This window comes from Coturnix japonica, chromosome 6, assembly GCF_054131305.1.
Source record: "Coturnix japonica strain WE chromosome 6, WE-NBRP24, whole genome shotgun sequence".
NCBI classification, from domain to species: domain Eukaryota; kingdom Metazoa; phylum Chordata; class Aves; order Galliformes; family Phasianidae; genus Coturnix; species Coturnix japonica.
Window position 1 is genome coordinate 18,330,482 of NC_140668.1, and position 71,134 is coordinate 18,401,615.

The following is a 71,134-nucleotide window of genomic DNA, read 5'->3' on the forward strand; positions in this document are numbered from 1 at the left end:
AAGGGACAGGATACTTGGGGAGATTACAAGGAATTTGCTAAGGTATGCAGGGAGGAAGTTAGGAAGGTACCTCACTTCCCTATCCTTTAATCCATGCCCAGAGCTTCTCAGCCATGTCACTGCCAACTGTAAGCTCCATGCAGCGTTCAAGTGGGACACAGAGGGCACAGCCTTCTGCTGGGTGGATACAAGTGTTGGTTGAACATGATGGGACAAAAACCTCCCTCCATGCCCTCCTGGGAAAATGGCCACCCCAAGAATGGCAGTCTGCCTCCTCCATGACCCCATCTGAAATGCTCCTGCACTGATTGATTAAAGGGCTTTAAACCAGGTCCAAAGGGCGAAGGGAGGGGAACTGGATGTGACAGAGAAGGGCTGAGGGATGTTGTTGCTGTTGGAGACTGCAGGGAAAGCCTCTGAGTTGTTCCATAGGACTGTGTGAGGATTCCTCAGAGAAAGTCTTGTTGCAAATACCCCATCCTAAATCTTATTGTGAACCCTCTGGGGGTAACCCCAACCTGCTGCTGCCCATAAGTGCCTGCAGACCAGTGCAGGTAGCATGAGAAATAAATGGGACAACTCAAGAGAAAACCACAGAGCATTTCCTTTTGTGCAGGGAAATGGCTGCTTTCTTCTGAGCAAGGCCCTGAACACCAGAACCATGGTGTAGATGCAAGGCCCAGCCAGGCTAAATCAAAACATGCTTCTGGAAGGGGATGCTTTATGAAGAGTCTTTACGCTAATGAGACAACCACAAACATTCACTCAGCAAACTCCAAATCTCTGTGCCTTTGCAGGCCTTGGGTCTTGTTTGTCTCACAGAGACATGGTGGGATGGTTTCCACCTCTGAACTGTAGCAAAGGAGGTACTGACTCTTCATTATGATTAGGCAATGAAGATGAAGAAAGGCTGCTGCCATCTGTGAGAGTGTACTGAGCTCTGCCTGGGGATGGCAGAGGAGCCAGCTGAGAACTGATGGAAAAGGCACAAAGAGGAGAGCGGCAGACTCTGTTCCTTGCTTCCTGATCAGGAAGAACAAGAGAAGGGGGACAGGCAGGTGCTTGAGTTACAGCTGAGATGGAATTGTTTTCTTCAGACTGTCTGCTCTGGTGCAGTGTTTTGGTTCTATGAGAAAAACCATTGATAACACTTCGATGTTTACAGCTGCTGCTAAGCAGTATTGTACAGAGCCAAGGCCATGGTCAGTGGAGAGCACATGGAGCTGGGAGGGAACAGAGTGAGGACAGCTGACTGATAGTGGCCAAAGGGACATTTTGTGCCACTTGACAGCAAGCAGAAATTGTATTGAAAGGGGTGGGAGTCCATCTCAGTCTCTTCACTGCCCAGGGCCCAGCTGAGCATCAGTCTGGTGGTGCTGAGCAAGTGCCTGTGCATCAGTTATTACGTATTATTCCATATCAACGGATATATAGTGATAACTATTACTCCTCTCCTTTTGTCTCTCTTAGTAAATTGCTTTGTTACAACCCACAAGTTGTACTTTTTTTCCCAATTCTCTTCCCCATCCCACTGGGAATGGGGCAGTGCACAAAGCACTGTGTGCTGCTGAGCCACATGTTGGGTTCAACAACCACCATCATTTTGGTGCCCGATATGAGGCTCAAAGGGTTGAGATAACAGCACGGATATCCAGAGCGGACAGGGTTTGTGGGAGTTGGAGAACTGCTGGCCATGATGCTGATAGTTTCCCCATGTGTGGAGCTTACTGAGTCTTCTCATGAAGCTGCGTTGTACAGCTCCTTGCTTGCTGCTTGTTTTCCCTGCTGCATTATTTGTCAACTCTGGATTCTGGATTAGGGTATTTATTTTGCTATGCTGTTTGACCTCGTTTTGTATCATGATAAAATTGGCAGCTGACAAAGTGAAGTTTTGTGCACATTCAGCTCTGTGGTCATCTTTGGGTTTTGGAAGTAATATTGTTGGTATGATTAGAAATTATACATTTTACATTGTCTTCTCTGGGAGCCCAGGGGTGTTCAAGAAGTGACTGGATGTTGTGTTGAGGGATGAGGTTTAGTGGGAGCTACTGGTAATAGTTGAACGGTTGGACTGGATGATCTTTTAGGCCTTTTCCAACATTGGTGATTCTATGAATCTATGATTGAGGTTAAACAATTATTCAGGAATATCAGTGAGAGATCTGTTTCAAGGTGAGAAGGCTCTGCATGGCAGAGGGTGTGGGACGGTCTGGGCAGCTGTCTGGAGCGGTGGGCACCCCCAGGGCTTTGGAACTTCATCTCCGAGAAACTGCAGGATCCTGAGAAACTGGTAGAATATTGCGGGCAGGTCTGCTGTGGCACTGGTAACCCCCAAGGAACACAAATGACTGCAGTGTGCCAGATCTAGAGAGCTGGATCTGCTGACAGTGCTGCAGCCTCTGCAACTCCTGGCACAGACCCTGCAGCAGCTCCAAGGTTTTGCTACACATCCTGCAGTTGCTCCATGCACTGGGACAGATCCCCCTGTCACTCCACCCCTCATATGAGCTCAGCAGTCACTCCTGCTACGGGTCCTGTAGCTGTTCCAAGTATTGCTATAAGAAAATGACACAAATTCCCCCCAAGGGAGGAAATACAGCCCTGTGGTGGCTCCAACCCCTCCAATGAGCCCAGTGGCAGCTCCAACTTAGTCACAGTTCCTGTGGTGATTCCAGCTCTGGCAATGAACTCTGAGGTCACTTCAACTCCTGCAACGGCCCGACAGCCACTTCAGCTCCTACAGTGAACCCTGTGGCTGTTAAAAACCCTGCAACTAGTCCTGGACTTGCAAACAGATATGCATATGTATTAGTATCTGTGCATATATGATTGCAACTGCATATGTTGTATATGTGTATATACACTAAATATATTATATATGTATAAATACATTTGTCATAATTATTATCCTTTTCTTTTTCTCCTTGTCTCAACCCATAAAATTTAAACCACAGCACTGTCCCGAGACGCTTAAGGATTTCCTTGGGACTATTCAATCTGATCTGGTCACACACTGAAGAGCATCAGAAGATCTCAAGGTCTTCTCAGGGAGCAGCTCCTGAGGTATATTCCTTACACCAGCTTTGGAAGAGGCCTCCCTCCAGTTCTCTGGTCCTGCTCTAAAGGGGCCCTCTTGTTATGGCAGTGCCAGCAAGGAGACCAGCTCTGACAGACCTGTTCATATTGCCGGCTACTGACTGCAGCCCTGGAGTGCTGCTGTAGAGACAACAGGACTGTCATGAGACACACAAGACCTTCAGGACTGCACAAATGAGAGGACTTGAGAGCACTGTGGTGGTGTAAAGAGATCAGAAATGAAAAGAGCACGTTGAGCTGCTGTCTGTGGCTGTACCTCCCCAAATCCAGACAAAATAGGAAAAAAGAAAAGCTAAGTAAAAGTCTATTTTGAAACATTTTTAGGTATATTTTAACGTATTCGGGGAATCTGGATACATGTTTACATGAGCTCCTAAAGTGACAAAATGGAAATTAGGTAGGAAATAAGTGTAATACATTTTTATTTATAAGTCCAATAACAGATTTTTTGCACGTTGCGATATCTCACATAATCAAACAATCAAAGATGCATAAAACATGAAGAACCATCACTGGGAATCCTATGAGGAAGTTGTGCATTTTATGGAAGCTGGAATAGTGCGTATTGCAACATCTTCCTGAGAGCGTGCTTGATCTCCCTGTTCCTCATGCTGTAGATAATAGGGTTCAGTGTTGGAGGAACCACTGCGTACAGAAGTGCCACTGTCAGATCCAGGAGTGGGGAGGAAATGGATTGAGGCTTCAGGTGGGCAAAAAAGCCAGTGCTGAGAAAGAGGGAGACCACGGCCAGGTGAGGGAGGCACGTGGAGAAGGCTTTGTGCCGTCCCTGCTCAGAGGGCATCCTCAGCACAGCAAGGAAGATCTGCACATAGGACACAACTATGAAAACAAAGCAGCCAAAGGCTAAGCTGGAACCAAAAATGAGAATCACAGTTTCCCTGAGATTTGATTCTGAGCAGGAGAGCTTGAGGATCTGTGGGATTTCACAGAAAAACTGGTTGACAACATTGCCTTGGCAGAGAGGCAGTGAAAACGTACTGGCAGTGTGCAGCAGGGAATAGAGAACCCCAGCGCCCCAGGCAGCTGCTGCCATGGTGGCACAAGCTCTGCTGTCCATCAAGGTCCCGTAGTGCAGGGGCTTGCAGATGGCAACGTAGCGGTCATAGGACATGATGGTGAGAAGGGAATACTCTGCTGACATGAAGAAGAGAAAGAAAAAGAGCTGTGCAGCACATCCTGTGTAGGAGATGGCCCTGGTGTCCCAGAGGGCGTTGGCCATGGCTTTGGGGAGAGTGGTGGAGATGCAGCCCAGGTCGAGGAGGGCCAGGTTGAGGAGGAAGAAGTACATGGGGGTGTGCAGGCGGCGGTCGCAGGCTACGGCTGTGCTGATGAGGCCGTTGCCCAGGAGGGCAGCCAGGTAGATGCCCAGGAAGAGCCAGAAGTGCAGGAGCTGCAGCTGCCGCGTGTCTGCCAACGGCAGCAGGAGGAACTCGCTGATGGAGCTGCTGTTGGGCATCTGCTGTTGTTCCTGGGCTTGAAGTCCTGCTCAGAGTGCAGAAGGTAATGACAAGCCCAGACCATTCTCAGAGACAGTCCTCCTGCTATACTATGAAATGTTTTTATTCTCTTACAACAGTGTACATTTAGCACCATTACTTGCATTTAATTTCATGTATTTCAACATTCCTTAAGCAGAAGCAGCATATGGGGCTCTAACCTTCTTCTTATTTTCTTATCCCTTCTCCCTGTATATTTTCATCTGTTTCGTGTCTCATATCTTTACCCCAAGTGCCCCCCTTAGTGCCCCCTACCCCAGCATCTGTGACTTTCAGTTTCAGTTAGAAAATGCTGCCTGTTTGTAGGATAAGTGAATAATTCATGCCTACAGAAAATGATGTTAATTACAACTGGTTCCATCTTCTGAGAAAGGGGGGACTGAATGCACATCACGTCTGTCTGTTCAGGCCACAAGCAATTTATTGAAGAAAAATTCTCAGATCTCTGATAGCTCCTTTTAGATTTCTGTTTCCAATCCTCTTTTCCTCAGAACAGGAAATGGAAACCTCCTGCCGTGGCACTCCTCTTGCAAAGTACCTTAAAAACCAATCCGTTGTGCAGTGGAGTTGTGATCCCCTGCCCCAGGCAGCAGCTGTGGCAGCACAAGCCCTGCCGGGGGCTCCTTCCCCCCACTCGTCTCCCCGCAGCGCCCTGGGCAGCTCCCCGGGCAGGCTGAGTGCTGAGCCTGGCAGGCGGCAGAGTCCCATACCCGGCACACAGCCCCTGGGGCACAGCAGGGACCCTGCTCTGCAGGACAGCCCTGGGCACCCGCCTGCAGCCCCGGCTGCACAGCCTGCAGCCGTGCTGGGACACGCAGCCCTCATGGCTGTGCTCTGGTGCTGCAGCACGGTAGCCCTCAGCTGGAGCAGAAGGCTTTTAACACAGTAAAGGAACATGCGGTGCCTACATCCAGATCTGCTATGGGATATCCCAAATTAAGTTGACCCTCTATGAAAAGCATCTGCATGGTCTGTAGTGAGACTTACCGTGTCATGGTCTGTGAGCAATGCTCCTGCAGAGAGCTCACAGCCCGCTCACACCACACACATCCTGCAAGCTCTCTCCAGTTTCTCTCCTCTCCTTCTGTCACCTGCAGGCTGTGCTGTGCACGAGATCTGCTCCTGGGCACAGCTGTCTCACTGCAGCTCTGCCCACTTTTATGAGCTCCCTGTGTCCCAGGAGCCTGGAAAAGCAAGCAGCAGATGATGTCATTTTTATCCTTCCCAGTCGTCTCCCCTGACATGTCCCTGGGTCCTCATGGCCAACAGCTCCTGAAAGAAAACAGCATCATGACTGTGCTTTGAAATCCGCTCAATTAACCACCACATGTCCAGTGGTCAGTGACTGATTGGAGACATATGGGGAGTGCTCCCAGAGATCGTTTGATGAAACAATAAGGGCACCCAGACAAGGACAGGAGGTTTGGACTTTCCCTGTGCAGGACAGTGATCCAGCTGAGGCAGTGCAGGAGTCTCATCCCTTGACAGAAATCCTGGAGCTGAAATGGGATTCAGCTCCCTACACACCCACAGGAGCTGGGATTCCTCTGGTTCAGTTCAGAAGTGCACAAGGAGTTGCCTGCATGTGAGCTCCTGCTCTGAGTCCTTGGTTCTTCAGCAGGGAGGCAGCTGCTCACACACAGACACTGGGTGATGCCCAAGGTGCCTGGGCTGCTCCTGATGTGTGCCAGTGCTTGTAAACCGTGTGGGAAATCCCTGAGATAGACACCTCCTTCCTGGGCATCAGCTGAGGGCCAGAGAGGGGATAGCACCGGCTGTCTGGTGAATTCACATGCAGCTGCAAGTGCAGCACAGGGCCTTCAGCAAAGCCATGCCCATGGTGTGTCCGTGCTGCTATGTCACCTCCAAGACCCACAATTGCTCTAATGCCTGTGTGCCACCTTCTGCACACTGATACCATAGATGAGCTATCCAGTCCAGCTATGTCCAGTGATGCTTTTCAATTAGGATGTTTACTTCTGTGCTTTTGCACTAATGCAAACACCAACAAACAGTAAGCTAGAAATCTTGATAGAGCTGCTGGCCTGAGCTCCTGTTTGGACCATGGGGACACAGTTTAATGGCTTCCACAACTGCACTGTAGCACAAGGGGGATACAGAGTCTTTAGGATGGATGGGTGAGGAGACAAGGAAGAGCGACTGCCCTCTGTGAGAGTGCACTGAGCTCTGCCTGGGGATGGCAGAGCAGACAGGTCAGAGCTAATGGAAATGGCAAACAGAGGAGACCAACAGTGTCTGTACCTGTCTTCCTGATCAGGGAGAGCAAGTGGAAGGTGCCCTCTGCAGACAGATGGGAATCTGATGTTGTCTGTCCCTTGTCCCCTTTGGGAGCCTTTTTCACTCCAGTATGTGCTGCAGGGACAGCACAGCAGGGCATGTGCCATCCAGCAGATCCCTGGAGAGCACAGATGGCAGCTTCTTGACCAAGCCATGGAGGAACCAAAGAGGAGAGGTGCTCTACTGGATCTCATACTCTCCAGCATGGAAGGTCTGGTGGGAATTGTGAAGGTGAAAGGGGCATCAGGCCATGTGCAAAAGACAAAAGGATCTAATTTTATTTATGTATTTATTTATTTATTTTGAGGCTGTAAGCTTAAAAGATGAACATATATGTCAATAAAACTGAAACAAAGAATTGAAGACAAAGATAGAAATCAGTGAAAATGTGTTAACCCTTTTTAACATGAGAAATTCTCATGAGTCTTGTTCCATTTTTAGTTGTAAATATGGTTCTTTGTAGGGATTTTGTGTCTTTTTTTTTTTTTTTTTTTCCTTTAATTCAGATGCTTTCAGGTACAGAGACACAGACAGCGATGCCAGTGCCATCATTGCCCTGTGACTAAATCCCGGCGCCCACCGCTGCTCTTCCCTGCTGCCTATTTGATCCCTCATCCTCCAGGTGTCTCCAGCTCTCCTAAATAAATGGTCGTGGTTAAAGGCATGTTTTCAGCAGGCCATTTAGACACATGCTCCTGCCACAGCCTGCCAGATTTCCCCATCCCTTTCTTATTGTTCAGTCAGATACCTCCCAATTATCTGTCTGATTTGTGACTTTTAGGGGGATGACTAAAATTTGCTCCATCTCACCAAAGACTGATGGACTGTGTTGTCAACTCCTTCACTGTGATTCTATCTATCCCTTCCTATCTTTTCTTTTTCTCTTACTTTTTCTTTTTCTCTTACTTTTTCTTTTTCTATGTCGTTTTCTTCTCCTTTTCCTTTTCCTTTTCCTTTTCCTTTCCCTGTTCCTTTTCCTTTTCCTTTTCATTTTCCTTTTCCTTTTCCTTTTCCTTTTCTTTTTCCTTTTCCCTTTCCATATCCTTTTTTTTTCATTTTTTTATTTCTATTTCTTTTTTTTTCTCTTTCTCTCTTTCATTTTTTCATGCTTCAAAGAAAGCATGAATTCTGAAAGATGTTCATTAATGTCAGTAGAAGTGAAAAAAAGAGTTGAAGACAAAGATAGAAATCAAGAAGAAAGTGTTAACCCGTCTCAGTGTGTGAAATACTCACGAGTCCTGTTCAATTCTAAGTTGATACCTCCCAACTCCCTGGCTGATCTATCCAAGGGAGATTACTGAAATTTGCTCCATTCGTCAAAAGTCTGTTGTCAAATCCTTCACCGTGATTCTATCTATCCCATCCTATCTGTTTCTAACTCATTTCTTGTGCAAATATTCCCTATGAAAAATAAACCTCAATAGAAGCTGCTTGGACATGGCATGCAGTTGATCACTGTGTTTTACTGTTCATTCAATTGCATCACCTTTCCTTCTGTTTGTTGGCCGTAAATAAAGAGAATTCTTTCTTTTTCTGTGTGCAGCTGGTTCTCTGTGGAAAGCCAGTGGGAGTTGGTACAAAGGAGGTTTAACACTGAGCGGGTGACGGTAGAGGAGAAGAGTGATGTGAGGAAAAGTGATGCAAGTCCCATGGGGCCAGTGTGAGTAGGAGTGGGATGGGGAGGTTGAGGAGGAACTTTGTCAACACAGTAACAGTACAGAACTCATTGGGACATCCTGGATTGACATCAGTTGCAAAGTGCTTCTTTAACTTCTTGTATAAAACAAACTATAAATAAATAGACAATAAATGCATTTTGGATTCTTGCTCTTTAAGCTCTCTCCATTTTGCTGGACACATTCTGAAAACCTGAAGAAGAGAACAGGAAGGTACAAGGCACAAGAGGCTCTTTAGGTTATAATGGGCCCCAGTGAGCATTTGGTGCTGAGTCCATCAACCTCCAGTGCAGAGAGAAGTTTGCACAGAGTGCTCAACAAGACAAAGTCAGAAGTAACAGTGAAGTTTCTTGGAATATTAATGGTCCCACTGAGGGCCATTACCAAGTAAGCTTCCCAACAGACTAGTTAGAGAAGATAACTGGAAGCCATGACTACAGGCAGGCAAAGGCACTGGCATGCTAAGAAACCTCTCATTTGCCTTATGAAGCAGACAGGTCAAGCCCTGATTGCAAGACCAGAAATAGGGAGATCCTGTCTCTCATGTTGGCTCAGGGCACTTCCTGTGGCAGTGAGTTGGAAGTCTATATGATGTTAAGTGAAAGACATAGGAACGGAAGATCCCAGGCTCTGCATGTGGTGCAAGGATGCTGTTAAGTTCCTATCCCACATGTGCCCTGTGTCTCATTGCAGGATGTGGGATGTGAGAAGGGCTCAGTCTGAACAAGCAGTCAATCACAGTGAAACTCTGAACTTCAGATCTCTCAGTTCCAATGCCCTCCAGTGCACACTCTCCCATAGTTTTATGTCCTTTATGTTATGCGGTGCCCAGAAGTGCTTGCAGCGCTCCAGGTGAGGCTGTAGCAATGCAGAGCAAAGAGGGACAACCCTTTCTCTCACCCAGCTGGCAATAAATTGCTTTATGCGCTCCAGGGTACCGTTGGCCTTCCTGGCTGCCTGGGCACACTGCTGAATCACTTCCAATTTTATGTTGAGAAGGACCCCCAATGCTTTTCTGTCAGACCTCTCTCATGTGTCCCATATCCAGTCAGTGTGTATGTCCAGGGTTGCCCATACCCAGGTGCACAATCAGGCACTTGTTATGCTTTATGCACTTGGTGCTTAGTACCAACTGGTACCCACTTCTCTGACTTGTCCACATCTCTCTGCAAGTCCTCTCCACCCTCAGTGGAGGCAACAGCACCTCCTCATCTGGTCTCATCAGCAAACTTGCTCAGAACATCTTCTAGTCCTGCATGCAAGTCATCTGCATAAACATGAAAGGAAACTGGCCCTAAAATGGAACCCTGGGAAACTCTGACAGTGACCATCTACCAGCCCAATGGAACCCACTGACTATAATCCTTGGGGACAGAACTACTGGCCAACTGCTCACTCACCACTGCTGGTGAACCTGAAAGGCAAAATGTCAGCGTGCTGGGACAAACAGACAAACACCAATATTGTTACGTATAGCTGCATCAATTTATTGCTCGGAAAGACATGCTTTTATAGGAGACAGACAAGGGCGTCCAAAAATCACACACGCTAATTGGAGGAAAGCTACTGCAATAACAACCCTATAACCCCCCTTCAAAGCCACAAGCCATTCATTCTTTTCCTAGAGATGTCCTTGGTTCTCATGCTGTTTATCCTGCTCCGCAGCTGCTGCTCTGTGAGCTCCTTATCTCAATCCATGGCTGCTGCTCTGTAAAATTCTTCTTGTATTACAACACACCACGTTCTGTTTCTGTCTAGCTGTATGCAGGAATTTCTGTCCAGAAGGGTGCTGGAGAAATAGTATCAAAAGCTCTACTGAAATCCTCAAGGATTACAGCAACTGCCTTCCCTTGTTCAGCTCAATGGATAAAGGTGTCATAAAAAGACTTGAAATTAAATAGGACCATCCCCTCGGAATACTGTGTTGTCTGTGACCAATCACAGAATTGTACTTCAGGTGTTTTTCCATAACTCCCACTATCATTTTCTCCATAATTTTATCAAGCACTGTAGTGAGACTGACAGGTCCATAGTTCCCCTTGTAATCTTTCTTGCTCTTCCTTACGATAAGACAACATTTGCCAGCTTCCTGTCAACTGGTATGACCCTAGATTTATTAGATGCCATTGAAATGCGAGCCCAGAGCATACTAAATTGTCATCAGTGCAATAACGTAGATGTGCCGTATCTTTGCAATGCCTTGAAATCCAGACTATGCCACAGATGGAGCAGAGAGGAAGATCTGCCTCTTCTTCAAGACCCTGAACATCAGTACCATGGTGTAGATGCAAGGCCCAGCCAGGCTAAATCAAAACATGCTTCTGGAAGGGGATGCTTTCTGAAGGGTCTTTACACTAATGAGAGGACCACAAACATTCACTCAGCGAACTCCAAATCTCTGTGCCTTTGCAGGCCTAGGGTCTTGTTTGTCTCACAGAGACATGGTGGGATGGTTTCCACCTCTGAACTGTAGCAAAGTAGGTACTGACTCTTCATTACGATTAGGCAATGAAGATGAAGAAAGGCTGCTGCCATCTGAGAGAGTGCACTGAGCTCTGCCTGGGGATGGCAGAGGAGCTAGCTGAGAACTGATGGAAAGGGCTCTGACAGGAGAGCAGCAGATTCTGTTCCTTGCTTCCTGATCAGGAAGGACAAGAGGAGGAGGGGGACAAGCAGGTATCTGAGTTACAGCTATGATGGAATTGTTTTCTTCAGGCTGCCTACTATGGTGCAGTTTTTTGTTTCTAAGAGAAAAACAACGGTGATAACACTCTGATGTTTACAGCTGCTGCTAAGCAGCATTGTACAGAGCCAAGGCCATGGTCAGTGGAGGGCTCAAGGAGCTGGGAGGGAACAGACTGCGCACAGCTGACTGGAAGTGGTCAAAGGGACGTTTTGTAGCACCTGACAGCAAGCAGAAATTGTATTGAAAGGGGTGGCAGTTTATCTCACTCTCTTCTCTTCCCAGTGCCCAACTGAGCATCAGTCTGGTGATGCTGAGCAAGCGCTTGTGCATCAGTTGTTACATACTACTCCATATAAATGGATATATAGTGATAACTATTACACCTCTGCTTTTATCTCTTTTTTCAAATTGCTTTGTTACAACCCACAAGTTGTACTTTTTTTCCCCAATTCTCTTCCCCATCCCACTGGGAATGGGGCAGTGCACAAAGCACTGTGTGCTGCTGAGCCACATGCTGGATTCTACAACCACCATCATTTTGGTGCCCGATGTGAGACTCCAGCGATTGAGATAACAGCACATCTGTCCTGAGTGAGTTAACACAGGTCTTTGTGGGAGCTGGAGAACTGCAGGCCATGATGCTGATTGTTTCCCCATTTGTGGTGTGGAGCTTGTTGAGTCTTCTCATGAAGCTGCATTGCACAGCTCCTTGCTTGCTGCTTGTTTTCCTTGCTGTACTGTTTGCCAGCTCTGGGGGCTGGATTAGGGTATTTATTTTGGTATGCTGTTTGACTCTGGTTTATATCATGATAAAATTGGCAGCTGACAAAATGAAGTTTTGTGCACATTCATCTCTGATGTCATCTTTGAGTTATGGAAGTTATACTGTTGATAACATTAGTAATTACACCCTTGACTTGGACTCCTCAGGGAGTCTTGCTACGGAGGAGAGAAGGGATGACACTTTCCAGTAGTCCCTCAGACTCACTCTCACTTCTTTTTGTCCTGGAGATTGACAACTAGTTCCAATAGCTCTTGAAAATTTTCACTATCCGTGGGGTGCTCACACCAGCACACTCCCACTGTTATGTGTCATTAATGTGTTTCAGCTTATGTTTCAGATTAAACAGTTATTCAGAAATATCAGTGAGAGATCTGCCCCAAGGTGAGAAGGCTCTGCATGGCAGGGGGTGTGGGATGGTCTGGGCAGCTGCCTGGAGCGGTGGGCACCCCCAGGGCTTTGGAACTTCATCTCCGAGAAACTGCAGGATCCTGAGAAACTGGTAGAATATTGGGGGCAGTTCTGGTGTGGCCCTGGTAGCCCCCAAGAAACACACATGACTGCAGTGTGCCAGATCCAGAGAGCTGGAAATGCTGACAGTGCTGCAGCCTCTGCAACTCTTGGCACAGACCCTGCAGCAGCTCCAAGGTTTTGCCACATGTCCTGCGTTTGCTCCATGCTCTGGACAGATCCCGCTGTCACTCCACCCCTCATAATGAGCTCTGCAGTCACTCCTGCTACTGGTCCTCTAGCTGTTCCAAGTATTGTGATAAGAAAATGAAACAAATTCCTCCCAAGGGAGGTGCACTGTGCCAGGAGGTACAGCCCTGTGGTCACTCCAACCCCTCCAATGAGCCCAGTGGCTGCTGCAACTTCAGTCACAGGTCCTGCGGTGATTTCAGCTCTGGCAATGAGCTCTGCAGTTGCTCCAACTCCTGCAGTAGGAAAACAGCCTCTCCAGTTCCTACAGTGAACCTTGGGGCTGTTAAAAACCCTGCAACAGGTCCTGGACTTGCAAACAGATATGCATATATACTTCTATCATCTATGTATGATATGTACATGTATTAGTACATGCACATATGTTAGCAACTGCATATATTGTATATATGTGAAAATATACTATATATATAAGATATGTATATATGCATATATCATATTTATAATTGTTTTCTTTTTATCTTGACCTTAGACCACAGATTCTAAACCTCAGCACTGCCTTGAGTCCCTTACAGATCTCCTTGGGACTTCTGAAACTATCCCTGCCAGTCAGTGAAATGCATCAGAATATCTTGATGTCTTCTCAGGGAGCAGCTCCTGAGGTACATTCCTTAAACCAGATTTGGAAGAGGCCTCCAGTTCTCTGGACCTGCTCTGAAGGGGCCCTCTTGTTATGGCAGTGCCAGCAAGGAGACCAGCTCTGACAGACCTGTTCATATTGCTGGCTACTGACTGGAAAGAGCACAGAAATGAAAAGAGCACTTTGTGCTGCTGTCTGTGGCTGTACCTCCCAAAATCCAGGCAAAGTAGGAAGAAAGAAAAGCTAAGTAAGTCTATTTTGAAAGCTTTTTAGGTATCTTAAAACATATTCAGGGAATATGATTCCATGTTTACATGAGTTCTTGGAGTGAGAAAATGGAAATTAGGTAGGAAAGAATTTAAATACATTTTTATTTATAAGTTCAATAACATTTTTTTTTTTTTGCACATTCCTATATGTCACATAATCAAACAGACAAAGATGCATAAAACATAAAGAACCATCACTGGGAATCCTATTGAGGAAGTTGTGCATTTTATTGTAGCTGGAATAGTGCTTATTGCAACACCTTCCTGAGAGCGTGCTTGATCTCCCTGTTCCTCATGCTGTAGATAATAGGGTTCAGTGTTGGAGGAACCACTGCGTACAGAAGTGCCACTGTCAGATCCAGGAGTGGGGAGGAAATGGACGGGGGCTTCAGGTGGGCAAAAAAGCCAGTGCAGACAAATAGGGTGACCACAGCCAGGTGAGGGAGGCACGTGGAGAAGGCTTTGTGCCGTCCCTGCTCAGAGGGCATCCTCAGCACAGCCATGAAGATCTGCACATAGGACACCACTATGAAAACAAAGCAGCCAAAGGCTAAGCTGGAACCAAAAATGAGAAACACAACTTCCCTGAGATAGGTGGCTGAGCAGGAGAGCTTGAGGATCTGGGGGATTTCACAGAAAAACTGGTTCACAACATTGCCTTTGCAGAGAGGCAGTGAAAACGTGCTGGCAGTGTGCAGCAGGGAATAGAGAACCCCAGTGCCCCAGGCAGCTGCTGCCATGGTGGCACAAGCTCTGCTGTCCATCAAGGTCCCGTAGTGCAGGGGCTTGCAGATGGCAACATAGCGGTCATAGGACATGATGGTGAGAAGGGAATACTCTGCTGAGAGGAAGAAAACAAAGAAAAAGAGCTGTGCAGCACATCCTGTGTAGGAGATGGCCCTGGTGTCCCAGAGGGCGTTGGGCATGGCTTTGGGGAGAGTGGTGGAGATGCAGCCCAGGTCGAGGAGGGCCAGGTTGAGGAGGAAGAAGTACATGGGGGTGTGCAGGCGGCGGTCGCAGGCTACGGCTGTGCTGATGAGGCCGTTGCCCAGGAGGGCAGCCAGGTAGATGGACAGGAAGAGCCAGAAGTGCAGGAGCTGCAGCTGCCGCGTGTCTGCCAACGGCAGCAGGAGGAACTCGCTGACGGAGCTGCTGTTGGGCATCTGCTGTTGTTGGGCTTGCAGTCCTGGTCAGAGACCAGAAGATAATGACAAGTCCAGACCATTCTCAGAGACACTCCTCCTGCAATAATATAAAATGTTTTAATTCTCCTACAACAGTGTACATTTAGCACCATTACTTGCATTTAATTTCATTTTATTCAGCATTCCTTAGGCAGAAGCAGCATATGGAGCTCTAACCATTCCTCTTACTTTCTTACCTTATCCTGTCTAGCTGGATATTTTCATCTGTTTCCTGTCTCGTATCTTTACCCCAACTGCTCTTAGTGCCCCAAAAGCAGCCTCTGTGCCATTCAACTTCAGTTAGAAAATGCTGCCTCTTTGCAGCTAAAGTGAATTATTCATACCTACAGAAAATGATGATAATTAATATTAATAATCATCCTTCAAAAAATGGGAGACTGGAAGCACAAAACGTATGACTGTTCACAAAAAAAGCAACTTACAGATGCAAAATTCTCAGAAATGTGACAGCCACTTTCTGCCTCCAATTCGTTTTGCCTCAGAACAAGAAATGGGAATCCCCTGCCTTGTATCTCCTCTTCCAAGGGCCCTAGAAAACAGAGTTGTGCAATGGATCTCTGATCCCCCTGCCCCAGGCAGCAGCTGTGGCAGCACAAACCCTGCCGGGGGCTCCTTCCCCCCACACGTCTCCCCGCAGCGCCCTGGGCAGCTCCCCGGGCAGGCTGAGTGCTGAGCCTGGCAGGCGGCAGAGTCCCATACCCGGCACACAGCCCCTGGGGCACAGCAGGGACCCTGCTCTGCAGGACAGCCCTGGGCACCCGTCTCAGCTGGAGCAGAAAGCTTTTTCCACAGTAAAGAAACATGCAGTGCCTGCAGTCAGATCTCCTATGGGATGTCCCAGTTATAGTTACCCCTTAATTAAAAGCAGCTCATGGTCAGCTGTGAGACTTACCTTGTCATGGTCTGTGAGCAATGCTCCTGCAGAGAGCTCACAGCCCACTCACACTTCACACTTCCTGAAAGTTCTCTTCAATTTCTCTCCTCTCCTTCTGTCACCTGCAGGCTGTGCTGTGCACAAGAGCTGCTCCTGGGCACAGCTGTCTCTCTGCAGCCCTGCACACTTTTATGAGCTCCCTGTGTCCCAGGAGCCTTGACAAGCAAGCAGCAGATTATGTCATTTTTATCTTTCCCACTTGTCTCCCCTGACATGTCCCTGGGTCCTCATGGCCAACAGCTCCTGAAAGAAAACAGCATCATGACTGTGCTTTGAAATTCGCTCAATTAACCACCAAATGTCCAGTGGTCAGTGACTGATTGGAGACATATGGGGAGTGCTCCCAGAGTTCGTTTGATGAAACAATAAGGGCACCCAGACAAGGAAGGCGAGGTTTGGACTTTCCCTGTGCAGGACAGTGATCCAGCTGAGGCAGTGCAGGAGTCTCATCCCTTGACAGAAATCCTGGAGCTGAAATGGGATTCAGCTCCCCATGGACACACAGTATCATTGGGATTCCTCTGGTTCAGTTCAGAAGTGCACAAGGAGTTGCCTGCATGTGTGCTCCTGCTCTGAGTCCTCGGTCCTTCAGCTGGGAGGCAGCTGCTCACACACAGACACTGGGTGATGCCCAAGGTGCCTGGGCTGCTCCTGATGTGTGCCAGTGCTTGTAAACCGTGTGGGAAATCCCTGAGATAGACACCTCCTTCCTGGGCATCAGCTGAGGGCCAGAGAGGGGATAGCACCGGCTGTCTGGTGAATTCACACGCAGCTGCAAGTGCAGCACAGGGCCTTCAGCAAAGCCATGCCCATGGTGTGTCCGTGCTGCTACGTCACCTCCAAGACCCACGATCAGTCTAATGTTTGTGTGCCACCTTCTGCACACTGATACCATAGATGAGCTATCCAGTCAGGCTATGTCCAGTGATGCTTTTCAATTAGGATGTTTACTTCTGTGGTTTTGCACTAATGCAAACACCAACAAACAGTAAGCTAGAAATCTTGATAGAGCTGCTGGCCTGAGCTCCTGTTTGGACCATGGGGACACAGTTTAATGGCTTCCACAACTGCACTGTAGCACAAGGGGGATACCGAGTCTTTAGGATGGATGGGTGAGGAGACAAGGAAGAGCGACTGCCCTCTGTGAGAGTGCACTGAGCTCTGCCTGGGGATGGCAGAGCAGACAGGTCAGAACTAATGGAAATGGCCAACAGAGGAGACCATCAGTGTCTTTTCTTGTCTTCCTGATCAGGGACAGTCAATGGAAGGTGCCCTCTGCAGACAGATGGGAATCTGATGTTGTCTGTCCCTTGTCCCATTTGTTGGCCTTTGTCACTCCATTATCTGCGGCAGGGACAGCACAGCAGGGCATGTGCCATCCAGCAGATCCATGGAGAGCACAGATGGCAGCTTCTTGACCAAGCCATGGAGGAACCAAAGAGGAGAGGTGCTCTGCTGGATCTCATACTCTCCGGCATGGAAGGACTTGTGGGAACTGTGAATGTCAAAGGGGCATCAGGCCATGTGCAAGATGCAAATGTATCTCTTTTTATTTATTTATTTATTTTGAGGCTGTAAGCTTAATAGTTGATCATAAATGTCAATAAAACTGAAACAAATTATTGAAAACAAAGATGGAAATCAATGAAAATGTGTTAACCCTTCTTAACATGAAAAATTCTCATGAGTCTTGTTCCATTTTAAGCTGTAAATATGAATCTTTGAGGTGATTTGATGTCTTTTTTTTTCTTTTACTGAAACTACAATGTTTTCCAGAACTGTGTTCGCTGGACACAAATGTCTTCAGATTCAGAGACACAGACAGTGGTGCCAGTGCCAATGCCCTGTGACTATAGCCTGGTGCCCAGCACTACTCTTCCCTGCTGCCTATTTGATGTGTCTCATCCTCCAAGTTTTTTCAGCTCTCCTAAAGAAATGGCCATGGTTAAGGGCATGTTTTCAGCAGGCCATTTGGGCACACACTACTCCCACTGCCCTCTAGATTTCTCCATCCCTTGCTCTTTGTTCAGTCAGATACCTCCCAATTATCTGTCTGATTTCTGACTTTCAGGGGGATTACTGGAATTTGTTCCATCTCCCCAAAGTCTGATGGAATGTGTTGTCAACTCCTTCACTGTGATTTGATCTATCCCTTCCTATCTATTCTTTTTCTTTTTCTTCTTATACTTTTTCTTTTTCTCAATCACTGTCTCTTTTTTATTAAGGCACGAAGTCTGAAAGATGTTCATTAATGTCAGTAAAAGTGAAAAACAGAGTTGGAGACAAAGATAGAAATCAATGAGAATGTGTTAACCCATCTCAATGTGTGAAATACTCACAAGTCCTGTTCAGTTTTAAGTTGATACCTCTCAACTACCTGGCTGATCTATCCCAGGAAGATTACTGGAATTTGCTCCATCTCCCAGAGTCTGATGGCCTCTGTTGTCAACTACTTCACTGTGATTCAATCTATCCTATCCTATCTCAGTCTAAATCATTTCTTTTAAAAATATTCCATATGAAAATCAAACTTCAATAGATGCAGCTTGAACATGGCATGCAGTTGATCCCTGTGTTTTACTGTTCATTCAATTGCATCACCTTTCCTTCCATTTGCTGGCCAGATAAAAAAGAGAAATCTTTCCTTTTCCATGTGTAGCTGGTTCTCTGAGGAAAGCCAGTGGGAGTTGGTGCAAAGCAGTTTTAACACTGAGCGGATGAATGCAGAGGAGAAGAGTGATGTGAAGGAAAGTGATGCAAGTCCCATAGGTCCATTGTGAGCAGAAATTGGGTGGGGAGGTTGAGAAGGACCTTTGTCAACACAGTAACAGTACAGAACTCATTGGGACATCCTGGATTGGTATCAGTTGCACAGTGCTGCTTTAAACCCAGCTATAAATAAAGAGACAATAAATTTATAATGGATTCTTTCTCTTTAATCTCTCTCCAGATATCCCTCCTTTTTGCTGAACAAGTTCTGATAACCTGAAGAAGATAACAAGATGGCATAAGGCACAGGAGATTCTTTAGGTTATAATGGGCCCCAGGGCGCATTTGATGCTGAGTTCATCAGCCTCCAGTGCAGAGAGAAGTTTGCACAAAGTGCTCAACAAGACAAAGTCAGAAGTAACAGTGAAGTTTCTTGGAGTATTAATGGGCCCACTGAGGAACATTAACAAGCAAGCTTCCCAAGGGACTTGTTAGAGAAGATAACTGGAAGCCATGACTACAGGCAGGCAAAGGCACTGGCATGCTAAGAAACCTCTCCTTTGCCTTATGAAGCAGACAGGTCAAGCCCTGATTGCAAGACCAGAAGTAGGGAGATCCTGTCTCTCATGTTGGCTCAGGGCACTTCCTGTGGCAGTGAGTTGGAAGTCTATATGATGTTAAGTGAAAGACATAGGAACGGAAGATCCCAGGCTCTGCATGTGGTGCAAGGATGCTGTTAAGTTCCTATCCCACATGTGCCCTGTGTCTCATTGCAGGATGTGGGATGTGAGAAGGGCCCAGTCTGAACAAGCAGTCAATCCCTGTGAAACTCTGAACTTCAGATCTCTCAGTTCCAGTGCCCTCCTTTGCACATTCTCCCAGAGTTTGAAGTCCTTTATGTTCTGCGGTGCCCAGAAGTGCACCTAGTGCTGCTAGTGAGGCAGTAGCAATGCAGAGCAGAGGGATGATCCTTTCCCTCACCCAGCTGGCAATAAGTTGCTTCATACACTCCAGGGGACTGTTGTCTTTCCTGGCTGCCTTGGCACACTGCTGACTCACATTCAGTGTGATGCTGACCAGCACCCCAACCCTTTCCAGTCAGACTCCTCTCCAGTGTCCCATATCCAGTCAGTGTGTATGTCCAGCATTGCCCCTACCCAGGTGCACAATCAGGCACTTGTTCTTGTTATACTTTATGCACTTGGTGCTTAGTACCAACTGGTACCCAGTTCTCTGACTTGTCCACATCTCTCTGCAAGTCCTCTCCACCCTCAGTGGAGGCAACAGCACCTCCTCATCTGGTCTCATCAGCAAACTTGCTCAGAACGTCTTCTAGTCCTGCATTCAAGTCATCTGCATAAACATGAAAGGAAAGTGGCCCCCAAATGGAACCCTGGGGACCCCGACAGTGACCATCTACCATCCTGATGGAACCCACTGACTATAATCCTTTGGGACTGACCTACTGGCCAACTGCTCACCCACCACATTGTGTTTCTGTCTAGCCATATGCAGAACATTCTGTCCAGAAGGTTGTTGTGAGAAACAGTGTCAAAATCTCCACTGAAATCCTCAAGGATTACATCAACTGGCTTCCCTTGGTCAACTAAACGGATAACTGTGTCACAGAATGAGCTTAAATTTAACAGGACCTTCGCCTCACAAACTTGTGTTGGCTGCGACCAATGACAGAATTGTCCTTCAGCTGTTTTTCCATAACTCCCACCATCATTTTCTCCATGATTTTACCAGGCTCTGGACTGACAGGTCCATAATTGCCCATGTCATCTTTCTTGCTCTTCCTTACAACGAGACAACATTTGCCAGCTTCCTGTCAGCTGGCATGACCCTAGACTTCTTTAGATGCAATTGAAATGAGAGCCCAGAGCACACTAAGGTGTCATCATTGAAAGAAAGTAGATGTTCCATAGCTTTGCAATGCCTTGAACTCCAGAGTATGCCACAAATGGAGCAGAGGGGAAGATTTGCCTCTTCTGTAGTGAACGCATTCATTTGGTAAGCAGAATAACACTACCTGATACACGGGGACTGTGTCTCTGCTCTGCTCTGCTCAGCTCACAGGGCAGCGGTGCAGGGTGTTGCTCTCATGTCAATGCAGGTAAACTCACTTTAACCCTTTTTCCTCTGTAAATGCTTCCTCTATTTGTATGCTCAGATACACTTCCACATTCCCTCAAGTACACTTTCATATATAATTAACAATTACACTTTCTTATACCATCAAAACAGTTTGTCAAACAGTACAGTTCTTCATAAGAATGTTCACATAAACTGCCTTAATACAGTCTGTATTCTTCAGTTATAAACACTGTGCCACAGAACCAGCACTGATTGAACCACCTCCCTCACACACTTCCTCGCAAGCAGTACATAGTATTACCTAAATGGGTTGACACTCATTGGTCGGGTGGAATGTACACCTCTCCTCAGGACAATCTTACTAATCTACAGAGTACAAACTCCTGTCTTCTTACATACAAGCAGAAAGTACATATGAGTGGACAGACAACACAGTCTTTCACTTTGTCCGTGTCCGGCCATTTCCCTCACAGGAGGAAGGAAACATGGATCGGGACTCGGCACTCACCCTGCAGCTGTTCTGTGTCTCACTCACACCACACTCACTCTGACATTTAGATCAAAAACCATGGTTTATTCATACTACACAATGCTGACAACGTTTTCTAGCTGGAATCTTAATAACACTCATACTCTGGTCGACCAGTTGCAAACGTTAATGTTTTTCCCAGAGTCGGCTTGACACACGGTACCAAACACTTAAAGCAGATGATAATATTGAACATACAACCTATAAGCCCCGTGATTACAACTTGGAGAACCCAGGCTACCATTTGACAGGCTATCCACTATATCCCATACCCGTAGGAGAGACCAACCTAGGTCCCTCCTATTGTCAACTACCTGGGAGAGAGTATTTGTTCTTGTTTCCATTCATATGACATACAGTTCCCTTTCATAGGAACTCACCCAAGGAGTCTTCCTACCCCAGCTGGCAACCAAAGCCATGAGCTCACCTCCCTGGGAGCAGCACGTATGGCTGTAAACTGTGTAGGATGTCTCCTCAAGACATATGGGCTCCACTTACCATACACATACCTGGTCCACCTATGGGTGGTCCTTGTCTGTCCCTGCAGTGATCAGGTGAGGAAGGGAGTCCTTCAGAGAAATCTCAGGGTGCGCCAAAAGTGTCTCCCTCTCAGCTGGTCCTGCAGCGAACAGAGCTGGTCCCACCTGGGCCACCAAATTGACTACAGGAATTGAACTCTATAACCTCTATAACTGATACAGTCTCCCATGACATACTTATACCAAAGTTGAGGAAGTATGGGGTAGGTGATTGGACAGTGAAGTGGGTCGAGAATTGGCTGACTGGCAGAGTGCAGAGTGTTGTCGTTGGCGGTGCAGTGTCTGGCTGCAGGGCTGTAACTAGCGGCGTCCCCCAGGGGTCTGTGCTGGGTCCGGTCTTGTTCAACATCTTCATCAATGACCACCCTCAGCAAGTTTGCTGAAGACACGAAGTTGGGAGGATTGGCTGACACACCTGAAGGCTGTGCTGCCATTCAGCGAGACCTGGACAGGCTGGAGAGCTGGGCAGTAAGAAACCGGATGAGGTTTAACAAAAGCAAGTGTAGAGTCTTGCACCTAGGGAGAAATAATTGCATGCACCAGTACAGGCTGGGGGATGAGCTGCTGGAGAGGAGCTCTGCTGAGAGGGACCTGGGAATCCTGGTGGACGACAGATTGACCTTGAGCCAGCAGTGTGCCCTTGTAGCCAAAAAAGCCAATGGCATCCTGGGGTGCATTAAAAAGAGCGTGTCCAGCAGGTCGAAGGAGGTGATCCTCCCCCTCTACTCTGCCCTGGTGAGGCCTCATCTGGAATATTGTGTCCAGTTCTGGGCTCCCCAGTACAAAAAAGACAGGGATCTCTTGGAAAGAGTCCAGCGGAGGGCCACTAAGATGGTGAAGGGCCTGGAGCATCTCCCCAGTGAGGAGAGACTGAGGGAACTGGGTCTGTTTAGCCTTGAGAAAAGAAGGCTGAGAGGGGACAGGATCCAGGTTAATAAATACTTGAGGTGTGGGGGTCATAGTGGTGAGTCTGGTCTCTTTTCAGTAATGCGTGGGGACAGGATTAGGGGTAATGGGATGAAAGTACAGCATAGGAAGTTCTGCACTAATGTGTGCAATAACTTCTTTACGGTGAGGGTGACAGAGCACTGGAACAGGCTGCCCAGGGTGGTTGTGGAATCTCCTTCTCTGGAGATATTCAAGACCTGCCTGGATGCCGAGCTGTGCGACGTGGTGTAGGGAACCTGCTTTGGCAGGGGGGTTGGACTCAATGGTCTCTGGAGGTCCCTTCCAACCCCTACAATTCTGTGATTCTGTGAATATCATGGGGTGGTTTGGATGGGGAAAGACTACCCCTTTGAATGACCTTTTGTCAGGGCATGTCCTGGGATTCCTAGGATCCTCAAAATGCAGCATTGCTTCTGTCACTGAAAAATGGGGCCCTGTGTGGGACGGAGGGAGGGTCCATGAGTCCCTGGCCCACCTGACTGAGTATTTCCATGGTCTCAGCAAAGACATACTTACAACTTGAGAATGACAGTTAGCTGCGTTCATGGTGGCATGGCCACTGCTGATGGCCTTGAACTGTCTGAACATAACTGAAGAGGCTCAGGCTGATGCAAATCAGCTATTGAATGACAGTGTTGAAAAACTGGAAAGACAGGTGGCAGTTTTGATGGGGAAAAAACCTAATTCAATCATTCTCCTATGGAAGATCAGGAACATCTCTCTGGAAGACCATGGGGACCCTGTACAAGGAAATCTGTATAAAATGGACTCTGTAAATGAAGGCACTAAAAAGTCAGATTTTGAGGTTCCATTTGGACTAGATCTATTTGAGATCTGACTGATTGTAACCCAAAAATGAAAAAAAAAAAATGCAGGATAGGCTGGTGGGAGTGCCCTGACCAGTGTCCAACCCCCCAAACCCTGCTGCCCATAATACAGCAGCTGAACTGATGGATATAGTACAGTGGTTTAGACAGAAACCAAGAGAGCATGCCAGCATAGCTGCTCTGGTTATGGGACATGGAGGCAGAAAGTGCTGTGGTGAATGGACTGGAAATTTCAAAACTGACATCCATTACTACTAACCCTGCCCTCAGGCAAAGACTTTATGCTCTTGTCTGGAGGGCTTATCGCAATAAAGATTGGCGGATTTGCTGCTTTTCTCCCGCCGTTCTGCAACATCGTTGCAGTTTAGTGTCACTGGGTTCGTTAAACTGCTGTTCATTCTCAGATCGTTGGTTTTTTTTCATTTTTTCCCTCCTAGACCCATTCACAATCTCCCTTCCCTTCCCCTCTCGGCCGTGCTGCACCGCGCTGTTAGAGAGGGGAGGTTCTTTGTTCCTTCTCTCCCTGGGTTTGTTCCCACTGTCACCGAGTGAGCTCTAGAGAGAACTCCGTGACACAAACTCATTGCAAAGTCTAAGCTAGAAGAAGCATCACCTCAGTGTATCCCAGAAAAAGAACAGCGTTGAGATTTTAATTGGTTTTGGTTTTTTGTTTTATTGGGGGTGGGTTGTTTTTTGTTGTTTTTTTAGGGTTTTTGGGGGTTTTTTTTGTCTTTTTTTTTGTTTTTTTTTTGGGGGGGGGGGGGGGGGGAGGGGGGGGAGGGGTGCGAGGGGAAGGGAGAGGGAGGGGACAGTTGTTTGGTTATTTTTAATATACAATAAAGCTATGCAGTTCCGCTGTCAGTCGCCTCAGAGAGTTCCCGAAGGAGCTCAACCACATTCTGCTCAACATCGAGTTGTTCCATTGAGTGGAGCAATGGTAGTCTTGCAGATGGAGCAATGCAGGAATTCTGACAGGATCTCCAGGTGTATCCAGTTCATCATCTGAAAGCTCCGCAATCAAATTGGAAGGGACCAGTCCTCTTGTGCCATCTGTCAGCTCTCCCTGAAACCAGCCATTCTCACCCACATCTCCAAAGACATTACGTTTTGTCCAGCAGTCAGAGGAAGCTCGTTTTCTGGGTCCTCATTAGGACCCTCAACAGGAATGTAGCTGTGTCGAGCTAAGAATCTTCAAACTGCTGGTGATACCTGTCCTGGAGAATGCAGGATGAAGGACAAAAGCTCTGCTCTCACATTCAGGGCCATCCTCTGACAGAAGGCAGCACTCAGGACTGTTCCCAAGGATCTCTTTCATGGCTTTCAGTTCAAGCTCCTGGTCTTCCAGATGACCTTGAAGACTTCGGGCCTCTTCAATGGCAGAATGGAACGGACTGGAGCTATTACGGAGATTCTTGTTTGACTGGGTCAGAGTCTGTCTCGTTGCCTTCCCCAGCTCCATCTGCTGCTTCTGCTGCTCTCTTTTCCCTCTTGTGTGCTCTGTGAGAATGAGTTTCAGAAAGCACTACTCACTGACAGGAAATAAGGGGAAACTTGAAAGACTTTGCAACCTAAGTCCTGGCAGTGTACTGCCAGCGGCTGATTTGGCCGTCCAGGATCCTGGCACCACAAATGCTTCATTGCCAAATGCAGCAATAAGGTGTTCTGGGGAAAGGCCAACTCACAGGTAGTCTTTGAGCACCCATATCCCAAAACCAACGGCCAGCACCAGCGCAGGCAGCAGCATCGCTGAGACCGTCACCGGAATGTGGCGCTTCCGCACAGATGTGTCAGCAGCAGCAGCCTCTGTGCTTTTGCCTGTGTTCATCCCTGGAAGAAATGAGACAATGTCCCACGTTACCTTCAGCTGCATTACAGATAATCTCTCAGTGTGCTTCATGGACCCAAGAGGTCATTTTGTCAGTGGGTGCCTCCGTCTCTGGTGCCGAAGCACCGGAGGACAAGAAGGATTGCTTCCACCTCTCGTTGGGTACGGAGAGGCTGCACAGGCACTACCGTGTCCTCCTCTGGGCCGAGAGCTGGGGCTGTACTCTGGGGTCTGGGCTTGGTCCGTGGGGAGAGCTACAGAGCAGAATCCCTCACGCTTTTCCCGGCATGCGTGTCCTGAGCTCCCCCTGTGGGACGCCCCCCAGGCTGAAGGTCAGGCTTCAGCCAGCACAGGGCACAGCCAGAGCCAGCCCAGGGGAGAAACACTCCTGCTTCTTTTACATGTGCTCTATGCTCACACGCTCAGGTCTGGCTGCTGACCTGGTGTGCAAGAGCTGGCAGCAAGAGCCTGCAGGCACGCAGTGACTCTGGTTTGTGACACCGTATGATCATGGGACAGAAATTACCTGGCATGCCAGTTGGTGCTGCCTGCATTCCTCTGTCCGGGACGGGCAGTGTGGGATATCTGCCTTCCTGCAGCGCATCCGGGACCGGCAGCATGGGATATCCACCTTCCTGGAGTGCATCCCGCTCACTTTGTTGGTCCGTTCCTTTAGAAAGAAAGCAGGGCAGTAGGATTGGGATGTCACGTGCCCTCATCAAAAACTGAGCTTCTCCAATCCTGAACTCAGGTAAAGTCCAGGGCCCCCCCCAAGTACACTGTGAGCCCCTCTGTTACCCAAGGGCATTTGGGCCCTCCCAGCTATTGGACAATGCTGACTCCCTCACACCTCTTGAGGAATCAGCTCCTGTGCAAGGCCCTCACATTCTGTGCTGTCACCAGCCCGTCACAGCCAGGTAGCTGCAGGCTGAAATCCAAGATCTAACACACAGTCCAAGCCTTCAGAATTAGCATCTCCACCTCATTTCCAGCATTAGCAAAGGCAGCCAACCCTGCTCGGGATGCTCCTCCTGCCTTGAACTTGCTCAGCTGCACGGAGGGCTTTGGATGAACAGAAGCACAGTGCTTGCCACTTTGCCACTTGCTGCCATCTGGGTGCCAACGACTGCACAAAGCAGCTCTGACAAGTAATGGTTGTGCTGGGGGAGCAGCTGCCTCTGGGTCTTGGCTGGATGCAGACCATCTGGCAGCAGACCAGCTCTGGTGCTTGACAGCACCTGCAAGGTGATACAGGGAACACGGCTGCAGCACGGCTCTGACCCATCCCTTCCTGCTGTGCAGGCTACAGCCTGCCCACACCTGTATATCACACCTCAGCTTCCCAGGTCCCACAGTGAACAGACTGAAGTATACCCACCACGCTCTGCCTTCTCCATTTCCTTCAGCAGTCGCTTCAGGAGACGGGATGAGGCCTGAGAGTATTTTCCTTGTTTGGATTCATCCTCTTCTCTTTCCGGACCTTAACAGAATGTATGAAGTTAAATATCATGTGCATGAAGATCTGAAGATCAGCGGCGAGTCAGCCAAGTCAGTGAAGACAGAGTACTCACTGCTGGGATTCCAGCTGGGCTCCAGCACAGGAGGAAACCGATGACCGGGCAAGGCCCACACTGGGGGCACTTCTGCAACCAAAGACCCATGAAAAGTTTTAGTCACACACTACAGCATCAACTGAGTAGCAGAGCAGAGCATACAGGTGAAATGAAGCCTGAGAGCATGAACGTTTCAGTCTGCAAGGAAACAGACACTCACAACTTACCCCTGGGTTGTCCCCCAGGCACAGGCATGAAGTCCGGATCCAAAGGAGCATCCGGAAAGGGAGCACGAAGCTCATCATCTAGAATCAAGAACAGATGAGAGAAGTTCCCACTTATATACACTATATGGTGTGATCTCCTTCTCCCTCAGTAACTGGATGTGGGGCATGGGAGAATAACTCAGGTCATGATTTCCAAAGTTGCAGGGTGGACGGGATGACCCGTAGGCTGGCACCTGGCAGCGTATGCAGTGCTCTCTCCGGGCCACGTGCCACATCTCTCACAGATTACGTGGAAGAAGATGCAGCCCCCCAGGGCTTTCTTACTGGGAGGCCTCTGATGGACAGCAAGGTCACACTGAGGCACTGGAGGAAAGCACACCTGTCTCTTCCCCTGGGCTGTGGACTGGGGCTCTGGCTTGGAAACTGGGGAGTGCCATGAGCCTGAAGCAGAAATGCTCATGCATGCCCAGCACGCCTCTTCTGAACTCTCCCCGGGCTTCTCCAAGGACGAAGGCTGTGCTGCAGCCAGCAATTAGCAGAGCTACAGCCTGGTATGGCTGGAGCCAGCCCTGGGGAGCAGCGCAGCCACGGGCTCTTGCCCGGCTCCTGCAGTGCTGCCCATCACCCCCTACCCAGCAACACCCCCATGGAAGGCAGGCCCCAGGTAAGTGTACTACAGGGCCGTGGGGACACAGCCTGACTTCTTGCTCCCAGCGCTGCTCAGTTTGGGTCCCATCTCTACCCACTCACCTGCTCCCCGTGCTCGCCACGGAGCAGCACAGCTCTCCTGGAAACTCATGGCCACCAATAGGAGGAAGAGGACAAGGCGGGCAGGGTCCATGGCCGCCCCCACACTTGCACCACGCTTCCAACACCACCGCTGCAGCCACAGTGAGTGTCGCACTGAGCCAAGCCTGCGGCCAGGCCTTGTGAGCTCATGACGGAGCTCAGCACAGTCATAGGATGGGGCATTGTGACCTCACATCTCTGTGATTCCGGGTGGTGGCTCCCCGCAGGCTGCTGCTCTTGTGATGCACTGCACCAGGGCTGTGGGGCTGGTGCTTACATCATAGAAATGCAGAATCATAGAATGGCTTGGCTTGCAAGGGACAGTGAAGAACTCAGAACCCCAGCCCCACTGCCTCGGGCAGAGATGCCACCCACAGAGTCTTGCTGCCCAGAGCTCCATCCAGCCTGGCCTTGAACACCTCCAGGGATGGAGCATCCACAACTTTGCTTGGCAAACTTTTGCAGAGCTTCAACAACCCCAAGAAGGCATTATTTATTTCCAGCCTGGTGCACCACCTCAGGCCACAGAGGTAGTGACGCAATATGCACAGGTTATCCACGCGTGTGAAACGTGCTGCAATTAAGCAAGCCAAGCGGATAAATCCTCTCCAGTGTGGAGGATGATGGCTGAAATACAAACACGGAGAAGCTGACCTTCCCACAGACCCGCCAAGTCAAGTGTCACGTGCTTACATTTTTGTTGATCTGCAGTTTCATCTTTTTTTGATGGCTAAGGAAATCCCCTTTCCTGCACCAAGTGTATTTCCCACGTGTAACGTGCTTCCAAGCCTGATTTTAGTAGCAGATATTGAAGGCTTGCTAGTTGGCACCTCCCATCCCCAAAGTCCCAGTGAACTCACCCACTGCTGGCAACTGGATGCTTGGTGGCGAAAGAACCATCACCTATAGGATCCCACCCGGGTCTCCAGAAACTGTTGCACCTTTGGATACATGGCGATAAATACTGTGTCCATACAACACCCTCATTGAATCAGAGCCTGCCACCTTCCCTACAACCAGGCAAAGGGCACAAAGGAAGCTGAACTGCTGAACCAGGCACCAATGGGGCTTACGTGTTTGCATCAAAAGACAAAATACCAAGCAGAGAGAGTGGGAATCAGATGTTGTTTCTGAAGCAGAATTAAGATTAAAAAAATTGATTTCACAGTCTGACATCAACCCTCCTCCACCCCTCCCATTCCCCCCCCCGTGCACCCCTCCCTTCCTTCCCTCTTTGTTTAAAGGAAACAAGGGGCCTGGGAGAGCAGGAAGGATGCAGATAAGGAGTGAGACCTCACGGAAGACATCAGGCAAGGAGGAGAATAGATGTTGTAAATACCAGAAGAGGAGTTGCATCCCCCTGATAAGAACAAGAGGGGGTCTGCATGCTAAACAACTATTGAATATGTATCAGAATTCTGAGAAATCATTGACTATGTATGAGATGTACCTATATCTGTGTCACGATTTTACAAGTTGGTGTGCAAGTTTGGTGGAGCTATCCCCCTTGCACCCAGCGCTGGAATAAACATACCTGCTTTATAACCCATCTATGTGTTATAGAGTTTGATTCCGCAAGTCACTTACACCCCATATTTTCCCTAACAGCCACATTGGGTTATCTGGATTTGTTACACTTATCCATAGTTGCTGGCAGATGTTTCTCTCTCTCTCTGTCTTTAATCCCCACACAGCCCATCTTCCCAACTGTGGGTTTCGGTTAGGAGGTATGCACCCATAGGGTCCATGCCCTGCTTGTAGATATTTATCCTGCCCAGCCCCAGGTGCCCAATCTGAGGCAATAGTTTCACATCCCTAATAGGCACAGTAATATGAGCCTGGGTGGTTACAGTATCCCCTCCCTGGGTTTGAGCTTAAGCAAAAATAGTAACCCTTTTGGTTTAGACTGGGCTGTATAGGTACCAGGTCACACAGGGATGTAAGGAAGCTTGGTGTGGGTGGCGTTGTGCTGCTATACAAAATGTGATCACTGTGAGAATCCCCAAGTACCAATGGATACCCCTAAGGCCCATCTTTCTCCACAATTCACTCCTCTGCCTCACTCGTCAACTGGGTTGCAACCAGCTACGAGGGGTTTTTTTAGTTCTTCTCAGCAGCAGTAGTGTTCTTCAGGGGAAGCCTTTACCTGGAATACCCATTGGGCTTGTCGCAGTGTGAGTTTCAAGTCGTCACTCCCGGGAGCTACCTCCCACTTCTCGTCACCGATGGGTCCTTTAATACGGCTGGCATGAGTCCATCCTCTCTCTGCGGTTCGAATAGCTGTTTCTGCAGTAAATAAAACAACATAGGGACCTTCCCCTTGTGGTGTTAGTGTAGCTTCTTTCCAAGTTTTTATTAGGACCCCATCCCCTGCCTGTATCCTATGGATTGCTATCTCCAATGGGGACTGCTGTGCAATCAGATCCTTCTTGTAGTTCCTTGCACCCATTCATTAATTGTATAAGATTTTAATTGATCATCTTGTAAATGGGGGTGACCAAGAGGTATTTCAAGATTATAGGGCATACCATAATCTTCCCTCTTTGTTTAACAAAGACTTTGAATAAAATCATCATATCAATACTACAATTGCTGGCCTGGGATTATTATCGCCTCTTTGGGGTTCCTGGACAGGAGAGGTGCACCCAACTGATTTCAGCGGTCCTACCTGGGTGGTGAGGTGACTTCTTGGGATGGCTGATAGGAAACTGTTACATGAAGGATGGGCTCTATGAAAGCTAAGGCACAGGTGTTGACTCCTGCTGTCCCGGTAATTTCGTGCACAGACAGAGGCAAGGGAATTTAATTCTTGCTTTGGGGGGTCTCTTGAGTCTCAGGTGAGTCTTGGGACTCAGGTGAGTCTGGGAGCGCGCTGTTGCTGTATGGTACCCTGTGCACTTGATGAAGTGCCAGCAGCACACCCCTAATAATCCGAGAATCAGAGCGAGGTACTCCAGAGGGAATGGGCCCTAAATCCAAGAATCGTGTGAGCTGAGTAGTTCACAGCATCATTCTGGAGATAAGGGGAATAGGAGCTGCCAAGTACAAGGGAAAAGCATCCCCAGATTTGTGCCTGAAGATAAGCCCCTTGGGGAGAAGCTTCAGAATTGGAAAAATAATCCCAAAACTGGGGATAACGAAAAAGATGTTTAAATACTGTATACAAAAAGCCTAGAGAGCCACTATAGGGAAAATCATTATTTTGACCAAAATAGGGGTCTGACAAAGATTGGGCTTGTCAGACTTTGAATTTATATGTAAACAGTAATACTCCTTTCTCTGAAAAATAATTGGCTTATGACATTGAATGGGTGCAAGAAGTAACAGTTCCTCACAAGGAGTCAAAGTTCAAAAGAAAAAAAAAGCAGAAAGATCATAAATGGGATCCCTTAGATACATTCCCTCTCCCCCCCCTCAACCCCCACAATTTCTAGAGCAATGCAAGCAGCAGCAACCCCTCCAGAGAAGGGGGCTGGCTGAGCTGCTGATCCCATGCAGGGCCCTAGAGGGAGGATGCACTCTCAATTACCGAGGGAACTGGAACAGTGTAAACAGGACCTGGAGAGTTCTCCTTTCTCTAAAACTAACCTTACAAATACTTCACATTATCCTCTTAGGGAAGTCTCCTTAGGTCAAAGGAAAATAGGGCATGCTAAGCTGCCATTTTTACTAGCAGACAAGTCAGGAGATTCAAGGAGGAAATTGATTCCTTAACTGGGGATCCCGTAAGAATAGCAGAGCAATTAAATCAATTACTAGGACCTAATTTCTAATCATGGACAGAAATGATGCTTCTCATGTGTAGAGAGTGTTTTTTTACAGTTAGTTAGCTGAGAAGGGTCGTAAACACAGTGCAGTTAATCTAACAGTCATGCCACTTGCAAGGGCAGTGAGAATAACAAGATGCCCTGGGATGGTGAGAAACTAGCCATGGTTCTGGGAACTCAGCAAGGGAGTAGCTTTCAGTTGATAACAACAAGCTGTTAAGATACTCGGGGATGGTATGTAATTGGGAACCAATGATGAGCTCCACTTTTGCAATATGTATGAGCTAATTATCCCTATTATAAAGGTACACGCAGCCAAGGAATAAATGAGATTCGCTGATCATATGTCAATGACAGGTGTGGTCGTCTGCTTTTCTCCCACCGTTCTGCAACAAACACCTATATACAAATTTAAGAACACAACGGAGTAACTGTTATGTTTATTAACAACCAGTTTTAATAATACAATAAAAGTATGTCCTGAGAAAGGGGAACAAACACGCTTCTTCAAGGTTTTTTAGCTGTTCTGGATCTCAGCCGTCGCTTGATGATCAGATGATCACTTTCCTTCTTTTGTTCCTCAGATTCCTGAAGAAAACATTTCAAAAGTTACTCATCTTTTCACACAAGACTGACAAGCTCTTCTTGACCCACGCAAACATATTTCTTCCCCTAAATGGATTTCAGAATGGCATTTGCTTATTATATTTTATTCAGAAAACTATGGGATACCGAGATCATTTTAATGCAGCTTAATCACAAGGAACAAATATGGAGAATGTACAAAATCCTGTTTATCTTAAAAAAGCACACACATCTGAGGAAAGCCTGAAGGCAGCTTTCATTTTGAAATACTTGTTTTCAAAAGAGTATTATAATACTTGTTTTGTGAAACATGAAGCGTTCAGAAAACATTTTTAGCCTCAATCCCTGTAGCTATGACTTGCCCAGAATTTCAGTTCTCGGTTCAGTTCCATGTTCTCAGAACTACAGTGAGAGAAGAAACTGTCTCATCTTCTTCATCCTCTAACAAAAAAAAATAACATTTTGGTTTCTGCCCCTATCATTCGTCAAATCATCAAAAAATTCAGAGGGATATTACAGTATGGGCAAATGATCACTATGCTGAACAGAAAAAGGACTCTAATATAATTAAAAGATGCAGTTCCAACAGAGCAAGAATGTTCTTAGCACAATAGCTGCTGACAGAGTCATGAAACTGGCACATCAGATCCTTTGCAAGTTGGCTGAGACAGGAGATCATAGTTTAAGCATACCTAAAAAGCTGTCTAAGTTGTGCTCTAGAAAAGTGTGTAGTAGAATAATCCCACTCCAACACACTGAAATTATCTATGATTCCAAATTAGAAGACATCTCCGTGATTGCTACATCACCTACTTAGTAAACTGTAAGCCAGCCAAACACAGAGATCTTTGAGGACAAAATAAAACAGAACAGCAGGAAGACCAACAAGAATGACTTGGTAGAATAAAGAAATACCTCAGTACTTTCAACCTTCTCCTGCAAATAGATGAAACCTCCAGTCTGTTTGGACTCCTTAGTAGTTTATTTTAAGCCAAGACTACAGTATAATCGCTTACCGAAGAAGCAGGTATATCTAGAGGGCCAGAAACGACAGTGGAATACAGCTTCCTTTTGCATCGTTTTGGCTTGGTCTCTCCTTCTTCGAGACTTTCAGGTTCGTTTGATTTAGGAGAACTTACTGCTGACATCAGCTTCTTGGCTAGAAGAAATTTGTTTTGATACGTAAACCAATCAACTTACTGGTTTTGTGAGTCTTTAAATCACTGAATGCATAAAAAGCTTCGTAACAAACTTGGTTAATAAATGACACGTAAAATTTAAGTGAAAATACTCAGAAATTGTATTTGTTCATCGAGGTTCTTTATTGCTTCTATAGCTGAAACAGTTTATAGCTTCAGGTACGGCAGCTTAAAGCACGCATTAAAATGGAGTATGAAAGACAATCATGGCTCAGAAGTCGCTGGAAGTCAGAAACTTCAGCAGGAGTTAAACAACAGGCCTAACTTTCGTGCTGACAGAAGCACAAGACAGAACCAACTTTCTCTGTATACTTGTAGGTTTTCACAAATGTAATAATGAATCTCTGAAGAGACGAATAAATGCATTTACTTCATAAATCAAAGGACAACTTACCATGGCAGACAAGTCTAAGAACACATACATTAATAGCCTACAGCAGAAACAAGCCATTCTACAATGTCTAGAAAACATGGAATAAAACTTATTCTACACCAACCTTTAGAGTGTATAATAGAAGGAGAGCTTTGAATAAAATCTCCAACTTTTTGCAGTGTTTCATCCTTCTTTTTAGTCAGTCTTGAAGCATGTACTCGCTTTCTCAGGAAGTAGTCTTTTCCAGATTTCTGTTCAACAGAGATGTGAACATGTGAAACAAGAGCATTGTTTAAACTTCATTTTAGTTCAACGTTATTTTAAGTTGACATTTTGAGCTTTACTACTGACACCTCTGTTCATTATGCTGATGATACCAACGGCAAGTAATGTAGACAATTTTATACCCTTTAGGGAGTTGTCAAAATCTCAGCTATTTCAAGGCATACGTTTCTTAAAGTTTCTTAATAAGGCAGTAGTTTCTTTAAAAGTAGCTCCCAAGCTGTGGAGTTGTTTCTTACATAAGCTGTTCTAATTACATAAAACAAACAAACATACAAAACAGAAGACAACAGATGGGAAAAATCTACTACTCATACTCTGACCATGCCAAGGATACTGCTATCACATGTGAACATCTGTTTTTAATAACTGCCATGCATATTAATGATATGAACCTTAGTTTAATACAAGGGCTTCACTTACAAAAGCACACGATAATACACTAAAGCTTCTCTTCCCAACTATTCAGTGTGCAATATCCTTCCCTCCAAATCATTACACAGTACAGCCATTACACGCTCTGGGGACAGACTGACTTGCCCTTTGGTTAGCTTATGGAATTTAATAGGAAGAGCTCATAAGCATGTAAGATTCCCATTCAGGTATACAGATAAGGATAAGACACTGCTTCTTTGGTGTGACCACACAATTAGAGGAAGTCCCAAGCTAGCTTCAAAACTAGAACAAAAACCAACCATTTTCTCGTCACTTGCAGAGGGTGAATTAAAAGCCATGACAGATTTTGTATTTTTCGTGTTCTCACTTTTCACAAAATCCTGGGAAAATAAGACAAGTTTCAGCCATGATTCTTTTGGAAAGAACAATTGATGTCACAAAAGTGAACACTTTAAACACTTTTGCTAATAGTAGGGAAGTATCTGCTAGTGGTAACTATTCCACTGTAAATCAAATAATAAATAAGCATTCAATTATAAAAACAGGACATTAAGATATCAGTATTAGACATCTCATGATGTCTAAAAAGCTGATTTATGTCTACAGGTTTCAAAGAAAATACACAATGGAGTTAAGAGAAATTCCCTTCTCTTAAACCATTATCACTGAGCTTGGCTATTAGTTTTGTTCATTAAAGCAGTTCATTGATTAAATTCTTCAACTACTTTACTGAGGTAGAAATAGCATTTTTTTAATGCTTAAATGAGAATGGTAAAAAGGCATCAGATATTTTGTTTTCTGTTGGGTCATACCTCATCCATGTCATCACTTCTTTTCTTTTTTGCCTTAGTCATTTTCACTCCTAAAGGTATCATGCTGCCGTGCTGCTTTATCTCCATCTTATCAGGTTGCAGAGGTATCAGTGGGATTTCCAGCTCCGGTTTTGGGAACCGACTAGTTTTGCCATTTTCTGCGGACACTCCAGAAGAGTCGAGGACAGTTTCCAAATGCTCCTGATAGCACAGAAGAATTTTAAGTGCAAGTGTTAAGGTAGCCATGAGATTTAAAAGCTATAAAGCATCTGGAAAAGGATATGTAAGCATTCGATTTTCCTGCTGTAAGAACACCTGTAACAGAAGGAGTCTATTTCAGTTACAGCAGAGTTTTACCCTTCTTTCCTAGAACTTGTTACATTTAAAATTATTTCCAATCTATGATCACAAAAAGAGTTCTCCATGTTAAACTGAGCCTGATACTTTACAAGTCATTTTTTCTCAAGGGCACAGACAACTACACTTTTTTTTTAATAGAGAATGGTGGTAGAACTGACACGATTTTCTTCATCTCAACTCTGCTGTGTCAGAACTGGGCAGGAACAGGAGCATTTGATTCAAGTGTTCGATTAACTTCCAGCTTATTCTTAGGGAATTTGCCCTTCCTCTTCTACACTAGAGATGTTATTTACATAAGTAAGGTCCAGCTGGCAAGGTGCAAGCCCAGTACAAGTCATTAAAGAACTCCATTGCTATCTTTTCCCTGGAGAGAATACAGACATTCAAGCAATGACACCGTACTTAAGCTGAAGGCTATCATGTACCTGCTCATGGTCAAATGGCAGCAAATGCACAGCTAAGTGACAGGGAAATGTCAGTATGCATTTCCCCAGCAGCACTTACTGTCCACAATCCACCCAATCCTGTTTTTCTCAACAGGAACAACAAAGTCAGAACTGAGATCACCTGGACTCCTCCTTCTCTATGGCAGGAATTCAGCTAGCATATCAAAAATGAGTTCAGATGCTGGTTGAACACATGGAAGACAGGCTGCTGGGGACATCAGAAAATGGTAGATGGCTGCTTCTACTGCTGCTAGTAAATAGCAAACTCCAGTGTCCCAAACACAGACTAGCAGCTTTTACTACTTACACTGTTCCGACCCCCTGAGGGGAGTCTTCTTCCTCTCAAAAAGTTACCAAAGATTGTAGAAAGACAAAAAGTAGTCAGAGCCACTTTATCAGGCTCTGCTAAGAATCTGAATGGAGTATCACCACCCACTGTATTTCCAAGAATTAAGTTGGTTAATAAATACTTTGTTTTTAAAATATATGTAACTGCTATTTTATGAAAGTTAGCAATTAAAAACTTATATAGGAATGATTAACATCATCTGCTAACAAAACAATATCCAGAAATCCTGCAGAGGAAGAAAATAAGTTCAATTTGCTGTGCCCATTTCAGTGGCTCCATGAATTTTTTCCAAGTAACTTATCTAATCATGAGCCACTTCATAAGCATTAACATGAGGAGAGTTTTCAACAGCACCTGACAAAAATTCATCACACAATTGTTTCAACAGCTTTTATTCCTATCAAAGGCTATAAAAACAGGTGATCTGATCACCTTGAAAGGGATAAATAAATTAAAACTTGGGAATTGTTTAGAGAACATGAGATCTTTTCCTACTCATTCCTTATCAAAAGCAATACAATCACAACATTTTCAGATCTGAAGTTTCATACTAACCTCAGATTCATTTAATGAAGTGAGGCTCCTAGTACATCGACGTGACAAATAATTGTCTTCAGCTTTGCATCTTAATGGAATACTTTCTCCATTTTTAGTTTTGCTTTGCTGTTTCCTAGGCTGTAAATATTTAAAAGGAGTAAAGATTAGGCTATGCATTAGACCTCCAAAATATCTCGAGTTTTCTAAAGTGACAGTGTAAAACCTCAAGCTCAGATGCCACATGAACACGTAAGCTGAAACACAGCACAAGTGTGGGAAGGTAGTAACATCTATTCATTGTGTGATCTTCAGATACACCCTACTGGGTCTCACTAACAGTCTCAGGCAGTATTCTGCCTCCAAAAGAGAGAAAGCGAGACATTATTTAGGGACAAAATCTGTAACGCTGGTCGTTTTGTCATCCATACCCCCCATACTCTGCACGCTCACAGCTGCTATGTTAGAACACCAAAGGCTAAACCTCTGCCTAATCTTCAGCATCCACATACGAATACATGGAAAACTGCATGGAAAAGTTCCATAATGTACACAGAGAGATGGTGTTCTAGTAAATAAAATATTTTTGAGAAGATGAGAGCTCATGTTTGAGTGGAAGACAAAAAGAACCAACAAGTACTCGTCACTGAATATGTAGTTAAAGGACTATATGCCAAGAACAATGATTCCAGCTCCAGTATCTCCTAGGAAAACAGAAGAACAAAAAGGGGTTAACAAGATGTTAAGTACTGACTTTCTATAAATATAATCATACCTTTTCATTTACAGAGTCATTCCTTCTACTTTGTCTTTCTTCAAGTAAAGGTATTTCTGGCAAACACTGAGGGCTACTGTGGTTAATGCATTGTTTTAATTCCTTTATAAAGTCATCTTTGTCAGCCAGTTCTTTTCTTAACTCTTCTATCACAGTTGCATTATCCTAATAAACAGTAAAAACTGCTGAGTTGTGGGATTGGCAAAAGGAATTAACACACACAAGCAGTATTGCAATTACTTAGTAGCATCAGTTTTAGAATTGCAGGCTAGAACACTTAACTATTCCAGAACAGTAACATTTCACGGATTTGTACGGTCACTGTTACAAGTGCAGTAGTCACAGAATTGCCTGGGAAGTTGTAATACAATATATTTTGATTCTTCTATTTTACTTATGTGCTTCAGCCTTCATCTCTCTTAAGATATAATAACCCGAGCATTTATTTGTTCCCAAATCTTCGGTACTGTGAGAAAGTCGGCAGTTGTAGGGGAAGTTTTGCTATGAGAACATCTTTCTTCTCAGAGAAAGTGAATCCAAACATTCTCAAAAGAGCACAACTCATTTAGTCTTCTGTTTAGCTTCTGAAATTCTATGCTACGGCTTAGATTGGCTATCCTGATTAAAAGCTGGATGTTGAAATAAGAAATGCAACTTCCAGAGATCATCCCCCCTCTGCTTTTTGATGCTTCCCTTAATCTCTCTCCACGTCCCCTTCTGTCTTTTCATGCCATTGTAGATACTACCTCAGAGAAAGAAACAGAAATTCTGTTTCTGAAGAACAAAAATAAAAGCTGGTGCTTTTTTTGGTTAGTTGCACATGATGTCAATACGACAGTGTTCAAGAACAGAAGCACACCCAGAATACAAAGAGCAGGTACAGGAGTTTTAGAGAATTTATGGGTAGCTAATCAGGTAAGAGGAAAGGAGAGCTGACCTTGCTTGAATCCTTTAAGGCAGATTGTCTCAGTTCTGCTATTTCTGTCTCTTTTTGTATGGCATTAGAAGCCAAAGTTTTGAGCTGTTCTTCCAAATCTTCTACTAACTGATCTCTCTCCTCACGCCACTTTTGAATATTATGGTCCTTTTCCTCCAGCTCCTATATTTCATGTTGAAAGAAAAGCACACACAGTAGAAACAAGCAGAATCTTTAAGACAGCCTAGAATTAATAAGTTTTTCATATAGCATAAATAAGGACTCAAGCTGATAAAAAGAGTTTATGGTAAGACATTTCAATTAACATATCGTGATGTCACTCAACAAGATCAGGTTATATGCATGTATTACATATGTATTTACTATGCAGATTATTGTATTTAAAGCAATCTGCCAGTGCTCTGTAGTGACTAATTATTTGAATATCTTTCATGGTCTACCGCTAATTTCAGTTGGCCACTTTCATTTTGCTCCAATTTTTTTTTTTGTTTTTTGACCTTTTTCCTGTTGCTTGGAAAACCTGCATCATTCATTTAATAAAAAATAAGAGCAAGAAAAATACCTGTTTAAGTTGTTGGATATAGAAGTCTTTATAATCCAGCTCATCCTTAAACTAGTTATTAATCCTTTCAAGTTCATCCATCTTGTTCCTGAGGGATTCCTCCACAGAACGCATCGTGGACACCTGTAATGTAAGCACAGCTCACGGTTCATTAAAAGACTTCTGTAATCCAACCTGGCCAAATACTTCTTTGTTAAATAAAGAGGAATTCACAAACAAGTGCTGAGTAGGAAAACGACAGCAAGTGCAAGGTTACCAAGGAAGACATGAATTCATTTTTAAGCTTCAATTTTCCACCCAAGCACACCCAATAAACTTTCAGACTAAGATCCTGCAAAATGGATTTTAAAATATCTACTTGTTTAATAATTAAATTTTAACTATTAACATCACTGAAGCTGAAATTGAAGAAAAAAAATATACATGCTTATATTAAAGAGCCTCTGGAAATTAGTCTATTTCTCTTCAAGTAAATAGCATTCTTCTTCCCAGTTATCAGCGTTTTTTCACAAGACTTAGGTTTTAGGCTTTGGAGTTACCACGGATACGTCACCAGTAACGTAGAGATAATAACAAGTCCCCTCCAGAGGCAGGTTAGCTATTCTCTTCACAAACCCTATTCCAGACTACTAACCAACTTTACTTTCCTCTGTTCATTATCTATGTGAAACCATGTTTTAACTTCTGGTCCCCTCTAGAGCTTCAATGGCAACTTTACCTAAGATTTGCTGCTAGCCACACTAGTGTGAAATTTCCAGCTTCATAGTTAAAGTTTGAGAAGTTTTAACAGCAGAAAGCCAAGCATAATCTTACAGAAAAAAATAGCTCAGTTGACTACAAACCTCGCTTTGTACTTGCTGAATTTGTTTCTCGGCATCAGAATGTTTGTCTTTTAGATCTGCATACTCTTCTTCTTTCCTCTGCAAATCTTTTTTCAAATTCAGTACAAGGGCAGAACTCTCAGAAAGAATATTTTCTAGCCTTATGTTAAAAATAAAGAGACAAAGAACATTACTGTTACACATCTCATGGAAACAGCAATTACAGCTTCATCCATGCCCTGCCTGTTGGTTTCTATTTGTAAATAGACTCTTAAATCTATCCAGACCAGTGACAAGATTTAAACAATTACTTTTGAATTTCAGCTTGCTTCTCATAATCAGATTATGAAGCAATAAATTATTCAGATGCTATTCTGAGGGATATACAACAAAACCACCAGAAATCCCCATATTATTCTTTATTTCCTTGCACACTCCTGTTTTCTCTTGGAACTCAAGTAGCATACCAAAGCATCCTAAAGTAGTAGTTTGGCCATTGATAAGCATGCAGATGCATTAAGTCGAAGGGATGTTCCCATTAACTATTTTTAACTCTAGTTCATTCTCAAAGGGCTCTAAGTTAACTCAGTGGTTACTTACGATTCTATACGTTGCACTTTCTCCATTTCACTCTTTTCCTTTTCCCAAAGAGAATGTTTCATCTGCTCCAAGCTGTTTTTCAGCTGCATAACTTCTTGAATCAGATTTGCTTCTTTGCTACTTAACTCTTCAACCTTTTTGTCTGCATTTGTAGACTTCTCCTGCAGAGTTGCTGTAACTCTCTCCAGACTAACAATAATAGATTCTTTTTCTTTAAGTAATTCATTGAGTTTTGACACATTGTCTTCCATTGTCTTGGAAGCCTCCAGGAGATATTCAAGCTCTCTTATTTTTACCTCACAGTTGGCAACTTCCTCCTTAAATTGTGCAATCACTCTCTGATCTTCTGCAGTCTTTTCTTCAAACTCCTGAGTTTTCTTTTCTATTTGCTCATGTAACTGATTCACAAGATCATCTTCCTGACTAGTGTGAGTTGTAATCTCACATAGCTTCGTTACAAGTTGACGATTATGATTTTCAGCATTATTCAGTCCCGCCTTTAGGTTTTCATTGTCTTGAAGCAGTGCTTTGATGTGCTGACATTTTTGTGAGGAAACATCAACAATACTTCTGCATACTTCCCAAATCCTTTCAAGACTATAGTTAAAGGAGAGGTCCTGCACAAGATCTGAGATGGAAGAAGTCTGTGACTGAATGCATGCAGAACTAATTTGAGATGTCCCTGGCTCATCTTTTTCACAGTCTGAGGAATCCTTTACACTGACAAAGTCAGTACCGATGGCGTGAAACTCTAAGTGACATTTGTATAATTCATCTAATTTGGTCCACATTTCTTTTACTCGTGACACTTTATCAATTATATATTCTTTGGCAGCTTCTATGTTGTTAGTTAGTTGGGCATTTTTGTTTTCAAGTGTCATATTTATAGATTTCTGTTCATCCAGTTCAGAAGCAATTCCCCGATAGTCAGCTTGACCCTGCAGAATTTGTTCACGGAGGGCATCAGCTGTTTCTTCAGAAAAAGAAAGCTGAATATGCAGGCTTGTTACCTGCTTACTGAAATCTTCTTTTTTATTTTTTTCTCTTCTGCATTGTTCTTCAAGCACAGTTAAATGATGTTCCATGATTTCAGTTCTTTCCCTCAGTGCTAGTACTTCCTTTCGGTACGCGGAGCACTTTTGTTTCATGTGTTCAATTGTCCTTTGCTCTACAGTGTTCTTTTTCTTTCTCTCATTTACAACTACTGTAAAACAAACAAACAAACAAACCAAAAAAAAAGAGGAAAAGGAATGTAGCTCAGATTGATTAAAATCATTATTACATAGCAGTTCACAACACCAAGTATTTTCTTTCTATCAAAAGCGACTTCTGCTGTATTTCATCATTGCTTTAGAATCCAGTTATGTCCATTCCATAATATGCATACTTTAAGTATTAAAAAAATAAATATAAGTCAAGACTTACTAGGGATTGGGTCACCACAACAATATATTCCATGGTGATTCTTGTACAGTCCTTTTATTACTACAATGCAGAATTTTATAGTGCCCACGTGCAGCCTGCATTACATACAGATTCACATGTACTGCATGGAAACAGCCTCTTAACTCATCTAAGGAGTTTTGTATACAGCCCTCAACTGATTTAAAAGTCATACTGAAGAAACAGCAGTGGCATATTCCACCCCAAACCAGGTTTTGGGTTTTGACTGCTCACCCAGCAACACTAGTGAGGGGAATATGATTTATAAGTAATCTAAACACTTTATGCTGAAAACAACAAGCAAGCACTAAAGCAAGATAAATAAGACTAGGGAGAAGATGTGTAATGTTCAGTCTAGAAGCTCCTTACAGAGGAAGTAGGGAAAAAGCATTATTACAGAGCATAGGAAACAAGACCTAAAAGCTCAGAGAATGGTGTAAATACCCTGAACTTGAAGCTGAGATAACCTAGCATCTCCTAAAACACTTTTGCTCGTGCTACTTATATAACTAATTCTACAAAAGAACCAGCACAACATACCTGTGCTCATTGTTCTACTGTGTATATTTAACATAGCTAAAGAATATATATTAAGCGGTTTTTGAAATTGGACGCTATTAATACTCACAAATAGAAGAAAATTTTAATATGATTAAATACTCAGTACTTCTTAACAGAAAACTTCATGCTGACATTGTGACTATCAGCTACCCATTTTAATTCCTATGTGGAGCATTGCTGTCATTAATTTTTAAATGAGAGCTTTGGTCATATGATTAGAACAAACCCATTACTATTTGGAGTATGGAGGAGTCCACATCCCTCCCTCAGTCTCTGGTAAGATGCTTATATGTGATGCCATTCAGTGGTCACATTAGGATTCAATATTTATGCCAAATAAAGGCAGCAGGGACAAATCATCCAAGAACAGCATCTCATCCAAAGAAGGCCTTGACTTTCTCCCTTGCACATATTTTGCAAGAGGAATACAAGAAAGGAAGGGAATACAGCTAAGTTTTAGATTTTCCCTTCTACATTGTATATGCCTTCCGTAATTCTAGGAACACTGATGCTCAGCTGTGCCCAGAAGTGAAGTTAAATGCATCAGAGCTTATCCAAACCATTTTGCTCAAATATTGCCCATGAGCGAGCAATTAGCAGGTCGTCAACAATTTTGATAGTTGCTTCAGGAAACAAACAAACAAAAAAAAGCACTTGAACAGCTGATGCTACTCAGAAGATCAGCAACAGCAGTTGAAACAGTCCTAAAGAAACTGCTTTAAAACTATTACCAAATCTGCAAGTGCATCAACAGATGAGGAAAAAGCAGCAAAAAGGAAAAAAATAGTGCAAAAAACTTTTATTCTTAAGCATTCAAAAATGAACAGCATAGGACCTTCTGAAAAAGGGATATTTACATAACAGTTACTTCTATTTACAGTTTAACACAGTGGCTTTTCTCCTTATACCATAAGGTACGTGCTTCACAGCCTTTTGCTTCCTATCCAGAATAGGAAGCAATTTATTGTTTTGGAAGACACCCTGTTCAAGGATGGAAGAAACTGTACCTTTCTTTGGAGGTGGCTCTTCCACAGTAGGCTTATCCTCGTCAGTACTGTGCTTTCTTCCCACTTCCAACTCAGTTTTCTCTTGTTTCAGTGCTTTAACTGAAAGCACTGAAAATTGGCTGCTTTCAGTTCCTTTATTAGTGTTCTCTTCTGCCGGTTCTGACTTAATGGTAGTTAAATGGTAGGTAGTCTTTTCCTGTATTGATATAAGATCAGTTACATTGAAGCTTAACAAAAGGAGCACTTAAGTCTCAGTAATCTTCTGTAGGCAAATATTTACACAAAACCATACAGCTAAAATATTTACCCGGTGACTCTATAGACATCAGTTACAAATCTCAATAGCAGACAGAACAAGTACACCTTCAGATAATGACAAGTGCAATACTCGGTAGAGTATACAAGGGAAAGCAAGAGCCTAGCAGGTTACAAAGTAAAAGACTTGCACACAATCAAGAGTTTACCAGTTTATCAAAGAATTTCCTGTTTCCAAGAAGTCAACAAAATTACAAACATGGTCAAAGAGCAAACGGTCAGCTCTCATACAAGTTCATCACATCACACTTCTGCTAAGCTGCCATAATCACTTTCATCGTGACAGATATAATCCAACCTTAAAGCTTAGTCAGCTCTGTCACGCATATTTTAGATTGTGTCCTTGACCACAAGTGAAGCTTCCTTACTTACAAGATGACGATTGTTAAGCCATGCTGGCACTGCCAAGGACTGATTATTCATCTTTAGTAACTTATGAAAAGAAAAGCCTCAGAAGTGTTCAGGCCACACAATCTCACAGATAGAGTTGGAGCCTTGTTCTTGGAAGAAGTAATAGGTGAGGACATGACTACTCATCACAGTCAGCTTTAATACCATGGAAATACTAAGTTGCAGTGATGCAGACAGTCAAAGACTAAGAAGGGTCAAGTTGCTAAGCTTACAAGGTTAGAGATCTGAGTGACAGAATTAACTATAAATGTTTTCAGAGCTACTTCAGGCTACCAAACATCAAAAAATGAACAAAAACCACCAGAAGTGGTATGCACACATACTTAATCAAGCTAGTCTTCACATATTCAGTAGCTCGCAGTACATTAGTTAGGATAAAGTTTTATGGACTGCATAGAACGTGGAGATATCCTGAGCATTCATAGCATTTTAAGCTACCACAAGTTGGTATTAAAACAATTTTACACAACATCTGCTTGATAAAGTTACCTCAGTTGCTTCTTTAAGTTGCTCAACAGACTCATCCAATTTAATCATCTGCATTTCAAAGTCTGTAACACACAGAAAAGCTTGTATTACATAAGTAGCCAATAGATAGTTTATTAAGTAATCAATTTTTCCAGATATTCTAATGTTTAGGTAGCTTTTGAACAGATTAATTAATTTGCATGTGGTCTTCACTTATTGAGAGTGATTCAAAAGTTTTCTATATTTCTTGGAACGAAAACATTGCATCCACAAGACATAAAGAAGAGTAGAGATTACAATATAAAAGTAAAAATCAAGATATAGACATTTAACCCCATACTTACGAAAGCGTAAAGCTGCTAGTTGCAGTTTAAAGGAGAGGGGGAAAAAAAGAAAAGAAATAACCAAAAACCGTGGAATTGCTGAACCTGAATATACACAAGGAACAAACTATCACTTATCTACAGGCTATGGTTCCAAAGGTAGAACATCTCCTCTAATTCCTACTCAAACTGTTTATTTCTCTTTTAGGTTAATGAACTATTTCTGTCTTCTACCTTTCACATCGCATAACTCACCTTTGTTCTTCTGCATCAGCTCTTCTTCAGTTTTAAGTAGTTTGGTGTTTTTCTCTGTCAGCTCTTCTTTGGTCTCCATCAGTTCAAAGTTAGTTTTCTCCAGCTGCTTTTCAAACCAGCCAGTATCTTCCTTTGGGTCCTCCAGGGATACAATGGAACTATGTGCTGCCTCAGCTTGCTCTTTAATATCCATGACATCATAATGCACAGAATCAAGAATGCCCTCAGGATCAACACAGGTGTCAGGCACTATGCTATGTTCTCCACCCTGAAGCGTAATTTATAATCAGTTAAAACTGGTGAATAGCTGAATACATAATAGCTGTTATTTCTACAGATAGTCTGGATAGCCACTATGAAGACAGCCATACAAGAAGTTTTTAATTTCAGCTTCAAAACCCACCTCACAAATTCACATACAACATGACAGTGATTCGTATGGGGGGAAGATAAGTGGCATTCTAGTAACAGCTAATATATTTTATAGTATTTGATGACCACGCTCCCTTTTTTTTTTTCTTTTTTTTTTTTAAATATTACCCCAGATTGATCTCCTTCAAATTTAACGTACAAGTTCGGACTCCCCTTTTCTTTGTATACAGTGTAAATTTTCATTTTGTGTTGCAGAAACAAGGAAAATGCCCAAATTCCCAAAGCTTTCTGAAACTGTTCTTAAGGCTCAGCAACTATTCCTGCTAGATGAAGAATAGATGTATCTTGCTCATCATACAGCAACACAGCATGCACTTCTTTGTAAACAGCCTTGTGTTTCTATAAGATGTGCCCATAACATTTAAATAGTAAAAAGGAAAATATTTAAGAAAAAAAAAATATATATTTAAGAAAAAAAAAAAGAAAAATACCAGGGTGTCATGGTTTAATAATTTTGTAATTTTGCTATCAGTATTCCACATCATAACATCATATAAAGCATGAATAATTTTACTGCTCCCGAACACTTGCAGTATATTGATGATATTGTCATGTGGGGCCATACAGCAGCAGAGATTTTCAAGAAAGGAAAACAGATAATCCAAATTCTTTTGCAAGCCTGTTTTGCCATTAAGCGCAGCAAGGTGAAGGGGTCTGCCCAGGAAATCCAGTTCTTAGGTGTAAAATGGCAAGATGGGCATCGACACATCCCAGCAGATGTGATTGACAAAATCACTGCTATGTCTCCTCCCACCAACAAAACAGAGATGCAATCTTTTCTGGGAGTAGTGGGCTTTTGGAGAATGCATGTCCCAAACTACAGCCACATAGTGAGCCCCCACTATCAGGTAACACGGAAGAAGAATAATTTCTCATGGGGTCCTGAGCAGCAGCAGGCTTTTGAGCAGAGAAAACAAGAGATAGCCCGTGCCGTGGCCTTGGGGCCAGTACGGACAGGACAGGACGTAAAGAACATCCTCTACACTGCTGCTGGAGAGAAAGGTCCCACTTGGAGTTTGTGGCAAAGAGCTTTAGGAGAAACCCAAGGCGAAACCCTGGGACTTTGGAGTCGAGCATATAAAGGGTCTGAGGAGTGCTACACTCCAACTGAGAAGGAGATCTTAGCCGTGTACGAGGGGGTTTGGGCTGCTTCTGAAGTAGTTGGGACAGAGGTTCAGCTCCTTCTAGCACCTCGCTTGCCTGTGGCCCCCCTGTCACGGACACAGGTAGATTTTTGTTTAAACCGTGACAACTACCCAGAATGCAGCATCAGGGAATTTTTGCCTAGAACTCTGGAGGACTATTTGTAACTCAGAAAGGTCAGAGATAGAAAGTTCACACTGATTTCTGGGTCACCAGCCTCACTGTACATCAGCATTTTTGGTTTTTAAATGATACATAAAGTTCTCAATGGCACTGCTCTAGTCGGTTGTTCTTTCCCTTTCCGTGCAGCTTGCTCTGTGCATGGCTTGTGAACCGCTATTCAGGCCAGACAGCTGCAGCCCCAAAGACCTGCCATAAATGTACAAATTCTACCAGGATAATGTCTTGGTAGTGGAGAAACAGGATGCGCAGTCATATGGCTCTCACACATACCTTGTACAACCAGCTTGGCTCTGGACTGGGCATCACCAATGTCACAGGTGTACACGTCACTGTCACTTTTCTCCAGATTTTTTATGCACAGCTGCAGGTCTCGTCCTTTCTGTGCCCTCTTGTATTTCCTGCCAGGCCTGAGCTCAGCAATGCCTTTCCTCCATATGACGAAGGATGCGGCTTTCTCACTCTGACATGTAAAAAGTGCACTTCCACTTTCTTCAATTTTCACATCTGAAAGTTCCTTGATAAAGTAATTAGGTTTTTCTGGAAGGAAAAAAAAAAGGATGAGGGTGTAGGACAAAGGCATTTGTTACCCCAACAAGTCCCAAGCATACAGAGGTGTCCTGAATCTCCTTTGCCCTCATTTCAGAATATCACATAGAGATGCAAAGAGTCTAAGAAGACCACAGAGTCCACCCATTTACATAGGTTTGATAATTCCAGTAGATATCTGGAAAGTTCAATACCATTATACATGCGCTGGTAGGATCTCATCTGAGAAACTGCATATAGTTTTGATTACACATATTCAATATAGACTAATTCAGATTGCCATCTTTTCTTGGCTCACTAACACCCAAGATCATAGAATCATAGAATGATCACAGAATCATATAGTGGCCTGAGTAGAAAAGGATCTCAAAGATCATCTAGTTTCAAACCCCCTCCAAGGGGTCACCAACCACCAGACCAGGCTGCCCAGATCCACATCACACTGGAGAATCATTCAGTTTCCAGATTATTTTAAGGAAAAGATTTTAATCCATCCTATTTTCTGAAAACTAAGAATTGATCCTGCTCAAGGAAACAGAAGAGAAAAACATCACCCACAGGCTGCAGATATTTACCTCGACTTCTCTACATGCCATCCCCAGTGTGCTTTTCAACTCACCTTGCACAGTGACCCTGGCTTTTGTTATGGAGTCCTCTGTCTCACAGGGGTACTCCCCACTGTCCTTGGCAGTAGAGTCATGGATGATCAGAATGGCCCCAGTTCCCTCCTGCTGCAAGTCGTACTTCTGGCTTTTTCTGATTGCTTTGCCATCCTTGTACCACCTGATGTTCAAATCCGGTTTTGACAGCTCACAGCTCAGGCTGATGTCCTGCCCTGCTGCTGCTGTCTTATCCTCCAGCTGTTTTGAAACCTCAGTAGGTTTTCCTGGAAGAAAACATGCTTTTTGAGTAACATACACTTAGGGTAGGATGCCTCTCTCAAAATACATGCATCTACATGCTGGAGATAAGTTAGAGAGGCACTTGCAACAGACGCCATCCTACAGCCAGCAGTAATCTGCAAAGTACAGACAATAGAATTCCAGGCAGCATTTATTCTCTCTTAAATCTACACAATTGAGGATGATGAACCATGTCTGAAAACTGCCTCTTTCTTCTCTCCACTCATCACACTGGGAGCCTCGGATGATGCTCTCAGATGCACATGTTCTAGATAGGAATTTGTTGTACAGCTAGATGATGTGAAGGCCATCCCTTCAGCTTATACTTAGAGGATATTTGCTCCCACAGTTCCCTCAACAGATCATTCCTGATTTACTGTTAATGGAACAAGCTGTAGTGAGATGCCCATTTCCAACACTACCCCAGTGCTTTGGGTAGTTCTCACATTTGTGTAAAATGTTTCCTCCTTTTACTTATTTTTAAGAGAAATTCTCAGTGCTTCGAGGTTCAAGTAGAAGGTTGCTATTCACTTTAACCATATTATGAGTTAGCTCTCACGACAATCTTATCAGAAGACAGTTGAAGGAATCAGACCCCAGAATCTCTCCCATCTCATTACCTTTCACAGACAGAGAGGCTTTGGAGGTTAGACCACGGGCAGTAAAAACGACTTCCCCAGAGTCAGTAGGAGTCACACTTTTGATAATGAGAGTATATTTCCGACTCACGTTAGAAGCTTTAAATTGCCCACCATTTTCCACTCTGCTTCCATTCAGTGTCCACTTGAACTCATCAATGCTTTCATGGGACAGAATGCATTCAAAAGTACAATCTTCTCCCTCCTGGATTTCAGTGTTTTTCAGCCGTTTGGTAATGCCACTATTCAGCTCTGGAAGGTAAGAGATAGGTTAGTATGAGGTTTATATGGAGAAAAGGCATTTGTGACATATGTGAGTAGCAGTACTGGTGTTTTAACTTAGGATTTGCAGAACATGGCTGCATTCCTTACTGATGTATTCTCTAAGACATTCTCCACTCAGAATTACCAGAAAGCTATAAAAAAAAAGAGACGTGAATCTCTTGTCTTTGCTCTGGAAGAACTACAATTAGAGCAGCTCAGTCCATGGAGCAGAATGAAGATTCAATGAGCTACAGAGGGAACAACCTAACAGAGAGGACAACTCTAGGATGCTGCGTGAGAAAAAGGGTTTTGCCTATGACAAGAAATTAAATGTTTCTATTAGCTAATTTTTTACCATCCTACCCCTACTGGTGTTCAAACCATTTCTCCATTTTAGGGATGTTTAGAAAGGAAATATTTCCAGGACATTCTTGATGTGTTTGGTGATTTTCATGGCAAAATGAGATACATTTACATCAAAAGCAATGGGAATTTTCCAGACATCACTGTGCTAAATTGCAGTAATACACTTCTATTGTAGAAACTATTAAGGCTCGTGGGGGAATAGGTGTAAGACATAGTGACCACACTGAATGTGCTTTCAGCACTCCTTTACTTTCCACAGTACTTACCCTGAATGCCGACCTTTGATTTGGCAACATCAGTGCCAATATCACAGGTATAGAAACCTGCATCTGACTTCTCGAAGTCATGGATAAGAGGATATAGGGTCTTCCCAGACTGTACCAGCTCATACTTGTTGCCAGAAGTGAGCAGAACACCGTCCTTCTTCCACACTGGTTTGACCTTCTCTTTAGAGACTTCGCATTACAATTTAATCACACCCTGCTCCTCACCAAAAACATCATCCAAGGACTTCATGAAGACAGCAGGCTTCTCTGCAATTAAAAGGGCAAAACAGAACAATGTGATACGGAAGTTGATACATTTCCAGTTGCTTTCAGATTTTTAAAGAGGGATAAATAAATCTTTAACAGCACTGACGACACCAATATAGAACCTAAAGCGGTTTCATGTCTGTTGACTGAATGCACTTTATGGAATTCTGAACTAATCAGTAGGAGAATACACAGAACAGGAGGGACAGCCTGCATTGCCGGTGGGTGGGACTGATACCATATGAAGTAATTGGGATGCAGCTCTTCTAAAGCTGGAGAGCTGGCATTGCCCTCACATGGAGCAGAGCTCATACAGCAGGCCACAGGATTAAGAGGATAAGCTGCTGAACACTTTTGATTTTCCTGTTTTATTGACTCCTTTTATCTCTCTTCTATTTCACACATCAGATGTTTATACTGGGGAAAAAACTTCCACCAAATGCAAAAGAAAGGAGAAAGAGGAAATCCTTCAAACTCTGAGCGCATAGAGTAAAAGAGCTTAATTACTGGGGAGAGCAGATTAGAATCACAGTACCCTTCGAATTGGAAGAGACCCTTCAAGGCCATCAAGCCCAGCTCCCCTGCAATAAAAAGGGACATTCACAGCTAGATCAGGTTGCTCACAGCCTGGTCATTAGTCATCCCAGAGGCAAAACACACACTGAATGATCTCTCCCTGCAGTCATAAATCCTTGGAGACAACAGCATTGACACTGCATGTTACTGAAGCAGTAAAAGAAACTGCTCTTGTAACTCTCCTTGTGCTAAATAAAATGATGATAAAAAGCAATGGAATGCTTTGGCAGGACACCAAAACCATCCTCCTTCGTTGATATCTGCTGCAATGGAACCTTCCACTGGAAGAAAGCCTCTGATGACTTGTCACCCCAGAGAGGTGAGCTTTAGAAGCAGGACTGCTGCACAATAGAATGAACTGGAGCTCCTTAGCATCTCTTACATCCAGGAGGGGTGTGATCAGACCCACCTATCACCTTCAGGTGCGCTTTCTGACACCTTGTCTTACTTCACTGTCACTGTGCCAGCATCCTCAGGCTTAACCTGCTTCATTGTCAGTGTGCAGCAATTGCCAACGTTCTTGATGTCATTGTAATTGTTGGTGTAAAGGAGGTTGCCATTCAGGAACCATTCCACATCCTCATCATCATGGGACAGCTCGCAGGAGAAGACAGCAGAGCTCTCTTCTTCAATTTCCACATCCTGCAGGTGCTTTGTTACTTCTACATTGCGGGCTGTGGGGAAACAAGGTGAACTGTTACCACTGTTACTATAAATCATACTGGGATGTGGTAGAATGGTTGGACTAGATGATCTTTGTGTAATCTTCTCAGTGAACATTATACATTTATAAAGTTAGCAGGAGAGAACGGCAGAAGTCAACCTCAAGAAGAGAAATCTGAGGTGAAATAGGACATGGAAGAGGCCACCCTCCCTGCTCATACCTTCAGCTGTCAGCGTGGCCTCAGTCTCTGCAATTCCTGCCTTGCACTTGTACACACCAGCATCATCGGGCTTCAGCTTCAGAATTCTGAGCTCTACTGAATGCTTATCCCTCTTGATCTTGTACTTCTCAGAGGGCTTGATGAGTGTGTGGCCCTTGAACCATTTCACAACCTTTGGAGAAGGCCTGAAGTCACAGGACAGGATGACAGAATGACGTTCCAAAGCTGTCTTGTCCTCCAACTTCCTGGTGATTTCTATATGATCATCTGCAAAGCAGGGGTGGAAGAGAAGAAAGGATGAGGACAATTGGAAGAAGAGGAAAGTCTCTTGCGTGTATTCCATTCCAATTAATGTCATGTTCACAATGGTTCTTTGAACAACTCTAAAGATAAAACAAACGATTGTCTATAGGGAATGCCATTGACTACATTTCTATGAAGTAATACTGTATATTATCTACCAAATGCAAGGTCCAGCTCTTGTTCTGTGCTTATTAAATTGCTCCCAATTGTTGAGGCTTTTATTCAAATAAGAGTGAGTTGAAAATATAACAAGTACTTCAGGATGTGAATGGAGACTCTTATGCTGGGGACAACAGCAGATAAAAAGCCTGCAAGTTTCAATGACAAACTACATCAAATTTAGGTGCTACCAAACTTAACCTTGTCTAGTTCAGAAATACAATTAATTTCACCTGATTTGACTTCTTTGGTATAGCCAAGGACAAAACCTCATCTCTGTAAATCTGAATAGTAAGCACATCACAGCTATTCAAACACATCTTTTACAGAGATGCAGCTGTCTCATTTAGTTTCCAACGACTTTGAACTGGAAATGGAGCAGACCCTCCAGACACACACACAATATTTCAAAGACCCCAGTGAAGGAAGGCTGTACGTTAATTAATTCTTCATCTTCATGATGTAAACCAAGCCTGGATATGTTACCTCTGACAAGCAGATTGGCTGTGGATTTTGATTTGCCAATTGAGAACTGAATGGTGCTTGTCATATCAGTGGTGGTTTTCGGTATGGTCAGCTGGTGGATGGTGCCTTCTTGCTGCATAATCAAGTTTCTGCCAGCCTGTAAGACTTCTCCACGTAGGAATACCACTTGGGAGGTTTCACAGAAGGAATGGATATCTCGCATTCAAATTTGGCTTCTTCAGGCTCAGTCACATAGTCATCACACAGCTCCTTTACTAGATTAATGGATTGCTCTTTAAGAAGGATGGAACAAGAGAAAGCAGAGATTTAGAAGGAATGTAAAAAACCCTTACATTATCACCCCACTTACTCACGTCAGCATTACTGCACATGAACACTACACCTATCAGCTCAGAATGCCTTAAAACATCATTAAAAAATAATAGAAAGAAAAGAATGTTGTTAAGAAGTCAGACAATAAGACTGACAACCTGAAAAGAGCCCAGATCTTCTGATTCCCAGTCCAACATCTAAATCAAACCATGACCTTCCCATCCCGATATCAAACTCCTCGCATTACGAAATGGAAAAGAGGTTCAATGAAACACGGACATTGACAATTACTTTGGTTAAATACAGCAACTTAGCTCTGAACAACAAGTTTTCACCTAGTAAAGGTCTCTGTAGCTCAAATGTAATGACTCTACTTAGGAGAAATTCATTTTCCAGGAAGTTCTTGCCCTTATAATTGTAACAGTGGCAAAGCTGGGGACTGAACTCTTGAGTAGTGTGCTAACTCAAATGTCTCCGTTTTCTTTATCACACTTAACATCATATATATACCCTAACATTGTATATATTAAAAAAAAAAACAACAAAACCCTGTGCTCTTTTCAAACAGCAAGAGAAAATGAAGAAAAAGTCAAGCTATGTTTTTTATCCCTCAGCGTTCAAACACAAATCTGAAGTCTAAACGTAGAAAATCAACCTCCTAAGAAAATAATCTGTTTTACTTAGCGAAAGTAAATTGCAAAAGAGAAGCTGGATATTTTGTGGGCAGAAAGGTAGGTAGGTAGAAGTTTTTATTTCTGTGAAAGGTCCTGGTGGTGTTTAACTTCCTTGAAATTAAAGCAAAGGATGTTAGCTCATTTATAACATAAGGTAATTTAATCAAAATTGTCATCAGAAGCATAATTACCTTTAACTGTAAGATGGGCACGAGATTCTGCCTTTTCTGCTAGAGATTTTATTTCTGCTGCATCCTTGGTTTGGACACGTGTGTAAGTCAGCAAGTAGGTCTTTCCTGAAGCAGAGAACCACAGAGTCACTAAGGCTGGAAAAGACCACTAAGGTCATCTAGTCCAACCGCCAGCTCATCCCTACCAAACTGTGCTCTTGAGAGCAAACCCACGACTACACTTGGCTTCCTTGAGCAAAGAGCTCTGAGGCACGTGGCCAGGCTGAGCATCATCCATCTGGTTTCACAGCATCACTGCCTGTTCTCTCATGTCAATGAAACCACCCATTCCCCCATGTCCACATCCCCACCAAAGTGTAATCTAAACATGGCTTCTACAAGGACTGACCAAATGTGGCCACCGTCACCTTCAAAGTACCTGATACAGAAGGATCACACTCACTGTCAAACAAAACCTCTTTGGAGAGGTGAACTGACTGCCCTGTTCACCCCCACTTTGGAAATAACTGCACTCATTTCCTACCTGCTCCCGGCAGTGTGGGATGGTGGGATAGCATCACACTTCCCACACTAAGCATCCCACCATGTCACTTGTTCCACCCTAACCTCAGTCCCAAAACAAAAGGGAAACTCCCTTCTGAACCCTCTTCATTTCAGATGTCTTATATGCTTGATCTCCAACCCACCCCCCACTCAGGAGAAAGATCCCCCTCTTACACCCTACCATCTTGCCGCATTCTGATGTTGTCATCAGCCTTCAGCTTGTTGTCATCTTTGTACCACTGGCTCTGAACCTCATCGTGTGAAATCTCACAGACAAAAGATGCACTCCCATATTCATTCACTTCCACATCTTCCAGTGCTTTAACAATCTTGATATCTCCAGCTGTGAAACACTAGAGATATATTTGTCAGGGTATTTCCAGAAATGAGTGCAGCATCTTTTCCTTACACATATTTGCATAGAAAATAAGTAGGATTATGTTTTATTCTAAACCATCATCCATTCCTGAGTCATTTCTCTCTTCAACACAGTCAATGCATTATTGCCCTTGAACTAAAAGATAGACTTACTAGCTACAATGGAGCTCCCTGCAGTTTTCATGGAAACCAGAATCTCATTTATTCTAAAACCTTTCAAGCAAAATTAAGGGTAGAAAAACAATAGAACTGAATGAATCTTTAAGGTCATTTAGTTCCAGTCCCCCTGCTATAGGCAGGGACACCTCCCTCCAGACCAACTCTTCTCCTCAGGGTCAAGGCTTCTCTCAAATCATTCTCCTCTAAGCCTGTGCCTGTGCTTGGGATTGCCCTGACCCAGGTGCAGGGCCTTGTACTTGGCCACACTCAAGTTCATGAGGCTGCCAAGGGCCCACCTCTCCAGCCTGTCCAGGTCCCTCTGGGTAGCATCCCTTCCCTCTAGCACATCAACAGCACCGCTCAGCTTGGTGTCATCTGCAAACTTGCTGAGGCTGCATTTGATTCCACTGTCCATGTTGCCTACAAAAATGTTCAATAACACTGGTCCCAACACCACCCTCCACCTGGACACTGAGCTATTGACTGCAGCTCTCTGAGTGTGACCATCCAGACAGTTCCCTATCCTGCAACTGGTCCATCCATCAAAACCATTTTTCTCCAGTTTGGTGACCAGGATGTCATGCAGGACAGGATCAAATGGTCTGCACAGGTCCAAGTAGATGATGTCAGTTGCTCTCCCATTATCCACTGATGCTGTTACTCCATCATGAAAGGCCACCAAGTTTGTCAGGCATGGCTTGAATTTGAGGAAGCCATATTGGTTACCACCAATCTCCTCATCTTTATTTTCCAAACTATGCCAAGGAGAACTAGACAGAACTCTACAGTGTCGTGTCACTACAAACCTGTCTGAATCATTGGCTTCTCTGCATGCTCATCACTAGTCTCTCCTTAGCTTGTGTGCCCACAATGTATGGGGAATGTCAGCCACAAATCTTACCTAGGGGACATCTTTGCTTCAAAGTCCCTTGAACATCACACAATCCTTTTTAACTCTCCAGGTCTGCACTTCTTTATGTCAGAATCAGACCATATTTCTGTGCTGCTATTTCCCTTTCCTTCTGAAGGGCCTGGATACAACTTGGATTAACCTCAGGAGCAGAGTTCCTGCATAAAACAGCCTGTACTGAAACAGCAACCCAACCTGGTTGCACACTGAGAGAGAAAATGAGAGTTCACCACCTGTGAATAATGAGACTTCTCTTATTTCCCTGGGAAGTAATGCCCACTTTTTTACTTTGACGGAGCTCCTTCCCATCCTAGAAGGGAAAATATCAAGTCAAATCTACATTAGTCCTTCCATCTCTGCACTCAGCAAAGGGAGCCTTCAGATCTATGCTTAATTCACCCAATTCCCTAGAATTAATGGAACTGTACTTACTGGAACATATGCTGAAGCTTAAGCACAGTGCAGTGTTTTCAACATGTAGGAATGGCTATAGAACATGCATAAATTCTGGCTGACCCATGACAGCTTAAAGCACTGCGGAGGACTGTTAACAAGCCCGTTTGGACATCACCTTGAATAAATGACGTTATCCCCAAGTAAGGGAAGGAACAGCTGAGCACCGGGGAGGTACACAAAAGGCCAGAGCAAATTCTCACACTGTCAGGTGCAAAGAAAACTGAGATTTCACCCTAAAACCCAGTTCACAACAAGGCTACAAAATCCTGGCTGAGAATTTCTGAATGCTCACCAGTTGTTTCCAGCTCGAAGGTCATCTTCTGGCCAGCAGCCTCGCAGATGTATTCTCCAGCATCTTTCTTCTCCAGCTGCTCCACAACCAGACGCCATGTTTTGCCCACAGATTCCATTCTGAACTTTCTGGAGGAGGCAAGCAGTCTTCCATCCTTGAACCATTTTACTCCAGTTGGATCCTGTGCTACTTCACAGCTGAGGGAAGCACTTGCTGCCAGGGCAGCACTCACCTCTTTCTGCACCTGCTCCTGGTTTATAAACACAGGTTTTGGCTCTGAGGGAAGAAAAGAAAAAGTATTGACTGAGGGACCGAAATGAGACCAACTTGCAGGTTTGTATGTACAGGTTGGAACAGGTTTAGGTTACCACTTGTGCCCAAACTAATAGCCTTCACTAGAGAATATCAGCTCTTCTGTTGTCAAATCTAGGCAAGAAAGAACCTAGGAACTGAAGGATCCAAGAGGGTCCTTGAACACCAGTCCCATGGTTGCAAGTCACTATGCAAACATATTGAACCCAAAAGAACATCTGTCCTGCAGGCAACCAAAACCTGAGTTCCTTTTGCTTAAAACCCACTGTGAAACATCAAAACACATAAACATGCGATAGTCAAACCACTGGCTGCCTTTTCATGACCCAGAACAGTACTCCTGGCTTCCTGAACAGACTCCTCATGGCCTCTACCATTGCCACAACTGTGACTGTCAAAGGCACAAAGGAAATATGCTCACCAACGCAGTCCTTTGTTCTTTGTGTGTGATTTGCAGATATCTATCTTACTTTGAGCTCTGGCAATAGTCAGCTCTACCAGGTCTCTTACTGTGAGTAGCAGACTCACCTATCCAGATGCAGCCTCCAACATAAAGGCATAGTAAAAAGGCAGTGTACTACTAGGAGAAGTTCCTGCTTCTCCTGCCATGAAAGGCTGCACGTAGAACATGCACTCCAGCCTCACTGCACATACTTATCTTAGTCAAATGTTTCGGTGAACAAGAATTACTGTTTGGGATCTCAGGCACAGGAGAGATTTGAATAATATCTTGAATATTGCTTCCATTGTACATATATCAGTAATTATTATTCTACAGACAGACTGAAACAGGTCTTTGTGCCATACTAAAACCAAATACTTGCTACAAACCCAGACAATCAAGTATAGCGAAAAGACTTCAGCACAGACTACTGCAACTGGATCACTGTATAATAGAAACTAGATTTTACTTTACTGTTCTCTGCTGTATTTCAGACAACACCTGTCTTACCTGTACAGCTCAGCGTGGCATTTTCTGTTGGTGCAGCCTTCATCTCCTTCTGCACCTTCTCCTTGTTGATAAAGCATCTTCTGCTTCTGGAATTGAAGGCAAATGGGCAAATTTAAGAAATGAATCTTTTCTACACAGCCTTCCCCAAATGCCCAAATTAGTCTTTGGACTGTACCGTTGAGGACAGCTTTCCCACTCACATTTCCTGACAGTGCTATGAACTGAATGCCAACATCTGAACTATATCAATTGCCAGTGAAGAACTTCCTCCCTGCCATACCAAAACAGCATAGATAGCCCTAAACTTGTTTTCATTTCCACCAGTATCATGTTCCAAAATCTTCAAAAGTTAAAAAACACCCCTTTCCCCACTGTCCAGCAGCACACCAGCATACGCAGTCATTGAAAAGTCTGTTTCATACAAGGGGACAGGCATTAAATTGTCCAAACAAGCTGACAGCTGTAAGTTGCTTTGCCAGCAAAAGCCAGGTGAGGGTCAGGGTTAAATTCTGTTTGTGATTAAGTCATAGTGAGGAAATGTATTTCTCTCACCTACTTATTTCTGAAAACAGTTCTAATATCTCCTGAGTTTTCAGAGGCAGTAATAAAATGGTTTCCCCTATGGAATCATAGAACGGTTTGGGTATAGAAGGAAGCTTTAAAGATCATCCAGTCCAACCTCTTGCCGTGGTCAGGGACATCATTCACTAAATGAGGCTGCCCAGGGTCCCCATCCAGCCTGGCCTTGGACACTCCCAATGATGAGTCACCCACAACCTTCACTGGACAATCTGTTCCAGTGTATCACCACCCTCATCATAAAGAACTTTTCTCATGTCCAAACTGAGTCTACCCTCTTCACTTTTGAAACCATTGCCCTTTGTTATGTTGCTATAGACACTGGTAAAAAGCCTTGTTCCACTTTCTTATCAGACTCTCCTAATAAATAGAACGCCTGTCTTCCTCCATTTTGGAAAGAAAAGCACCAGCTTGAAGCCTTTCTATTTTTAAGCATTTCTTTTGTACCTGCTATAGAGAAGAAAACAAAAGACAATACGGGAAATCCTTTTTAGTTGCAGGTTTCTTTAATTTAATAGAAACCACCAATGCCACCGTCTAGCATTGTGTCCAAATGCTGTCTCTGAGACTATTTGGGAAGAAGCATTTGCAGGGGTGTGCTTGTGCCCTGAAGATATCTTTAATATTCTTTAATTTCCCCTGAAATTATTGACTTCTCATTTTGCTATCATTGCATCTACTTGAGATCCCCAGGGAAATTCCCGAATTATTTCCAGCCTGCCTTAAGCTGAGGCTACCCAAGTCCTCTGCGTTCATAGCTTCAGAAGGCAAACAGAAAACTATATGAATTAAATAGAATTTAAGCACCATCTACATCACTGAATGCTGGGGTTGAATGTGTCAAACCACTTAACTTTCCCCTCCTTCTTTGTTGGGGGGTTCAATACAGTTGAAACAATTTCTCTCACCTGTGACATCAATCTTGAAGGTGAGTTTCTGGCCAGCAGCCTCGCAGCTGTACTCCCCTGCATCTTTCTTCTCCACCTGGCTCACCACCAGCCGACGCTGTTTGCCCTCTGACTCCACCCTGAACTTCTTGCTCCAGGTGATCAGTTCCCCTCCTTGTACCACTTCACCTCCGTCTTCTCCTGGGCCACCTCGCAGCTCAGCGTGGCATTTTCTGTTGGTGCAGCCTTCACCTCCTTCTGCACCTTCTGCTTGATGATAAAGGCATCCTCTGCTTCTGGAACTGGAAAACATTGGGTAAAATATACATTAGATATGAACAACTTGTGACTGGAAGACATTAAAAGTTGCTTCTATGTTGTATTGGACCATTTCCTGGAGCAACACTTCTTCACAGTGTTTATCACACATTATAATGCATCCTCAGCACAGTCCCTATGGTCATCCCATCCCTCTGGGTAGTCTTTACTATCAGCTCGGACTCCTAATTTTCAGATTTCTTCTAATGAAGACAATGACAGATCTTCATCTGTCTGTCTTTTTGATATTGCTTCACTCTGCACTGGGGATCAGCCAAATACAGCTCAATTATGAAGTGAAGACCTCAAAATCAGGAAACCATAGAAATTTAAGAGCAGAAAACCATCTTTTGACTCTACCCTATGGGAATGATATAGCCCTTAATATGGTGAATATTTGGCCTACATTAGATTTTGTAGCTCGGTTTTATGCATAAAGCATGGTTTTGTACTCTCAGCAACCCCTGATTCTTCAGAGAACTGGCTGAGGTCATCTCCTCTTAATACCTAACACATATAGAAGAAAGTGTTTAAAGCCCACCTTACCCTTTGTGTCAACAAATGGAGTTAGCATCAGAAAGATAGCAAGTGTAATTAGTTAGGCATACACACTTCAGTTAAGGGGATTCAGTTAATCACCTTGCTAAGTGGGATCGATTGATACATTGAATCTTTTATTGATTACTTTAATGACTGTTTTATCTGGTTCTCCTTTTACCAACAACTGGTTGCTGAGAGCATTCATGCTAGTTCCTATTTGAGGCGTGGGAGAACAGATAAACCCTAAATAAATGGGCTTCCATTTCTATTCCATGGTTTGCCCTACAAAAGGCTGTAGAAGTGCAGAATATTTCTGACGCACTTACATCATGGACTTCTCTAGTGCTAGCCAGCTTCTAACAGCAGAGCAATTTTGAATAAGCTTCCTATGCTTGTTTGGGTCCAAGGAAAGATCCCAGGGTCCTGATGCTGATACCAAGTCAGAGGCTCCAAGCATGAATGCAGGACTAGCAGGTGTGAGGGGGATTGACATTGCCTTTTATTTGCAGTGGAGACATGGAAGACCACTCATTCAGATCATTCATGCAAGCATATTCAGGCATACCCAGCTCAGGTGACCGGGAAGGCTCCTGCTCCCCAGCAGTCATGGCAAACCCTTCCATGACCTGTCCCCTATCTCCTTCCTCCCCGCTGTCACTCTGTGAAGCCTTCTGCTGCCATCCCTTTCCCTTCCTTCATGACTTTCTCCTCTGCATGCTGTCTGAATTCTGAGTGGCAGCAGCTGCCCAGGAGGGTAAGTTCAGCTCAAGTTCCTGTGCTGCTGACCGTTGCAGTACGTGCAATCCCAGGATTCACACCACAGCTCTACCACCAGCACTGCAGTCCACTGAAGGTGAGGGAGCAGGGCAGAAAGCCAATGCAAGAATGCAGTTGATACACTCTACATTTGATCTCCCTGCTTGTATTGACTGCAGAAGCATCATTCTCTCCGCCCACCTTCAACAGCCCCTGTTTTGACTGATGATTTTCAGGGGAGGTTCAAGTTGGATGTTAAGAAAAACTTCTTCTGAAGAGGAGTGGTGATGTGGTGGCACAGCTTTGCAGGGAGGTGGTGGGGTCACCATCCCTGGAAGTGTTCAATAACCATGGAGATGTGGCACTGAGGGACGTGGGCAGTGTGCATGGTGGGATGGGGTGAGGCTGGATGTGGGGATCTTTGTGGTCTTTTCCAACCACAATGATTTGATGAAGATCAGAAGGCTTGCTTATTAGCAAGACAACCAACATGGCCTAGACCAACCAGGTGATGCAAAACTTCTCAGAAATGCAATGGAGCTTTGGCCCACTTCAAATAAGGATTTCAGCGTGCACCACAAATACTGAGATAATGAGATGGCAGAATCAGCCCTTCTTACTCTAGTTTTCTATAGGTTTCCAAGGTGTGCAGCACTTGTTTCTTTTAAGCAAGAAGGTCTAATCTGCGTCCCACAATGCTCAACACTCAGCACCTAACATTCAACATGTCCTTAAAATGGGATTGTTCTGTGCTACCAGTGGAACCCTGGGGTAGAGGAACCCTGAAAGGCTTTCTGAGTGCAATGGTAAGAGGAGAAATTAAGACTCAGGAAGCCATTGCACTTTGGGAGAAGCTAGTAAGATGAGGATTTCTGTAGTGAAAGAGCCAACCACTCCAAGAGTACTCATAATCCCTCCTGACTTTCACACCACATCATTTTGCAGTGAGGGCTGGACTTGCACGTCATGTTACAGTGAGAAATACATGAGAAATACAGCAACAGTAGCTAGGCAAGCACTCTCCACGTATGGCAGAGGAGGACGTATTACATTACCCTGTGCAGCCATGAGCTCATCTGGTCTGAAAGAGAACAGAAAACCTTTGGTTTCTGAGGCAAACAGCTAATAATAGCCCTCAGCTAGCAAAATTCAAGTGTAAAAGCACTACATTGCTGTGTTTTCTCCCTACACCTCTGCAATAAGACGTGGGCTGGCTTTGGCTGCTGAGGATTAACTTGGTAGATTCCAGCTGTTGCCATAGTCTTTCTGTCATTGTTCATATTTCATTTTCTCTGACAGATACCTCCCAAATCTACCCTTTCTGTAATCCACTCTTTGCTGAAACTGCCAGTTTCCTGAGCCAAAAGCATGAGCGACACAACTCACGGGACAGATCCAAAGGCCCCAGAATCACATCCACGTGGTGTGGGAACAGTAAGAGCTGATAGTTTAGAGTCTACACCACAGGCAGCAGCAAAACTGTCTACTACAGGAGCAGAGATATATTGCACACCAGGGACTGAAGGAGCAGAATGCCCCAAGATGGAGAGAGCAAAGACTGCAACCTTTACAAGGGAACAGAACGCAAGCTATGCCCTGCAAGGACACCAGGTCTGTGTGAGCAGAAAAGCAGTAGACTCCCAGTACAGTTGCTCCTCCACAGAGCTGATCAAATGCCAAACCTTGACCAGGATTAAGCTCCAATGTGTTCACTGCCATAAGAATGAAGAGGAGAAAACAGATTCCCTGTCCTGATCAGCTCAGAATACCAGACGAGAACTGTAAAGTTAACAGAGAACAAGCTGACTTACGAGCAAAAACCAGCAGAGTGCAGCTACAAATAAAACAGAAGACAAACCCTCGTCATCAGCCAGCTCACTAATGGTCACTCAGAATGCAGCTGATGTGCCCATGCCTATCTGGAGCCTAATTTAAAAATTACTGGATCATGTGCAAAATATACTGACACCAGAGCAATCTCTACTGCAGCTGGAGTGAGAGATCTGCCTCTGTTCTAAACCCTCAGACTAATGAGAAACGGACAATTAGAAAGGTATCAATGGATTCATGACTGGTCATTACATTTACAGAACATGGAACGAATGGTCGTCAACGTGGGATTCAACACCTGCATGCACAACTGAACCTTTTCCCTTATCTTTTTTTCTTCTGATGTCTCTCTACATTTCCAGTAAATCAGAAGGGAACGGCCCTCTAGAACAGGTTGCCCAAGGAGACTGTGGATGCTCCATCCCTGCAGGCATTCAAGGCCAGGCTGGATGTGGTTCTGGGCAGCCTGGGCTGCTGGTTGGCAACCCTGCACATAGGAAGAAGGGGGTTGGAACTGGATGAGCACTGTGGGCCTTTGCAACCCAGGCCATTTATGAGTCTGATTAGTGGCATTTTCCACCTCATTGTGTCATTCAAATTTTGTAACCAGATCTCTTCAAACACCTCCCCTTTTCTCACTCCTTGCATGCCTGGTGTGCTCTTGCACTGTAACCCTGCAGACACCAGATGACTACAAGAGCTGCACAAGTTACCCTCCTTGCCTATGTTTTGTTGCAGTAATTCATTCCTGGATGGAAAAGCACATGTAGAAAAGTGTTGCTATGACACTAGATGACAAAGAAAGACCTATAGCCAAAATGTTTTGCACCAGAGAGGCTGTAAGTTGATCCTCCAAATGCAAGACACACCAAATGAAGCGTTCCTTTATCTCTGGGATTCCAAGCATTTTCTCACCTCTGACTTTCACTTGGAATGTTGCTTTGTCATCTTTTGTTTCACAGCTGTAGCTCCCTTGGTCTTTCAGGGTCACATTTTTGACCATGAGCTTGCGGTGCGTCCCCTGGGAGATGATGGTTGTCCTCTGGTCCTGCTTCACCTCTGTTTGATCTTTCTTCCATACAACAGCTCTGCTTGCAGCTGACACCTCACACACCAGCTCCAGGTCTTCAGAAGGACTGACTGATATTTCTGGAGTCATTTTGGGCTTGTTGACAAAATTAATGGCTTCATCTGAAGAAAAAAAGAGAAAGTGGTTTACATCCTGACTCAGGCTTATTCAGCGCAGCATTAAGATACAGTTAGAGCTGATAGTAATGTCTCTGCTCATTACATTTGGGTGATCGAGTTTCACCTCTGGAGGTACTCACATACAAACGTGTGCTTGATTCTCCTGTGTGAGGAAAGAGTAAGTTCTATGCAGACAGTTCTTATTTCTTTTAATCAATTCTGTATTCTGCACATGTTCTTCTGAAGCTAAAAGGAAGGCAGCTAAGTAACGTATTTGCAATACATGAACAAACCTATTCAACACCTTGTCTCTAAGCTAACAAGCAGCGTTTGATGAGCACATCAGTATTTCATGCCCTTCATTCCATCCAGACAGAACCTGCCTGAGGAGCAAGCTGATGGCTGTCAGCTACAGGCAGACCTAGCTTAGCATTGCATTTCTTAGAGCAACAACTGTTGCTTTCAGTCACTGAATATAACAAGGCCAATTGCTATGCCAGGCAAAATTTATGACATCAGTAAATAAATAATTCGTTAAAAATTGTGACAGGAGACATCTATTCTTTTAAAACTAGGTGACCAAAGAAGAACAGTCCCTCTAGAGTCAAGCTGTGAAGAACTAATAGCACCAACCAATATCACATACATAGATTACTTCCCTGCCCTAAGACCATCTTGTGACCATTTGGTGCTCCTAATTAAGCCCTCTTGATGGCATTTTGTCTGAGCCATGCGACATTTTGTGATAGGAGTTACTGCTAGTGTTCCCTTAACCCTACACCAAAGTAGGAGGTATCCATTCTCAGGGAATCATGCAGGCTTCCTCTGTATTTGATGCTCAGAGACAGCCCCAGAACTTTTTAAATCTTAGCTTAGCTCTCATCCAATAATGTTCATCAAACAGTGTAACTTGTCCCTTGGGGATGCCTTTGTTCTGCATCAACCAGTTCCAACGGAGTCTTCTTGGCTTGTTTTAGATCAGTTTTTCAACAGATAAAGCCAGGGTCTTTGAATTACAAAGTGAAATTGCAGAATGCATGATTCTCAACCAAACAGAACAGGAGATGGGATGCAGGGTGAATACCTGAGCCAACACCACCTGCAAGCAATCCTTCAATATCTTAGGAATCTCTAGCCCTCCCAAATTCAGTGTTGTGCTTGATCTATCATCTCTGCTGAGTTTTTAGCCTGCTGATGGTGAGCATCATGGTGGTGATGGGTGAGCAGTCGGACTAGAGGGTCTTAATCAACCTTAAGGATCCTGTGATCAGAGGAACGTGAATGTGCTGTTAAAGGTCACAAGCGCTGCACTGCAGCATGAGCATACACAGCGAAAGGCTTTCAGTAGAGCTTCAGTTCATAAATGAGGACTGGGTTATGGAAAATTGGCTCAAGATATAAACCAGAAAACAGATCTTAACGCCAGGTTCTGTGAATGCAACCAGCTGAATTTCACAGATCTTGAATTTCAATGACAATTTCTTGTGTTATTTTACCCTCCAGCTCCACCCTGAACAGGAACAGGTCAGTGACAAGCATTACTCCTCCAGGCTTGACCTGACAGTGCTTTACTTGTATTATGAGCTAATGGCTGTGCTTACAGCACCTCAGGGAGACACCTCAGAGATCACAGTGTCCTTCGGGTACAGCAGGAGACACTCAACTCTCCAAATGTGGAGTTTAATTTGTCCAAAGAGGAGACAGGATTCCCATGCTAATAACTTAGGACCATTTCAGTCATAGGTTTAAAGATGATGTAAGTGCTGAGGCAATACATGAACTAGATGAATGAAGCCCAGATGTCAGGGCTCAAGTCGTGACTCCAGCCCCAGCTGGAGCTAAGGCTGTCTTGAATTCATCACAACACAGTTACATTATTTGCTCATACTGTGGATTTGCATAGGGACAACAGGAAGGTCAGAATTGCTTCAATAGAGCTATGCAATCTTTGTCCTAAATACTGGAAACCCACAGCGTTGGACAAATAAAATGAATTAAGTCTGAAGTGCTTTACATGGATTGTGATCCTATGTTTGCCTCACAAACTTACCTGAGACTTTCCAATCAAAAATCAGAGTGTCATCTCCAATTGTGTAGATGTATGTTCCCTCGTCTTCTTTCGTTACAGCTGAAGCCACAAGCTTATGCAGTTTCCTTTTATCTTCCATTGTGAATTTCTTACTGGTCGTGATTTCTTTGCCATTTTTGTACCACTTCACCATGACATTGGCTTCAGAGGTCTCAGAAACAAATTCAGCTTGTTTTCCAGCAACGGCCCTGATTACTCCTCCAGTTGTCTCTTTGATTACGAAGTTTGCCAGTGCTGAAACAAAATATGGTCACACAAAATATGTATGATGGTAAAGAACTGCAGGGACATTGGTGACCATGAGGCATTCATTTATCATAAGATCAAACGTGCACGTTTAATCCTAGTTCTACTTGCTAGATTCTAATTCAGAAGCTGGCAAATTGGCAGCTTTTATAAACCACGTACCAGATTACCTTATCTCCACAAGTTGAAGGACATACACTGTACAGGGGACAGAGCCAAAGGAAGAAGCCCAAGGCTTCAAGAAAATGTCTAAAATAGGAAAACTGAGGAAAGAATTGGAACAAGCAAACTAGAAGGAAATCAATGGAGGGGGTATCTATTACTGCACTGTAACCCCCTGGCAAACAAATCGAGCCTAAAAGATGGAGATATCACTTAGGACTGAAAAGAAAAACAGAATTCCTTTATGAAAATTAATTGGAGTGCAAAAGTTAGATGATAAAACTGGCCCCTATTAACACACAGTGGAATAATTCACTTCAAAGATTCAAAATCTCACCACTGTCTTAGCCAAAAGTTTAAGCCTAAGTCCACGGTCCTATTTTACTGAGGGTAATTGAGCTTGTTTTCCAACTTCTTGTTAACATATCATTTCAAAACAGCGCACACAACTGAGTTGGGTCTGTTGATACAGTGCAGTCAGAGCTGCTAAAATCAAAGTCTGGATTATGCATGCATTTGTTCTGCAGTTCCAAGAACACGCATGTATAATACAAATTCAACAACGTTCTACAGAATGCCTGTATTTAGGAGCTCGAGAGCCAGCTGATGGACACTGGGATGACTGAGATCCTGTCAATACATTTAACTCCATCCTATCATACAGTCAAATTTCATTCATTTTTTCAGGAACTGTCTCTTATCATTGTAGTCCCGTCACCACTGCTGGATGTGAGCCCAACCACACAAAAGCAGCTGCTGGTTTTCACTGCAGATACTGCAGTAAGGAGAAACAGCCTCCGGACTGGACCAGCTGAGCGTGGCCCTACCAGGATTTGCTCCAAAGGTCTTATTACCAGTAGTGCTTCCTGCTGAAATACATGGGGGTCCTCCTTTGATTCCAACCCCAACCCACCCCACCATGCCCCCTGATAACATCCATCAGGGCCACATCTCGACAGCTCCTGAACACCTCCAGGGATCCCACCACCTCCCTGGGCAGCCTGTGCCAGTTAATTCTGTGGGCAGACCTGCCAGTATGAAATATTATGCTAACATGACAAAGAGAGAGAAGAAAAGCAAAATTAAGACTAGCTGACAAGCCTTGGCAGGAAGTTCTGCTCTCCATCAATTTAGTCCCTGTGACTCTTCACAGGTGTTTTCTACATTTGGGATCACTGCTACAAAAAGAGCTGTTGACATCATCTCCCGTGGCCACCCTGAGAGAAGAGCAGGAAGGCTGGGATGCTCTTTTTCCTATCTTTCCCTTGATTTCCTCTATATCTTAGGGACGAATCACAGGACAGAACACAGAAATCAAATGGCTCTACAAAGCAGATTGGCCAGTTCAAGTCAAAACAGCCACTGAAAACACCCCAGATGCTGTCTGACAACAGCTGGACTGTCGGGGAGTCAGGTGAATGCAGTCTGCTGGCCCTGGCAGGAAGAGGACAGCCCAGAGTATCACATACCTTTCACTGAAAGCTGATATAGCATTTTATCTCACAGATGCACTGACAACTTGCAGCATCATCCATTGAGTCGTTGTGAATTTTCAGGGTGTGTTTCTCCCCCACAATTTGCAGTTCATAATTTTCACTGGCCTTGAGCTCCTTCCCATCCTTCATCCACTCCACAGTAGCGCCTGTGTCTGAAAGCTCAGCCTGCAGTTTGGCTTCCTCACGCAGCCGAGCGCAGATCTTTTCTACATCTTTGCTCTTCTTGGTAAATCTCACTGCAGCACCTGTCAGGAGCAAAGGCCGCGTTATTTCAATTTATATCAGGCTAACGTGGTCAATGTTTGCTGCAAGATCTCTGAAAAAGTATCACCTTCTGTTCCTGCACTCATCATTGTGTCACTGCTGAGCAATTCAAGATATTTCATTTGGTCTTCTTGCCGGATTTACTAAGTAAAAAACAACCAAACATCTCCTTCTACTGATTAATAATGCTCTAAACATGCTTCTGCAGAGGTTTCCACCCAATGACAAACAGCTCCTCCCATCATGAATGTTTATTTGTTCTACTTTGTCATGCAAAGCTGATTGATAGAGATACTATTGTAACGATTGCTCCCCTACTTCTAACCCATTCCGGCACAATCAGAAAAGCTGTCTGAACCTGGAGCTGAAAGTACTGCTCTATGGTGATGCAGTGGTAAACCTGCTGACTGAATGCACTGGCCAATAGCTGTGAACTGCAGACATTCATCAGCTGGCATGAAGCAATCTGGTTCAGATACCAAGCAGCTGGGTAGATTGGCTTACCCTACACTCAGTGCTATCATGATTAGGTCATTACCAGGACTCACGTCAGTCCATCGGATGCAGTTTCAGGTATTTGGTACAGTCAGTGAATGCCTGCAGCCCCAGTTCGAATCATCAGATCACAGCAACTATGCCTTGACTGTAAGAGGAAAGGAGATGGATCAAAGCAAATACCTCTCACTCCCATCTTGGTGCTGACATCAACATTTGGGGCAACAAATTTCACTTCTGCTCCATCATCGTTCTTGGTGACGTTCTTTATGATTAGGCTGTGAGTAGTTAGGTACAGCTTCACCAGTTTTTAGGGGGATTTCACAGCCAGGATTGTTTCTGAGGAAGAACAACATAGATGTCTTAATGCTCTTGAGATGCAAGTCTGGTATCTCAATTAGAAATAAATCATAGGTACATTTCTACTTCTCCCTCTGCATGAGTGCTAGAAGAAGCACTTCTATGCTTAAGATCTGTTAGAGAAAGTTCTGCCTCTTGCACATGTGAGATATCAAAAGATAAGGATATTCATGTCTCTGTCACAGAAACAGAACTTGTATCACTTCAGTGGTAGCTGGAGGTTGATAGGAGATAGGAGAACTAGGAATAAAGGAAAGCCTTTGGTGTGTTAATGCACTACTATCCTTAAAGTCAAAGGAAACATCTTTAGGGAACTAACACAGCTGCTCATGGGGTTTTTGTGCTTACCAAGGTGCACGCTCCCTGGGAATTCCAGATACAGACTCTGTCCATGCGCATTGACTGCAGACACTTGGAACTGATCATCAGCCTCTGCAGACAGATTTACAGCCCCTGCACAGCTCTATATAACAGTCTTATAGAACTACCTCTAGTAGAAGCAATCTCCACACAGAGATCCTTTCCCAGCACACTCCGACACGGGGGAGGGGAAAACGGGGAGGGGGCAACATACATACAAAGCGCCGGGGGGGGCCCGTAACTGACCCCCACCCATCCTTTAAAGGGGTGGGGGGTCCGTTTTAATGGGGGGGAGCCGAGACCACCTTCACCCCCCCCCCCCATCCCCACCCCATCCTTTAAAAGGGGGGTGTCCATTTTGGTGGGGGGGGGCAGTGACAATCCCCCCCACACCCCATCGTTTAAAGGAGGGGGGGTATGAGACCACCCCCCCACACCCCATCTTTTAAGGGGGGGGGGGTCAGGGGCTCATGGGGGGCAGCACAACGTGCACAACATTGGGGGGGGGGGGCTTTAAAAGGGGGGGTTACAAAAAGCACAGCTCTCAACTATAGATGGGATTGGGGGGGGCTCAATCGATGGGGGGGGCCCCTTCATGCAGGGGGGGCACAGCGTAAGGCAGAGGCTTTGAGGGGGGGGGTTGGGGCTGTTTGGCCTTTGGGGGGGTTATTGTGTGCCCCACCCCCACCACCCCCACACACAATGGGGTGTTAATGTGGGGGGGGGGGCTTAGATTACTTGCGTTCCCTATAGCGCTGCCCCCCCCCGTCATTAACCCCCCCGCTTTATTCTTACGGCTGAGCCCCCCCCCCCGACAGTTCCCCATTCATCTTGATGGGGGGGGGGGGGGTTGTCACACGACCCCGGCGCGGCTTACAGCACATCGTCGACCCCACCCCCACCCCCCATAACCCCACCCGGGGGGGGAGGGGGCGATGTGGTGAGTGGGGGGGGGGTTCCGGAGTTGGGGGGTGGGGGTGAGCAAAGCGCAATATGGGGGGGGGGGGGGTCCTATAACTGGAGGGCAGCGGCTGCACAAAGAGCCCGCGGGGGTCGGAGAGCAGCACTTTGGCTGGGGGGGGGGTCCACGGGGTCCGGGGGCAATGCTGCCCCACCCCCTCCAACACCCCCCACTGCCGACCCCCCCCCGCGTTGCCCCCCCGCCCCAACGTCAGCTCCTGCGGCAGCTCCTCGTCGCTCTCCTCCTCCTCTTCCTCGTCTGGGGGGTCAATATGTGGGGGGGGGGGTCCCATCGGGCAGCGGCAGCTCCGCCGGCTCCGATTGGCTGAGCCGCAGTGCGCGGGAGCGGCTGTTGTGTGCCGGTCGGTGGAGGGGAGGCTCTTCATGGAGCTGCCCCGCAGCCAACAACAGCCTGAATGAGATCCTGGAGTCCCAGACGCTGGAGGATGAGCTGGGAAAGAGCAGAGGCTCCCCACAGAAGGGCAAATCACGTCTGATAACGTGAGTGTGGAGCACAGCCAGCCCCTTCCTCACATGTGTGGGGCTTCCACATTCCTCTGTGCCCATTGCAGTGTGCCACCCCAATCCTGCCGCCCAGCCAGGAGTGGATGGGATGAGCAG

At 44.6% G+C, this 71,134-nt stretch overlaps 4 protein-coding genes across 4 annotated transcripts; all 4 read right to left on the minus strand.

Annotated features, from left to right (window-relative positions):
• Window positions 1-24,198: 24,198 nt before the first annotated feature.
• Window positions 24,199-29,967, minus strand: LOC146760439 (uncharacterized). The gene is made up of 6 exons (XM_085551439.1): window positions 29,955-29,967; window positions 26,811-26,882; window positions 26,618-26,719; window positions 25,766-25,909; window positions 25,097-25,241; window positions 24,199-24,911 (listed from the first exon to the last, which is right to left on the minus strand). Exons 1-6 carry the CDS (start codon window positions 29,965-29,967, stop codon window positions 24,815-24,817), a joined length of 573 nt encoding a protein of 190 aa, XP_085407565.1. The 3' UTR covers window positions 24,199-24,814.
• A 2,033-nt stretch (window positions 29,968-32,000) lies between these two features.
• On the minus strand, window positions 32,001-49,368 carry LOC146760440 (kinesin-like protein KIF20B). The gene is made up of 9 exons (XM_085551440.1): window positions 49,348-49,368; window positions 38,624-38,785; window positions 37,687-37,851; window positions 36,933-37,052; window positions 35,223-35,423; window positions 34,710-34,790; window positions 33,857-33,983; window positions 33,177-33,319; window positions 32,001-32,163 (listed from the first exon to the last, which is right to left on the minus strand). The coding sequence occupies exons 1-9, from the start codon at window positions 49,366-49,368 to the stop codon at window positions 32,083-32,085; spliced, it is 1,101 nt and encodes a 366-aa protein (XP_085407566.1). The 3' UTR covers window positions 32,001-32,082.
• A 2,003-nt stretch (window positions 49,369-51,371) lies between these two features.
• Window positions 51,372-53,932, minus strand: LOC146760441 (myosin-binding protein C, cardiac-type-like). Its single transcript, XM_085551441.1, has 3 exons — window positions 53,929-53,932; window positions 51,857-52,123; window positions 51,372-51,646 (listed from the first exon to the last, which is right to left on the minus strand). The coding sequence occupies exons 1-3, from the start codon at window positions 53,930-53,932 to the stop codon at window positions 51,417-51,419; spliced, it is 501 nt and encodes a 166-aa protein (XP_085407567.1). The 3' UTR covers window positions 51,372-51,416.
• A 9,703-nt stretch (window positions 53,933-63,635) lies between these two features.
• LOC146760442 (obscurin-like protein 1) lies at window positions 63,636-68,072 on the minus strand. Its single transcript, XM_085551443.1, has 3 exons — window positions 68,048-68,072; window positions 66,132-66,404; window positions 63,636-64,084 (listed from the first exon to the last, which is right to left on the minus strand). The coding sequence occupies exons 1-3, from the start codon at window positions 68,070-68,072 to the stop codon at window positions 63,636-63,638; spliced, it is 747 nt and encodes a 248-aa protein (XP_085407569.1).
• Window positions 68,073-71,134: the final 3,062 nt, after the last annotated feature.

Bases quoted from the DNA above. Each gene is read 5' to 3' on its own strand.
- LOC146760439 (XM_085551439.1), bottom strand. The intron at 25,910-26,617 runs GTGGGTATACTT...TTCTTTCTAAAG, and splicing joins AATGGAGAAGGCAGAGCGTG to GAACGGACCAACAAAGTGAG. The intron at 25,242-25,765 runs GTAATTTCTGTC...CATTTCTTCCAG, and splicing joins AGCACCAACTGGCATGCCAG to GGATGAACACAGGCAAAAGC.
- LOC146760440 (XM_085551440.1), bottom strand. From the start codon at position 49,368: ATGGAAGCAGAGTGGAAAATG. The intron at 37,852-38,623 runs GTCAGCTCTCCT...ACTGTTTATTAG, and splicing joins CCTTAAAGGATTCAAGCAAG to GATAATGCAACTGTGATAGA. The intron at 35,424-36,932 runs GTTAGTATGAAA...CTGTGCTATCAG, and splicing joins CTTCATTAAATGAATCTGAG to GAGCATTTGGAAACTGTCCT.
- LOC146760441 (XM_085551441.1), bottom strand. The intron at 51,647-51,856 runs GTATGAGCAGGG...GTTTCCCCACAG, and splicing joins GGCCACGCTGACAGCTGAAG to CCCGCAATGTAGAAGTAACA.
- LOC146760442 (XM_085551443.1), bottom strand. From the start codon at position 68,072: ATGCTATATCAGCTTTCAGTGAAAG. The intron at 66,405-68,047 runs GTATGTGATACT...ATTTTGTTTCAG, and splicing joins ATATCAGCTTTCAGTGAAAG to CACTGGCAAACTTCGTAATC. The intron at 64,085-66,131 runs GTAAGTTTGTGA...TTTTTTCTTCAG, and splicing joins TTTTGATTGGAAAGTCTCAG to ATGAAGCCATTAATTTTGTC.